The sequence below is a fragment of the Pelodiscus sinensis genome, chromosome 5, assembly GCF_052426305.1.
Source record: "Pelodiscus sinensis isolate ZL-2025 chromosome 5, ASM5242630v1, whole genome shotgun sequence".
Taxonomy (NCBI): Eukaryota; Metazoa; Chordata; order Testudines; family Trionychidae; genus Pelodiscus; species Pelodiscus sinensis.
The window spans coordinates 125436454-125491530 of NC_143056.1; the positions used below are offsets into that span (position 1 = coordinate 125436454).

General features: G+C 48.3%; 2 protein-coding genes across 3 annotated transcripts; one reads left to right on the top strand and one right to left on the bottom strand.

The window, feature by feature from the left end:
• The first annotated feature begins 15615 nt into the window (after window positions 1-15615).
• On the top strand, window positions 15616-23754 carry FTH1 (ferritin heavy chain 1). Of its 2 annotated transcripts, XM_075928373.2 has the most exons (6): window positions 15616-15656; window positions 16218-16296; window positions 16872-16961; window positions 19372-19518; window positions 21446-21571; window positions 23438-23754. In XM_075928373.2, the coding sequence occupies exons 1-6, from the start codon at window positions 15631-15633 to the stop codon at window positions 23600-23602; spliced, it is 633 nt and encodes a 210-aa protein (XP_075784488.1). In that variant the 5' UTR covers window positions 15616-15630; the 3' UTR covers window positions 23603-23754. The 2 variants fall into 2 exon arrangements, with proteins under 2 accessions (XP_075784488.1, XP_075784489.1); XM_075928374.2 differs by lacking the exons at window positions 15616-15656; window positions 16218-16296 and having other exon boundaries at window positions 16692-16961.
• A 1868-nt stretch (window positions 23755-25622) lies between these two features.
• LOC102459271 (bestrophin-1) lies at window positions 25623-46156 on the bottom strand. Its single transcript, XM_006111739.4, has 9 exons — window positions 46005-46156; window positions 41731-41825; window positions 41361-41594; window positions 33988-34142; window positions 33291-33368; window positions 30586-30738; window positions 29448-29528; window positions 27515-27666; window positions 25623-27055 (listed from the first exon to the last, which is right to left on the bottom strand). The coding sequence occupies exons 1-9, from the start codon at window positions 46154-46156 to the stop codon at window positions 25852-25854; spliced, it is 2304 nt and encodes a 767-aa protein (XP_006111801.3). The 3' UTR covers window positions 25623-25851.
• Window positions 46157-55077: the final 8921 nt, after the last annotated feature.

A 55077-nucleotide genomic window follows, 5' to 3' on the forward strand; every position in this document is an offset into this window, starting at 1 on the left:
AGAGCCAGCGCAGGTTTCCCACTGCATGGGGAGGATAGGGGCTGACCTCAAGCCGTGGCCCACTTGCAAGGCGACCGCAGACCACTAGGCTTTGTCTACACTGCCGGCTTTTGCCGGCAGAGAGTATGCAAATGAAGTGCTGATTAGCATATTGTCACTCTTCCTTTGCATAATGTATTAGCGCTGTTTTTGCGCAAGGGGTTTTTGCGCAAAAACAAGCAGTGTGGATGTTTCTTTTTTGTGCAAAAAACCCTTTTTGCGCAAGATCCTTATCCCTCTCCTGGAGAGGGATAAGGATCTTGCGCAAAAAGGAAACGTCCACACTGCTTGTTTTTGCACAAAATCGACTTGAATACATTATGCAAATGAAATGTGACAATATGCTAATCAGCGCTTCATTTGTGTACTCTCTGCCAGCAAAAGCCGGCAGTGTAGACATAGTCTTAGTGGTCTGCTGACCACAGTTTGAGAACCACTGGTATATAGCCACTGCAATAATAACATCGCTTTTGCACATCTGCACTTTGCTCCTTGTGTCATCAGTGCCCGTTCTCCTCAGGAGCACTTGTATTGATTATCCTGTCAGTGCAGGGCATTATGAGGTTGTTTGGTTTTAATTAATTCACTAGCACATATCCACATAGATCACAACAACAATTTGGTATAGCTCTGATCAGTTTTGAAATAAAATGATTTGCCCCTCACTAAATGAAAACAATGGAAAAATAAAAAAGTGATATTTATATAAACTATAGCTATACAATAGCCTACATTGGAAGATAGTATAAAATCTCCACAGGTTTCTTTGCAAAAGGTTTCTAAAGAAAAGTCAGACTCCAGAGGCCCAATTTTAAAAACTCTCTTTTTATGTACAAAATATTTTTCTTTACCGTTTTCATTTACAAATTCCAATTCAGAAAATGTAGTCCTCCTACGCTCTATTTTGCATGGATGGGATGATTTTCTGTACTAAACACTTAACAGATGTTCCTGTTCTATTCCTTGCTTAAACACAATTCCCCCAGTGTAACTTTAAATACTGCTTCTCTCTAATAAGTTTTGGTTTTGAGCCTGAGGACTTTTTCCAGGAACTAGAGAGCCTTCCTGATCCAATCTTTCATACACAGCATATTTAATACCTATTCAGTTAAATGTATTGCTTATAATCTGGATTCCCTGATATGGAAATCTGCCACCTTGCAGAAATGGCTGAAGGATTTATACAATATGTCTGCTCTGGAACAAACCACATGTAAAAGCGGTGTGGTAGGAGGGATGTTAGAGAACAGCTGGATTTATGAACTAGCTGAAAGAACAAGCCAAAGCCCCAGATGTTCTTTATAAATTATTTTTAAATCTCTCAGTCAAGACTGGTTTCAAATTTCCAGTCTTGTGACCAGCCTGTGAGCTAACCTACAGTTTGGTTTTGTGTTTATGTAAAATCTATGAACTGACTGGCATTGGTGTTTATGGAAAGGATGGCAATTCTCCAACAGGATGTTTTGCTGGAAATGTCTTTTTCACCTTGTTTACAATACTCTCGATCTCATCTATAAAAATCTCCTGTATTTCATAACCACTGTACCTGAGGATCATACTCTTTTCTATTTGACAGGAATTGAACCTATGTTTTATGCATTGCTTCAAATTCAGATCTTCCCCAACTGTTATTTTTGTGCACTTAGCCAATGGAAATTTGAATTTAAAGCAAGAAGGGAAGGTCTTAATTAAAACAAAGGCTCGAGGCAGCCGTTAGCGGGTGACATTTCATGTGTGATTCTGAAAGGGATAACTCTACCAGAGCAGGATCTAATCCTGTCTCCACTCTCTGCAAGCAGGCATCCCCAGGTGGGCATATTGGCAGTGAAGGTAACCTCTATATAGAATATCAGCTGACAGGATGCACCTCTGAACTGGTGGTGAAGCGAATAACGTATCTCTGATCCATGTATTCTTTTTCACAAATTGTCCTTTAGCAGCTTGTGAATTTCTTACATTTGTGTGTTGCTTACAGCTATTCACAGAATAATTTCTGCAGCGAAGACACTGTACATTAGCAGTTCAGAGATTTGTATTTGAAAAAGGCACTACAGACTGTTTTGGGTCCTGAGCTGAAATGAGTTCTGTGTTTGCACAGGGATCTACTTACACAGGTGTTGCTGCATGCAGGTCTGATCCTAGACCAAACAGCATTCTCCTCCCATTTGTTTGGAACACGATATCTTTTTTATTGCATTTGTAGCTTATTTCATTACTTTGCTGCATGATTTATCTGTGCCATATAACATTATACATTTGCACACTAGGGTCTGTAAATCTGTATTTATACATGCCATATATAAGCAAATAAATTCCTCTAAGCTTATAGAATGTTTTTAATTTTAAGGCTACTTGATAAGTGCTAATATCAAGAAATTGAACTATGCACTACCATTGGGTGGACCAGCATTAAACAGTGTTACTTTAGTGCAGTCTTAACATGGTTCTATATTTCAAAAGAGTGTTTTTCTTGCCTTTGCCTTCATGAACTGAAGCACAGTGTCAGAGAGATCAAAAGACTGGCCAATGGCATTTTGAAGCGCTAAAATAGCAAACAATGCCAGTCTCTCATCAGCCATTGTCAACAGAAGATATATTTTAATGAGTGTGAGCTTCAAAAAGCTGCACTCACCACTCCTGACTGTGACCAGCAGAATCCTTAAAGCTATCCACACTCTAAGGGGAAAAAAGTGTCCTGCCACTGTGCATAACGAGTGAATTCGAGAAGATGGAGTGGAGATTGCTTCCCATGTTGCAAAATGTGATGGATGTTATCCAACTTGACATTGAGGTCTTTATCACTGACAGCCAAACATTTCCCATATGTCAGGGTCCAGTGAAGGGCTGTACAATTCTTCGAGAGTGTTTTCCTGTTTGCTGGCAGATTTCTAAAGTCATATAATCCTTTCCATGCCCCTTACAGGTCTTTTTGTGCTGCTTCATTTGTCCAGTCCTTTGTTTGCTGGACAGTCGAGCAGTGTCAATGATTGAGCAAAAAAAAACTCCCTCTTGAATTTTTCTTCCAAGTTTCCCATCACCTCATCTATAACCTTTCTTCCAATGAATACGCGTTTCCTTGAAAACAGGCTCAGCTCCTCACTTTTCTACCATTTGTTTGACAGCAGTCGTGGCAAGTTCACATCTGTTGTCTCTGGAGGCCAAAATGAAACCAAGGCAGCTTCTCTTCAAAGAAGTCGCAGTCTCAGTGTCCAACAACTGAGTTTGTAATGTCTTGCTTATCACATTTTTTTGGAACAGAATATCATGCCAAATCACAAGTGAGACTAGAAATTTGAAGTCAGTGATCTGGTATGCCAGAGTTTGTGCCCCAAGTTGGATTCCAGACTTGGCTTTATTCAGCTGCTCCTCCAGGTCCCTTGGGGCCAGTCACATGCTACCTCACTGGCCTTACACTGTCAATACTGCTCTCTCAGTGAGTGTCACTTAACAGCTTCACAGTCAGATTTATAGCTTCCCCAATTATCACCCCTAATATCATTACCTCACAGACACCTTCCCCCCTCACACCTCCCCGTTCTAAAATCTGATTTGTCAATTTTATGCGTGTTTACTTTTTTTTGATTGTATCACTTTGGTATATATGGTTGTGCCAATTTTCTTCCACAAATTGATCTGAGGAAGTGGGTCTGGCCCACGAAAGTTCATCACCCAATAAATCATCTTGTTAGTCTTTAAAGTGCTGCATAGTCCTGTCTTTTGTTTCATTTGTAACACTGTGAGACTCTTCCATCTAATAGCTGGTGCTGAAAACAGAACATGCATCTTTTGCAGTACTCTGAGGAGAGAGACTGAATCTAAAGAGGATGCTGCCTCTGACATAAATAGGGTGAAGGAATGGCAGCCATAGGGCACAAAAAAAGCTCATTGATTCAGTGCAAGGATCCTCATCTGGGTGTCTCTGTTTCTTTCCTTCGTGTTCATTCTGTTGTCATAGCCTTGGCCGTGGAAGTCCTGAGGCTGTACTCCTCCACACCCCCTTTTCCCTTCTCCTTTTTATTTTGAGTTTTCTTATCCCCTACTCATAACTGAAGAAGTGGGCTGTGCCCACGAAAGCTCACGATCCCATCTACATGTTTTGTTAGTCTATAAAGTGCTACCAGATCATTTGTTGATCATTTTTTTCTGTAACAAACTAGCTTGGCTACCCCCTGAAGCTCATAAACAATTCTGTTAAGCCTTTCCAATAGAATCATGCACAGACTGGAAACAGTTAAAGTGATCCTATATTTGGGCACAGCCATCCTCTTTGTCAACAAAAACTTACTGTACATGGTATCTTTTCACTGTGACTACTGTCAGGAATGCAGTTCGTTATTACAGCGTAGTACTTTTCTTGTTATCAAGCACCCTTCTTGCTGTGAGGTCAGTCAATTCATTTTGAATTGTTTTGCTGTGGTAATGGTCCATAGCTAGGGTTGCCAGGTGTCCGGTTTTCTACCGAACTGTCCGGTATTTTGGGGCTCTGTCCGGTAAAAAAACAGAAAATACCGGACATGTGCAAAGTCCAGTATTTCCTGGTTTTCTGGCTGGGGGCCGGACAGAAGCCTGGTGGGGGTGGAGGGAGTGGCTGGGTGCCCTGGTTGCGTGTGAGGAGGAGCAGACCGGTCTGTGCTCCTGCGCGCTGGTCAAGCGCATGGCGGAGCCACAGCCGGACTGACTCGTGCTTCCCCTGGACCGTGCAGGGGACAAGAGCGCCCTGGGATCTGCACTGCCCATCAGTCCTGCTCCCTGCCGGCCAATTCGCTCCCCCGCCCCCTCCTGGCCGGCCGATTGGTTCTCCTCCTCGTCTTCCCTGGCCAGCCCCACTGTACCCAACGCCCTCTCCCACCTGCTCTACCTCCCGCCGACCAGTTGATCTTCCCGGCCAGCTTTGCTGCACCCCCTACCAGCATTGTTTCCGGCGGCCAGTTCTCCCCTCCTCCTCCTGAGCAACCCTGGCCAGCGCCACTCCTGCCGGCCATCCCCCCTTCTTCCAATTTCCCTTGGCCATCCTCGCTCTGCCCTCCCACCTCCGACCAACTCTGCTTCCCGTCAGCCGCTGCCCCCCCATCCAGATCTACGGCCAGTCCCGCCAGCTCTGCTTCTTCCCCCCCTTCCTCCCAGCCGGCTGGTGTGTCCAGTATTTTGTTTAAGCCTACCTGGTAATCCTATCCGTAGCTGCTTTATGAACTACTTGACGTGGGTGCTCATGCATGACACCTTCATATTTCCCAAGGAGTTCTACCGAACTGAGGAAATTACTCTTATGTTCTGTGAACAACTTACCCAAGGAGCCCAGAAAGCTGAATTATTCTTTGCAAAGAAGAAGGTAATTGGGAGCAGATGCTCAAGCACCTTCCTCCAATGCTCGGTTTGTACATTAATAATGTGCTGGTTTTCTGCATCTGTCCATTTATTCAACCTGAGCCTGGTTCAACCTGCATCCATTTGGAGTAGGCCATAAAATGGCTGAGTGATTTTTCATGTTGTTTCAGAACATAAGAACATAACATAAGAACGGCCATACTGGGTCAGACCAAAGGTCCATCTAGCCCAGTATCCTGTCTGCCGACAGTGGCCAGCACCAGGTACCCCAGAGAGGGTGGACCGAAGACAATGATCAAGCGATTTGTCTCCTGCCATCCCTCTCCAGCCTCTGACAAACAGAGGCCACGGACACCATTTTATCCCCTGGCTAATAGCCTTTTATGGACCTAACCTCCATGAAATTATCTAGCTTCTCTTTAAACTCTATTAGGGTATGTCTACACTACAATGTTAGTTCGAACTAACGTCTGTTAGTTCGAACTAACATTCATAGGCGCTACACTAGTGCTCCGCTAGTTTGAATTTAAATCGAACTAGTGGAGCGCTTAGTTCGAACTAGGAAAACCTCATTTTACGAGGATTAAGCCTAGTTCGAACTTACTAGTTCGAATTAAGGGGTGTGTAGCCCCTTAATTCGAACTAGTGGGAGGCTAGCCCTCCCCAGCTTTCCCTGGTGGCCACTCTGGCCAACACCAGGGAAACTCTATGCCCCCCTCCCGGCCCCGGACCCCTTAAAGGGGCACGGGCTGGCTACGGTGCCCGTGCCAGGTGCAAGCCTGCCAGCACCCAGCCAGCAGACCCTGCACCTGGCATGGCACAGAGCCACCCACCCGATGTCCCCCAGCCCACCCCCTCTTCCCGGGACCAGGCTGGCGGCTCCCGGGAGCTTGCCCGGGACCGCAAGAGGCGGGCACCTTCCTGGGCTAGTGCAGACATCGTGGACCTCGTCCACGATCTCCGCACTAGGCACAGGAAAGTGGCCGTCTAGGGCAGGAGAGCTGCCAGCCTGGCCACCCAGGAGCAGGTGTGCATGAAAATCAAGGGGGTCCACTGAGACCCCCGACCCTGAGCCCTGAGCTTACAATGGCCGTCCTGGGTCAGACCAAAGGTCTATCTAGCCCAGTAGCCTGTCTGCCGACAGCGGCCAACCCTAGGGACCCTGGAGGTGATGGACCGAAGACAGTGACCAAGCCATTTGTCTCGTGCCATCCCTTTCCAGCCTTCCACAAACTTTGGGCAGGGACACCACTTCTACCCCCTGGCTAAGACTACTCCATGGACCCAACCTCCATGACTTGATCTCACTTCCCTTTAAAGTCTGTTCTAGTTGTAGCCTTCACAGCCTCCTGCAGCAAGGAGTTCCACAGGTTAACTATTTGCTTTGGGAACAACAACTTTCTCTTACTAGTTTGAAGCCTGCTACCCATTCCTTTAATTTGGTGTCCTCTAGTCCTTCTTTATGGGAACTCAGGAAGAACTTTTCTGAATGCACCCTCTCCACCCAACCCCTGCTTTTAGAGACCTCTATCCTGTCCCTCCTCTGTCTCCTCTTTTCTAAGCTGAACAGTCCCAGTCTCTGTAGCCTCTCTTCATCTGGGACCTGTTCCTAACCCCTGATCATGTTAGTTGCCCTCCCCTCTCCCTGCCTTTCTCTTCCCCTCTCCCACCTCCTTTTCCCAGTCTCCCCCAGTTTTGTTCAATAAAGACAGAGTCAATGTTGGAAGAAACGTTATCTTTATTTTGTACATCAGGAAGGGGGGCTAGGGAAGGGTAAGTGGAAGGAGGTAAGGGAGGAATGGGGCACGAGCCCCCGATGGGGAGGACTGGGCTGGCTCTGCGGGCTTCTGGGGGTGGAAGCTCTCCTGCAGCCCCCCAATTGCCCCCTCTCCCCAGATGGCAGCCTGCGGCAAGTGCAGCCGGGCTGATGGCCAAGTGGTGTGATGTGCCCAGTGTGGGTACTCCGGGCAATCCAAGCCAGGACTGGTTTTCAAGCGGGGCACCCCTTAGAACTGTCTGTCCAGGGTGGGGGTCGGGACCCTTTAAGCGCAGCCCTTGGCTAGCCTGAGACAGCATCTCCACGCTCTAAGTCCTCCTCTGATGCCCTGCCGGCACTGCTTCCGGCCATCCTTAAGCCCTGTTCAGAGTCCACTCAATGTGGACTTGCTAGTTCGAATTAGCAAAACGCTAATTCGAACTAGTTTTTAGTTCTAGACGCGTTAGTTCGAATTAGCTTAGTTCGAATTAACTAATTCGAACTAAGTTAGTTCGAACTAGCGCTGTAGTGTAGACATACCCTCATAGTCCTAGCCTTCACAGCCTCCTCTGGCAAAGAGTTCTACAGGTTGACTACACGCTGTGTGAAGAAGAACTTTCTCATATTAGTTTTAAACCTGCTACGCATTAATTTCATTTGGTGTCCTCTAGTTCTTCTATTTAGGGAACTAATAAATAACTTTTCTTTATCGGCCCTTTCCACACCACTCATGATTTTATAGACCTCTATCATATCACCCCTCAGTCTCCTCTTTTCTAAACTGAAAAGTCCCAGTTGCTTTAACCTCTCCTCATATGGGACCCGTTCCAAACCCCTAATCATTTTAGTTGCCCTTTTCTGAACCCTTTCCAAGGCCAAAATATCTTAAGCTAAATTAACGTAAGCTTAATTATGCCAGCCCAGCCCATTCAAAATTGTATGATCGATATCGACAGAAGTTAGGCTGGCTGGCCATAAAGCAGGATCTAACATATCTATTTGTGATGTGCAATTTTTCTCATTGCTGTTTGTTGTCATGCAAGGATGATTCTGTTTTGTTTCTCTCTTTTTCACGTAAAGGAGATTTTTCTTTGTCATTACTCCGATTTTTGTGAGAGCCTGTCACAAAGTGCACCACCCATGGCTGGACTGGTGTCTGGAGAGTAACTCAGGCCTCTCGTGCCCCCCACTCTGCAGTGCTGTCTCTCTGTCTCTGCTGTCTGCCTGCAGCCCCTCTCATAGACTCAGAAACTGCTGTGTCCTTTTCATGACTCAGCCCTCCAGCTGTGTCACTGACCATGCTCCTGCCTTCTGGAAACAGAACTCCTCAGTAATCTTAGGCAGTCCTCTTACTCACTGCCTCAGGACCACTTGTCCAGTGGCTAAGAGGGAAACCCAGGCCTGCCTTCTTCTCTGGGTCCCAGCCCAGGGACCTACAGCTCAGCAGTCTGGGCAGTCTCTCTCTAACCTCACTTCTCTATCACCAGACTTCTTCCTCCAACTGGTTTCCCCTTCTCTCCCTGAGCTTACCAGTTCCCAAAGTCTTCTTCCTCTTCCCAGGGATCAGTAGTGGAGCGCTGGGGCCAGTGGAGGCTGTGGGGTTGGGACCTATTGTGGATGGGGTAGGAGGGCAGTACACGCCAGGTGCTTTTGCCCGTGTGGGGTGGGCATGTCTGCCTTGACTCTGCAGCTGCAGCCTGCTGTCTCCCTTCACTCCTCCCTTTCTCCTAGGAGGGTCTGCCTTTTCCCAGCAGACCCTTCTGCTTTCAGCTCCTAGCTTTAGGCCTCACTTAACCCCACTAACTACACCTCCTGAATTTGCTGCTTAATCTAGCCTGCATTAAACCCTGCACAACAAAAACAGCACAAGCCCCCAAACAGTCACCTGTCTAGGTCTCCTGCCTCTAATCCAGCCCTGGATGCAGGAGTGGAGACTTCATATTGCTAAGACACATGGGCTGTGTCTACACTGGGCCACTTATTTCGGAAAATCAGCCGCTTTTCCGGAATAAGCTGCGAGCTGTCTACACTGGCCCTTGAATTTCCGGAAAAGCAACGATTCTCTACTGTACAAAATCAGCCGCTATTCCGGAAAAACTATTCTGCTCCCACTCGGGCATAAGTCCTTATTCCGGAACACTGTTCCGGAAAAGGGCCAGTGTAGACAGCCCAGTAGTCTTTTCCGGAAAAAAGCCCCGATCGTGAAAATGGCGATCGGGGCTCTTTTCCGGAAAAGCGTGTCTACATTGGCCACAGACGCTTTTCCGGAAAAAGGGCTTTTCCGGAAAAGCAGCCTGCCAATGTAGATGCTCCTTTTCTGGAAAAACTGAAAACAGAATAGTATTCCGTTTTAAGCAGTTCCAGAAATTCATGCCAGTGTAGACACAGCCATGGTTAACAGGGAGGTTAATGGTAGCCAGTTAACCCTGCACATGATGGTGTTGAAGGCCCCTCCCTGCAGCCAGCTGGAGCCCTCCTCCCCTACCTTCCTCTGCTTAATCAGTTAATTTAATAGCTAACCAGTTAACTCATTAAATGGGATTTTACAACCCTAACTGGTGTATTTCATCTCCCTGACCAGATAAGACCTACTCTTTATATCTGAATTTTTTTAAAAAACAAGCAATAGTCTTGCAGCACTTTAGACACTAACAAAAAATGTAGCGGGTATCATGAGCTTTTGTGGGCACAACCCACTTTGTTAGTCTCTAAGATGCTGCAAGACTATTTGGTTTTTGTTTGTTTGTTTGTTTTTTCAGTTACAAACCAACATGGCTACCCCTCTGAATCTTTATATCTGGTTTCCATGTTTACAAGTTCAAAATTCACTATCTGCCAATCAGTCTCCAGTATTTGCTTAAAATTCACTGTTCCAGCCAACAGTCCTGCCCACAGACTCATTCCCGGAGATATTCGCATCAAAGGGAGCAAATTAATTAGATCAAATTAAAACCTGAATTAATATTCATGGAAAGTCTGTATTGTTCTTGGACTATGTCCAGGCGTAGGTGTAGTTGTTTGCCCAAAGTGACGCATCCTCCTTGCCATAAAACTTGATGATCTTTACCCTGAGCCAACTAGGTGTGGCTTCTTTTTCAAAACCCTGCATTCCAGAGTTCAAAACACATTTCAGAGCAACCAGCTAAACAGTATTCCCCACGGTTACAGGAGAGCTGACAAAGCCCCAGCTGGCTTGAGCTGGATACAGGTACATTCTGATCTCATCCACCCAATCCCGTAACATAACACTTCAGTGTTTCTATGGCACCATTCTTCAGAGAATCTCAAAGCATTTTGCACACATAATTAATCCCCCTCTCAAAACCCCTGAAAAGAAGCTAGGTGATAGTGTCATTACAATTCCTGATGCCCAGTCCTGTGCTCAAACCACTAGTTCACTATTTCCTTATGTGCAAAATTGCTGAGCTACAAATAACAAGGGATCTGGCTCCATTGTTTTGAATGGGCTCTCGTCTAAAGCTACACAGGGATGCAACAATCTGGAGTTTGTGTAGACTGACAATATATTGATGCTGGCCTGCCAGCGTCACTGGAAATGGCTCCATCTTAGGCCATCAAGTCAACAGCATCTGCCTGCAGAAGCAGCCCAGTGCTAGGGTAGGCACTAATCAATGAAGGACTGGTATTCTCTTGAGAAGTTGGCTCAGTCCCGGAGGTGTTGTGGGCTACCCAAGTATTTGTGTGGGTAAGGGTCAGGTTACTGATTCCTTAGAAGGAATATGTTTGGACTATCAGGTTCTTTTTCCCTGTGCACTTGGTAAAAACACAACAGATGTATGTGGCGATTAATAAAGCATTGTGTAGGATATGAAAACAATTGTGAAACTGCAGAAGTCCTCATTAAATGTGAAATAGAAGACTGGATAAGAACCTTCTCGGAGCACACTTACTTTCAAGAGCGTCCAGGAACAGTGAAAACAAAATGCTACAAGAAGAAGAGTCTGAAGTAAATATGGTTCAAATACTACCCAGCTCTAGAACTGTATGGGGCAAACATGAAGGAGAAACACAATCCTAGAACTGTATGAAGGAGCATTTCCAGACAGCTGGCCTAGAGAGGGAAGAAGCCTATGAACCTGCAAGCATGAAAGCTAGAAGGATTATACAGGCAGTCCCCGAGTTACGCGGATCCGACTTATGTCAGAGCCGCAGTTACGAACGGGGTTTTTCTCGCCCCAGAGGACAGGAGCGGCGGGATGCCCAGATGCGCTGTGGTCTCGCCACCCGCGTCCTCCGGGGCGAGAAAAGCTGTTCCGCGTCTCCCTGGTCTGCTGAGGGGGGAGCCCTCCCCAGCAGACCAGGGAGACGGGGAGCAAAGCCGCGGAGCACGCGGGCAGCGGGACAGCCCAGACGCGCCTCGGCTGTCCCGCTGCTGGCGTCCTCTGAGGCTTTGCTCCCCGTCTCCCTGGTCTGCTGGTCTCAGTGTGTCTCAGTCCGCTGCCCGCATCTCCCTGGTCTGCTGGGGGGTGGGGGGGAGCGCAGCTAGTGCGCACCCCCCCCAGCAGACCAGGCTTTTCTCCGGACGCCTGAGGTAGAGCAGCTGGGGCACTGCTGGTTGGTCCCGCAGCGCCGTTCTGGGCGCTACTGGACCAACCCGGCAGCACCCCAGCTGCTCCGCCCCAGGCGTCCTGATTCAGCCTCTGCTGGTCAGTTTCAGCAGCGGGTGAATCAGGACGCCTGGGGCAGAGCAGCTGTGGTGCTGCTGGGTTGGCCCAGTAGCGCCGAGGAGCAGCGCTACTGGACCAACCCAGCAGCACCCCAGCTGCTCTGCCCCAGGCGTCCCCAAGTCAGCCGCTGCTGAAACTGACCAGCGCTGACTACAGGATCAGTTTCAGCAGCAGCTGACTTGGGGATGCCTGGGGTTCGTAAGTTGAATCTGTATGTAAGTCGGAACTGGCGTCCAGATTCAGCCTGTTGAAACTGATCAGCGGCTGATTCCAGGAAGCCCGGGGCAGAGTAACTCTGCCTCAGGCTTCCTGTAGTCAGCCACTGGTCAGTTTCAGCAGTGGCTGAATCTGGATGCCAGTTCCGACTTACTTACAGATTCAACTTAAGAACAAACCTACAGTCCCTATCTTGTACGTAGCCCGGGGACTGCCTGTAATTATAAAATTGTTATATTTGAATTTTGGATGTATGAAGGACATACTATTATAAAAAGCCCACAGCATGAGGTTGGAAATGCTACACTTACTTCACTGTGTCCATCTGGGTATAAAGAAGTGTAGGAGGAAGAGTCCAAGATGTGCCCAATCCTATCAGTAGGCGTAAAAGGTGTCATTAAAGCTAAGGTTTACAACTGTGAAACCTACAATCAATTAAAAAAAACCAGAATATAAAAGAACCAATGAAACCACATGACAACCTTGATCACCTTTAGGCTAAGGCTGGTACAGAACTATCTTGAGTTAAATGGAAAAGATTATTTTTTATTGCGCCTATGTTTTTTAACTGAGCTGTTGCACAACATTTCAGGTAGCAATGTTATACCACATTGTAAATCACAGTTTGTTCACTGAAAGATTGTAGAAAAGTAAATAGCACTGGCCCCCAATTCACAGGTAATTCATTTTGGCAATTCTTTGTTATATTAAGTCATGCACAGTCAAAAGGATTAAAAGGCAAGTCAACACAAAAAGGAAAGAACTTGATTCAGGAGAACTAGCACTTTGTAGGTTCAATATTCATATTTCTAGAATGTGGCAATGCGTTGCACAATTATTGTTTTAGGGTCACCAGTTTAGAGACTCATGAGCAAAAGAAGAAAAACGTTAGTGTGAACATCTGGCAAGCTTCTTGAGCCAAATATAATAAAAAACCTGAACTAGTCACAATGAAAGCAATATGTCAGGCAAGTAAAAGCAGGTAAAATACTGAGACAAGAATGTCACAGAGTGAGTTATTTTATAAGTGAAGGAAAACGTAAGTTTTCAAGCAACAAGAGGCTAGCAACCTGCTATAGTAATTGATCCACACTAAGGTCATATATGATAACCACATAATCTGATGATCAGACCTACAAGAAGACAGAAGACATCTAAACAAAACCAAGAAGGATATTTGCTGTTTCCTTAGCACATCCAGAATGCCTTTGCCTGTATTTCTGTTCTGAAAATGTAACATACACGCACACCCAATGAAAAGAAGTAGTCATTATAAGCTCTATATTGTGGATCCATCTTAATGACTGAAGAAGGTCATTACAACAGGAACTGTTTTGAGAACAAGAAGTGAACATTTGATCAGAAAAACTGCTGAGTTTCAGTCATGGTGATTTTATCATGGGTCTCCTGGAATCATGAAATTATTTGAGAATCTTAGCTTTCATTTTAAGGAAATGGAAGTTTCTAGGCTGTGTGTGTATGACCACAGGGCATCCTCAAGGCTCAGAAACCAGAAAATAAACAAAGAAAGCCCAAGATTTATTGGTTATTTAAAAAAAACCTCTTGATTTGAACATGTGAGTTTGGCAATACTAAATAAGACACAAAATAGTCCTCTCAGTTGTCAGGCTAGGTTTACGCTAGACCTGGCAGCTTGGCTTAAGGTACGCAACTCCAGCTACGTAGAATATATAGCTGGAGTTGGCTTACCTTAAGCCGAGCTTGGCAGCGTCCACACAGCAGGAGGCCGATGGAAGCAAACGCTCCAGTTGGCTTCCCATATTCGTCGCGACTGTGAGGAGTACAGGCGCTGGCTGGAGCTGCCTTTAGCGTTAGATTTATGGTTCTATACTAGAGCCTCTGAATTGAATGCCAGAACATTGATCTCCGGTGCGGTGAGTGTAGACATGCCTTCAGAGAGCTTGGATTGTCTGCCCTGACCTTCATCCATGACTTTTCAATTACTATTTTAATAACTGGCTGGTTTAGTTTGTGGTTCTTATTTTAAACAACATTATGTTTTTCTGTGCATTTAATTTAAATAAGGAAAACTCATATGACAAAGCCATTAACTTTTCTCACTCTGACCCAGGTCCAGTGACTTGAAATAAAATTTAGTTTTTTAAACTGAACTCTTGGGTGTCATACCATTATTACATCATTGGTGAGCTTTACCAATGTGACCGCTTTCTCCTGTAAATTATTAACATAAAATCATGCATCCTAATTTGGATGGCTTCAGGGCCCCAACAAAAGAATTACCTTCACTTTGAGGAGTAGAAATTGTTTACATCTCAATTAATTCCCTATTGTTTGATTCCTTTGTAAGACCCACTAGGATTTTGATTCAAACTTTATCATTATTATTTTCCGTAAGAGCCTTTTTTCGAAGATTGTCAGAAGTTTTTTTAAAACCCCAGTAATCCTCCAATCAGTCATTTGTAAATAGTCTTCTGTACTGATATAGTTCAGACTCATAGTTTGAAATCTGCCCTTTAAAGTGCATTGTCATTGTGTTACGTCTCTAAAATCACTGTCCGGATATCAAATCTAAATGAGCAACTGTCATTGTCAATGAATCATTTACATTCATTTCCTGTACAACTAAAGCCATCGCCAAAACAAATTGACAGAAAAACAATGGTTATGTATGGGATCAAGAAATTACTTCTCCCCAAAATACGATATAAGTGTATATCGTAGTTAAACAGCCTATTATTGTTATTCTAGAAGAATATGCATCTACGTTTCAACATACTCAGGGCCAGATTCTGTGCTGTGTTTACTACTAGATGACTCTGCTAATTTCACTCTGGTTGTACAAATGTAGATAGGGAGTAATTTGGCTTCAAGACCATTATATGGACTATAGTAAATGACTCTGGCCATTCTGGCTCCTTGGGGTTTATAACTGAGCAGATTCAGTCCTGAAAAAGATGTAATCAGATTAACATGCATTTGTCTCACACCAGGAAACAAAAGTAATGGCTGGGAAATGATACATTAAATCTCAGATTAAAGTATGAAAAGGTTTTCTTCTTTATATTTTAAACCAGAGGTAAAAGCAATGGTATCAACGCATGGCTGTAAAGTATAAACTTAAAAAACAACAAATAGTCTGGTAGCACTTTATAGACTAACAAAACATGTAGATGGTATCATGAGCTTTTGTGGGCACAGCCCACTTCTTCAGATGACCAGAGTTTTGAGGTTAGGATGTCCAGATCCAAAATAAATAGAGGAGAAGGGGTAAGGAAAAAAAATGGAAGGGTGTAGGAAACAAGAAGCAGAGGGTATATAAATATCAAAGGGAAAACCAAACAGGCAAAACTGGTAATCTATAAGCACCTAAAAATTGGATAATTAAAAAAAGCAGATAAGGATCATAGGATGGCAATTAGATAGGAAGGGTACTAACATAAGAATCTACACAGATAAAGAGCTGTTCTCACCTTGGTTGTTTTTTTGTTGATAGTGATCCTTGTAGAGGAGGAGTTATAGAAATGCAAAGTATTATTAATTATTATTATACAGCGGTGTGGGTGTGGATGGTCCAACATATACATAGGTGGCCCATGTCATCTTCCCAAGAAAGCGACATTCTCCATGGGACGGTCTGTCATTGAAAGAAAGTACGTAAGTATGTGCGCCAGCAGCGCCACTCTTCCAGAGAAGAAGGAATCCCAACAGATAGTCCCCTTAAACTAAAGGGCTGTGTCTAGACTGGCAAGAAAAACTTGCCAGGTGTCTACACTGGCCGCTTGAATTTCCACAAGAACACTGACTTATTGTCTAAAATCAGTGCTTCTTGCGGAAATACTATGCTGCTCCTGTTCGGGCAAAAGTCCCTTTTGCGCAAAGCTTTTGCGCAAAAGGGCCAGTGTAGACTGCTCAGATTTGTTTTGCGCAAAAAAGCCCCAATCGTGAAAATGGCGATCGGGGCTTTTTTGTGCAAAAGCACGTCTAGATTGGCACAGACGCTTTTCCCCAAAAAGCGCTTTTGCGGAAAAGCGTCCGTGCCAATCTAGACGCTCTTTTCCGCAAACGCTTTTAACGGAAAACTTTTCCGTTAAAAGCATTTGCGGAAAATCGTGCCAGTCTAGACGTAGCCAAAGAGTTTGGGCTGGGAGGGGAAGGCCAGAGCTGGTTCTGCACTAAGGCTGATGTTGTGTGTGTATGTCTGTGTTCTGCAGGTACACGAAGGGCCTGGAGATGCAGAGGTGTGCCAAGGACCAGGATGTCGAGCAGACAGATGAGGAAGTGGCAGCACTGGTTAGCTGGGGTGCAAAGGCTACTGAAGGGATGGGGCCCACTGTCCTTGCTGGGCGGGGGAGAGGGTTGGGAGAAACACACCAATGCACCAAGAAAAAACAAGGAACGGTCTGGTAGCACTTTATAGACTAACAAAGCAGGTAGCTGGGATCATGAGCTGTCGTGGGCACAGCCCCCTTCTTCAGATGACCCAGCGCAGCCAGCAGCGGAATCTGCTGAGTCACGCTGAGCCAATAGCTTCCAGCCGCTGAGCGCGGGGCAAATCCCTTCAGCCGCTCTCCTGTCCCCCGCCCCGCCCCGCTCGCTCACTCCCTCCTTCCCTCCTGTCCTCTGCGCGCGCACCTTGGGCGGGGCCTCCTGACGCGCGGCGACGTGCGTATATAAGGCGAGCCGGAGGCGTTGGCTCGTTCAGATCGCGTCACCCCCAGACAGACCCGAGCCCGGAGGTTCCTGCTTCAACAGTGTTTGGACGGAACCGCTGCCGCTCGGACCCCTCCTCTCCGCCTCCTCTCGTCTCCTATAGTAGTAACAGCAGCAACAGCAGCGCCGCCGCCATGTCTTCTTCTCCCTCCCAGGTGCGCCAGAACTACCACCAGGACTGCGAGGCGGCCGTCAACCGCCAGATCAACCTGGAGCTCTACGCCTCCTACGCGTACCTCAGCATGGTACGTGCCAACCGCCCGCGGCCCGCGCGGAGGGGTCGCGCGGGGGCCTACGTGCCGCGCGACAGGGCGGGGTGGGCTGGGCCTGTGATCCCTCGGGAGGGAGGGGGACGAGCCTCTCCGCGGAGGGGGGGGGGGGGCGTTGTCGTTGCCGGGCCCGCGCGCGCCTCCTTTGTTGCCGCGGTGGGGGAGGGGTGCCCGCTGGGGGGCTCGGCCCAGGCCGCGCGCTGCGGCTCGGGGGAGGGGCCTGTTGGTGGCGCCGCGCCGGGCTCGGCCCCCCGTGTTTATCTGCGCGGCGCAGCTCTCGCACCTGGGCCTCCTGAGGGCTTCTTATCGGCTCCCGCCCTCCCTCTGCTGGGGGGGGGGGGCGCCTCTGCTGAGCTGCTCTTGTGCCTATCGCCTGTGGCGGGGCTTCTCCCTGCTGGCGCGCTGCAGGGCTGAGCCCGCCAGACGGTGGGAGCGCAGCCCCCGAGCGTGCGGGTAACTCCTCCGAGCTGCTCCTTGAGGGAAAGGGGCCGCTTCAAACTGGCTTGATGGTGGGTGGGGGGGTTTGGAGCACGGCTGGGGCGCTGTATGAATTGCTCAGGCAGCCTTTAACAGCTGGCTAATCCAGGGATCACGCTTCAGACTTGCTTGGCATTTGAAATAAAAAAAGAGCAGGCTTTTGTACTTTCCTCTGTACACACCAGACCCTAGCTCCCAAATGCGCACCTTTGCTTTTAATCTCTCCAGTAGCTTGTAAAATTAACATTGCTAGACCAGTACGTCGAGACTCTCTTGAAGGATCCCTCTTCAACTCTGAAGTTGATCAGAATCTTGTAGACTTTCAAATGGTCACCCTCTCCCCCCATGTATTAATTTCTTAACTGTACCTCAGTATCTTTTTTGAGGTCAACAGAACATGCTTTAAAAAACTTTCAGAGAAGAAAGTACTAGCTGGTGTAAAGAGGTTAAAATGTGTGTAATTGTGTAAATGCCAAGCATTTCAGTGGTTTCATGGTTACATAAGGGGCAGCAGCTAGCTCCCTGGCTAGTACAGATAGGGATGTTAAGGACTTGTTGACTATGGATAAGCAAATGCTTATCAGATAGTTAAGTAGTGGTCCTCCCCTTCCCCCCCCTTCTGTCAGGAAGAGGGGGGTGTTGCAGCACTGCTGACCCTGGGGGCTCCATATGGTGTTGCCCTCTTGAAAGGCTGCAGTGGCATTGCTGCCCTATCAACTAATCAAACAGTGAATTACATGCTACTTAACATCCTTAGTACTAACTGCCACCCATCCCTGCAGACACAGGGCAGCAGCCAACTCCCTGGGAGAGGGAGGGAGGAGCCCATGCATGCTAAGATCTGGCTTTTAAGCTGGTTCGGAGGCAGAAGTGCAGGGAGGCAACTGCCTCCTTTTATACTGCGACACACTTGCATCCCGTATCTGGTGCAGTCCAGTGCTCAAAACAGGATTCATTTTAGCCCCCAAAAATGATCAAAATGGCAGTTCATCACTTGATTTCTCCAAAAGTGAGACCATAACTTGCTACAAACACCTCTTGTTAAAAAGGGGTTTAGCAAAGAACAAATGTGCTTCAGCCCCAACTACGTTCAGAAAGTTTTTGGGAGCTTTAAACTATTAATGGAGCACAAGATACTGATCGGTTCTGTATGGCTTGTTTCTGATGGCAGCAAAGTATGGTGCTCAGAAGGGAGACAGTTACGCTTTGGAGGGGTTGAAGTATGACTCTGGTATTCACAGAAATCTCAACTGGCTTCATACCCCAACGCTGCATCTAGACTGGCAAGCTTTTCTGCAAAAGTGACTGCTTTGGCAGAAAAACTTGCCAGCTGTCTACATTGGCGATTGTCGGTGTTCTTGTGCAAATACTATGATGCTCCCGCTTGGGGATAAGCCCTCTTGTGCAAATGATTTTGTGTGAGAGGGCTAGTGTAGACAGGTAAAAACTGTTTTGCGCAAAAAAGCCCCAATGGCAAAAATGGCGGTCGGGGCTTTCTTGCACAAAACCTCTAGATTGGCATGGATGCTTTTCCGGGAAAAGTGCTTTTGCGCAAAAGCATCCGTGCCAATCTAGACGCTCTTTCCCCAAATGCTTTTAACAGAAATTTTTTTCCATTAAAAGCATTTGTGGAAAATCATGCCAGTCTAGATGCAGCCCAAATGAGAGGGAGTGCAGAGGTGAAATGGCTGAGCATGTGGAGTGTGTGCCAGTCACTTAGCAACTAAATAGCTGTGCCTTCCAAGTGAAAGTTACTCCAAACCCCAGTGAGTTGCCATCTTGACAGAACTACTACATCCGCAATGAAGGCAACAATAGAAATGGCAAGCGTTTAATTTGATTGAGATCTGCATTCACAGGTTCCCAGACCAGCGAAGTGTTCATTCTACTATCTGAATTTTGTTTTCAGTCCTTCTATTTTGACCGGGATGATGTGGCTCTGAAAAATTTTGCCAAGTATTTTCTGCACCAGTCCCACGATGAGCGTGAGCATGCTGAAAAACTCATGAAGCTGCAGAACCAGAGGGGCGGTCGCATCTTTCTGCAGGATATTAAGGTTAGCAGCAATGCTAAGGAGACTTTTCAAGGGCATGAACAGTAACTTCCTTTTGTGGTCTGCACCCAGGCTGGAAGAGGGGCTATGAAAGCCAGTCTGGGTCATCTCAAATGTTGGCCAATTAATTACTTAGTAATGTATCCAACAGTAAGCAAATTTTATCAACTCATGAATCGGCAGTAGGGAAAAACCTTGCAGTGCAGATATGTAAGTATGATCCTTAGATACTGGTACCAAGATGTACAAGTCTCAGTATATGCATTTTTTCGCCTGTGATTACACCATACTTCTCATCTAAGATGACAGTGATGGTTTTAGACTGTACAAGAAATGAGTGCCTTTCTGACCTGTATCTTAGAGAGTTCCAGTGGATATGATCTCTATCAGCCCAGCTTCTGTTTTGTTTTCTAAATTGTTAGTCCCTAGATTAGATTAGGTCCTTATGTTACCAGGGAACATGAATATTATGGTGTATCTAGTGCCATGGAAGTAGATTACCTAAGAGTCTGTAATCAACATATCACTAAGCCACTCTGAATAACTTGCATCAGCTACGTGCTATTAAAAAAAAAAAAAATCTTTAAAATTCAAAACTTTTCATTGAGTCTCAAATTTGAAGTAAGAGTAAGTGTTTAGGAAAATGTTGTTGCTAGAAATAATTATACTTCTATTTTTACATAACCCCAGTACAGTATCCGGTGCTTTTGAGAATGTTTAATCAGAAGACTTGTTGAGGTCTTTCAGAACACCCAGTAATTACTATAAAATCAGGGGTCAGGAGCACTGGCCTTGGTATAACATACTCTAGTTCTCACCACTTCACCCTCCTTTTTTTTAATTTTTTTTTTTTTTGAGACCTGAACTAGCTTAAAGCAATAGTTTGTCTGGCTGAAGACTAGTTCTCCCTATAGACTGACCTGCTGCTGGGTCTTATGACATTAATTTCCAGGCTTCACCTTTGCCCAGGTATAGAAACTTCATTTCTTGAAGCCTCTTCCCTGTTTAGAGGATCAGTCTTCTACCTAGAGGTCCCTTCCCCACTGTTTTGGATAATACAGCTGGTATCTGTAAAAAAAATATGGCCTTGTATTAACAATTCTCATGAATGTCAGACCACCTTGGGGGAGACACCAGTAAGAGCACTTCGGGGAGATGATTAGTTAATAAGAAAGTTGATAGATTTGGGACACTGTAAACCAGACGAATACTACTGTAGTAGTCTGTACAGAGAATTTAATGAAGGGATGGGGAAACCAGTCTGTGGTTTGCCTTGATATGGTAGGCATGACTTGAGGCTTTCCTTTGTTTCTTCCCCTGGCATTACAGCCTGTTGGCGCTTCAGCGGCCAAACCTCTATGCCCCTCCACAAGGCTGGAGAGCCAGCCTTAAAGGCCAGAAGGCAACCTGGGGGGCGGGTCTCAGTTCTGACTTGCCAGGTGAGGAATCTGTCCCTGCACTTGCTTGCAGGCTCAAACACCCCCTCCTCCATTGCTTTCTTTGGCCAGGAATCCTGGTGAATGGGAGTGATGGGGAAGGGGGGCAATACCTGCAAGCACAAGGTAGTGTGTGGCCACCTGTGCTCCCCTGGGATCTGTGGAGGTAGGTGTCCCAACCTCCTGATGCACCCTACCTCCTACCCATGTCCTGGGTCCCCATTCTCAGCCTACTGCTGCACCCTTCCTCCTGCTCAGAACCTGCCCCTTCTGCACACTGAATCCCTTATTTTTTGCACTATCCCAGAGGCTAGGGCCCCCCACAACTTGCCAGCCTTGGGCTCCCAGAAAAATTAATCCAGCCCTTGGGGTGGAAGATTAGACTCTTGTTTCTGATGAGATTCTAGTGAACTGAGTTCCCACTGCCCTGCTGCTGTGTGTGGCATCTGATGGCAGCTAAGTTGTGGTGGTGTGTGTGCTCCTTTCTGTGTTAGAAACCAGATCGTGATGATTGGGAGAATGGGCTGACAGCACTGGAGTGTGCCTTGCACCTGGAAAAGAATGTGAACCAGTCACTCCTGGATCTGCACAAGCTGGCAACTGACAAGAATGACCCTCATGTAAGTGGAGATTGAAGCTGAGACTAGAATGTGGTTATGCAAGCCTTTAATGATGTGTTTTTGGGAGGGGTTCAGGGTGTCCAGCCATGCACTCTCCAGCACAAGCTGGGATTTTTCCAAACTAACACAGGCTGCAGCTGCTTTTGTGCAGAATTTGCCGCCTGTCTCCACTGGCTGCTTGAATTGCACAAGAACACTAACAATCTAATGTAAGATTGTCAGTGTTCTTGCGCAAGAACTGTGATGCTCCTGCTCAGGAAAAAGCCCTCTTGTGAAAATGGCCGCTGGAGCTTTCTTGCACAAAACTGCATCTATACTGGGCACAGATGCTTTTGTGCAAAAGTAAATCTTTTGTGCAAAGGCACTTGCCAATCTAGATGCTCTTTTGCGGAAATACTTTTAACGGAAAAGTTTTTCCATTAAAAGTATTTCCTCAAAATCATGCCAGTCTAGACACAGCCCCTGTGAATAACAGTGATGGAACTGATCAGTTAGCACATGGGTGGCATTAGGTTGTTTTGCAGTGCTTTGCTCCAGCTGTGTCTAGCAGGACCTGCCTTGTTCAGAAAGATCTTCTCTGCTACTGAACATGTGTGGAAAGCTGGCTGATTCCACAGCAAGTCACCAGGCTACTGAGGCACAAGCATAGCTAGCTTTCTTCATTTCTTCAGAATTAAGCACTATTTTCATTCTAATTATCAGCTCAATATGAATCTAAAAGCAGTTTAGTGCCATGAAGCTTTGGCTCCTCTGATGCATAAAAGGTAAAAGGGGTAAATCCTGAATGTCTGAACCTACAGGTCTCCTGTGAGGGGTTTAGCTTTAGGGAGACTCCTCAATGCTAGAAACTTGAACAGAATTTGGAAGGAAGTGGGAAGAGATTGATGCCTTAGCAATGCAGGCACATACACTGAAAATCTGAAGTAAAATTGTGGGCAAGCAGTAAAATCATGAGATTGAGTAAATGCTTCTAAATCTAGCTTTCTAAATGACTAAAGGCAATTGAACAGTCTGTATTGAAAGGGTGTAAATAGTAACAGTCAGAAATTTAAACGCTACGAGGGAAGGTTTCCATAGCTATAAATGGAAGGTGCAGGAGACTGATAGGCTTGGGAGGTGGTTGTAATGTCAGGATAACATCCAGATTCAGACATGAAACTGGTATTTATCAGTAAACACCAAAATATTACATGTCTAACAGCTCTTATATACCGAGTTGCAGGGGGGGTAATGACTAAATTACACTATTGTGCATTAATTAGTCTGTAGACATTGCTGGTGCACACTTGCTTGAAACAGCACAAATTAAAGTGAACTAGAGTATATTGCAAAGATGGATTACTGTAATGTGTATATAATACCTTGATGTATACAAAGCTTTAAACTTCAAATCACTATTCCTTGTAAACGGTGCACTTGGGAGAGTGAGGTTTGTGTCTCCATTTGGTGCACATTTGCATGTTCCTCAGTGCACAACAATTTATTCCATGTATTGATGAAATATCCAACTCCACTTACTGAAATTAAACCTCTGAAACAAGAACCTGTGCTCCAGTGCCCTGCAATATACCAACAAATCTGGGGGAGGGGGGGGTCTTCCACTTAGAATTATTTGATAATGTTTTCACATCACTCAAGTAAATTCAGAAGCTTTTCTCTTTTGGTAATTCAAGAGCATAACCCTGTGGGGAGAGAAGATGCAGGTTTTTTTCCTCCCCCTTAGTAGGAAATCAATTTCCCCCCCCCCCCCCCCACATGCCTAATTGCCTTAAGAGGTAGTTGCAAGTACAAACCCAAGATCCGTTTGATTCTGCCTGTTTGGTTGAATAAATAATACTGACACAAGTAACTCTTCTCCCCTCTTAGTTGTGTGACTTCATTGAGACCCACTACCTGGATGAGCAGGTGAAGGCCATCAAAGAACTGGGTGACCATGTGACCAATCTGCGCAAGATGGGGGCACCCAAAAATGGGATGGCAGAGTACCTCTTTGACAAGCACACCCTGGGGGATTGTGGCAATCAAAGCTAAAGCCTCTGCATAGACCACCCATGGGTTTCAGTAAGCTTCCTAGCTTGCTGCCCAGCAGTGCATGCATCTTCTGTTTATCTAGATGTCATTCTGTACCAAAAATCTCACTTTTTGTGTTAACACCTTACAGTCAATAAAGTGACTTGTTTCAAGTTTGTTTCATTTGCCTTGCATGATATGGGCGTGACTACTGCATGTGGGGGTTTCACAGCATATCTCCTCTGAGGATGATCCATCTTGGGATGGGGGCAAACTGTGTTAATTCATTATGAGGGGGGTGTATCTTGCATCACTGACTAGGCACTATTCCTTTGTGTTCACCACAGCTCCACAGGCATACTTCAGTTGACAGAGTGAGTAGGAGAGGCATTCCCTACCACTTGGATCTGCTGTAGGGATTATTCCATGAGCATATGCTCATGGGTACAGAGACAATTTAGCTACTTTCAGTACAATGGAGGGACTTGGACGGTCTGAAATCTGCAGTGGGCAAGCTAATCATAAAGGAAGTGACCAAAACAGAACCAAAGCTTTGCTACATATGCTCATACTCAAATGTTTGTCCATATCTATAGATATCACCCCCAGAAACTTTGTGCTTTCAGGAACATTAGCAGCTAGCTTCCTCTACTGAAACAGCACAGAAGAAAAGTTAGATACTTCAGCCAAATGCTTTGTGACAGTAAGAAATGTAGAATTAACCCTCTTCAGTAGTGTGGGGTTCTTAGGCTATCTCTAAGGACCTCTTTCAGAGGGAAAGTGCAATGCTTCAGTTTAGTTTGGGTGAAGGGCAAGCTAAGCCAGTGATATCTTGGGTATCTGGGTTAGGGTAAAGGGGAGATACAGTTTACACAACATTGTTTTTGAAAATTACTGCAAGTCATGGACATCAGGGCTATGGTTTTGAAGCACACTTCTCATTTATACTGCAGAGCAGCCTTTTCCAATTTGACTCCTATAAAGTCTCATCCCATCTTTACTGAAACTCAGTTCAAATTTGTCTCTAATATCCAATACGTACACAGTTGATTTTTTTAAATATGCATCAGCTTTCTTCTGTAGCTAGCAAAATGGGTGTAACAAGTTAGGGGTGTGTGTGTGTGTGTAGGGTCTTAAAATGAAAAATCTGCATGAACTAGATGGAGGAAGTGTGACCTTTAAAAGGTTTCTGTCTCCATTGCTTATGTTCAAACTGCTATGGGTCAGGAGCATCTAACAAAAAGCTAGGGATGACTGCTCACTGATGTAGCTTCTTGAAACTGCAATGAGGAAGTGGAGTTTCTTGTTTGACCTCTGGTTTTTCTTAGTCAGAATTCTATTCTAAACCACACTGACAAAGTTGTTTTTTTTTCCATTCCATATTTCTTACTTACCATAAACTACTTTTTTAATGAGCGCTAATTGCTCAAAGTGTGTAGGTGAACTGGGGGGAAGAGGCATGGACAGAAGGGACAAAATACTGGGGAAGGAAAAAAAATTGGAGTGGAAGCAATAGTAGGTTTTTTGTTGTTGTTGATTTGTAGAGTCCTCCAAATCTGTGGATATCTGCATCACTGGCTATCTGACTTGTTTGTGTAGACAGAACTTTTGTCTACATCTGTATCTTTTCAGGTCTCTACTCGTTTGCTTCTGATTAATCCAAGATATCAACTACCTGCATTTTGTAATGTAAATCAGCTGCCTGCTGTTTATTCCAGTTCCTTCCTCTGGATATCTGGCTATCCTAATTGTCCCTCCCCAAACTTCACATTTCTAATGTTTACATGTATCCCCTGCACTTGTTATGGGGTCTCTTGAGGCAAACATTCATAAAGCTGAGTGGTAGTGTGGTTACCACGTGGGTCAACCTTCCAGGCATATTTAAGAAACAGACTTCTGATTTAATCTGTTTCTGTACCCCAGGTACTAAAAGGCTGGTGTCCTGTTGCTCCTGTCTCCTGCTTGCCACTAATAAAGAATTTTATGAATTCTGTAAAATCTTTTTGCATTAGTTATATTGGTATTCTGAAATGGTGTGTCACTGAAGTGCTGTGAATTTGTCCAGTCAGCACCAGGTCCATTGCATCATCCATCAGGTACTGCACTTCTCCCCCGTGGCAGTGTATGGTTGATATAGTAGCATTGCCTCTTTGTAGAAGCTTTATGCACAGTGAGCACCAATGACCATTGTAAAGACACTACAGTATTATCGATAGGGCTGGTATCTCAGCAGTTGGAAGGAACCAACTGGTCTCTTCATTTAGTTGTATCTATCCACTTTCCCTTTTCCCTTCATCAGACACAGTCTCACTGGTTTCCATGATCACCTCCATCAGCCCCACATAGTCACCCTCTGCCAAGGAGATACCGGAGTCATTAGGTGAAGGACTGTCTGCTCTCTTCTGCTCCTCAATGTGATGAGCACTAGCATGGCCACTTCCTGTCTCTCTCCCAGTCCCAGAAGTCTCTATGGAAGTCTGGGCTGGGGCCCTGCTTGCATGGTCTGAGCTTGGACTGGGAACAGTATCTGGATTCCTGGAGTGTGACCTCTCAAGCAGTGGGGATGTCACAGGGGTGAATGAGAAGAAGAGGGGCCCACTGCTGCCAGGAGTTCTCATGTTGGGGGTATGAAAGTTGCTTGGGTTATCTGAGTTTGGGGTGGCAGCGGGTGTCATGTTCTCCAGTGTTAGCCAGGGTTGTCGGCTTTTCAGACTCTTCAAGCTCTTGAAGCTGCCCTGTTTTTCATGATCTGGGGACTCTGCTAGGAAGGGAAACTTGGGGCTTCCCAATCCTATTGATTGAATCCCTGGGCTTCTAACAGGGGCAACCTCATTTGTTTTATTGTCCAAAGTGTTTTTCTCTCCTTCCTCTACTGTCAGCACCAGGGAGTCAGGGGCTTTGTCTTGTTCTCCTGGCCAAACAAAAGTTTCCTTTAGGGAGCTCTGGCTCTTGTCCACATCACTAACCCTGGAAGGTGACAAGCTGACAAAGTTGTCTCTCGCTGAAGTGGAACAGGCCATGATGCTGGCAAGAGCAGGGGGCTTTTTGCGTCCTTGGCGTTTAGATGGGAAGTTCATAGGGATGGAGCTGATTGGTGTCTGTGGAGCGCTATAAAAGCCAGGTCTCTCATAGAAAGGGGTTGATATGAAGGCATCAAACTCTCTCAATTTTCTGTTTTCATTGTCCCATTGCTCCTGTGAGCTGGAGCCTGGATGGGAGGAATCCCCCCTTTGCTGACTGGTGCTGCAGGGGCTTCCAGGTTTCCCCACATCCTGGTACAAGTACTGAGGAAAGGGAGACAAAGGGTCATTCCTGCGGCGTGGCAGGTTCAGCCGGGAGGATGATCTGGAGAAACTAGGTGACTGGACCCCCAACAGGCGGCCCAGATGTCCCAGCAGCGGTGTAGAGTGGTTTGCCTCCTCGTTCTCTTTAATTTGTTCCAGCGGCTGGAATTCCATCTCTTCTTTCTGCATGCTGGGGAGAGGCAAAACAGGCTGTCAGGTACAGTGACACTCTGAAAGGAATTTTCCTCCTGAGTGTGGAAAAGCACCTCGGAGAGTGGGCGTTTGCCTTCTACTTAAATACTGAGTTGTGATCAGTGAAGATCAAGGGAGAGAGTTGTGGTACAGGGCAAGTGCTGCAATAAACCATCCCTCATGTCTTCCTCTATATTGCAGTATCAGGCACACATCTGGGCTATGAAGCCACTGTCTCTTACCATGATTTCACATGCGAAAGAGGATTTGAGAAACACAACTCCAGAGAGTGGATATTTATGGTGCGGGAAGAACTGCTGCCCTCCAGAAGCACATGTGTAAGATCCACAGATTGTGTGACACGTGGCTCTGGTCTGAGTGTAAATCTGGCCTCCACTGATAATTTTGCATGGCAAGAAAGGGGATGATTAATCTTACAGCCTTTAGTTTCACTCACCTAATGTCAAAGGTTGAGCCAAGAAAGGATGTCCGCTTATAATCAGCGGTGGCTGCTGTGTAGGGTGGCTGGGGGTAGGACTGATTCCAATACAGGTCCTTCTCCATGAGGGGTAAGTCCTGATGCATGTCATCCACAGCTAGAAGGGAGACCTGAGGGGATGACAGGAGCATCAGATTCAAGGTAAAATAATTCTGCATGGTGTAGGACTTGCATTTAAGAGAACAAACTCTCTTCTCCAAAAGAATTTGCAGTCACCCTAGGCCTAGGAATGGGGAAGGGATGCAACAGGAAAGCGCTCAATGAATAACCAGCTGAGTTTGATATATGAACAAGTTAACCTCCCTGCACACACATTTTTGCATTTGCAAATTGCCAGTCTCAGGCAAAAAAACCTCCAAACTTTAAAAACAGACTGCAGAGAGAGACTGCTGATCTGGAATTCATTTGCAAATTTGATAGCCCTTGTGTCTATTTAGGGTATGTCTACACTGGCACCCTTTTCCGGAAATGCTTAAAACGGAACAGTTTTCCGTTATAAGTATTTCCGGAAAAAGCGCGTCTACATTGGCAGGATGCTTTTCCGGAAAAGGGTCCGTGGCCAATGTAGACGCGCTTTTCCGGAAAAAAGCCCCGATCGTCATTTTTGCGATTGGGGCTTTTTTGCGGAAAAGACTACTGTGCTGTCTACACTGGCCCTTTTCCGGAACAGTTTTTCCGGAAAAGGACTTTTGCCCGAATGGGAGCAGCATAGTTTTTCCGGAAAAACACTGACAATTTTACAGTAGATTGTCATTGCTTTTCCGGAAAAGCAAGTGGCCAGTGTAGACAGCTGGCAAGTTATTCCAGAAAAGCGGCTGCTTTTCCGGAATAAGTGGCCCAGTGTAGACACAGCCAAGGAGTGGTTCTCACATTACAAGGGATAATTTTGCAGTCAGGTACTCTCACCTTCACACCATTGTTGAAGATGAGCCATATCCACTCGGAATTAATTAGCACAGATGTCAAACTCCCATCTCTACCTCCGCTTTTTTCCTCTTCAGCATCTGAGGAAGTGAGTTGTAGCTCACGAAATCTTATACCCTAATACATTTGTTAAAGTGCTACTGGCCTCTGTTTTTGCTGAAACATAGCTACCTCTCTGAAATAAGGTACCAAGGTTATTCTTCATGTATGCAATATTGTTTAAATTGGAACCAAGGGGAAAGAGCAGGAGGCTGAGATCAGGGGCATGGTTTGGTGTACACAGCTCTGAGCTTTAGGGGGGAGAATTTTTTTGGCTGAACCCCAGTGGGAGAGAAGCTCTTCTAGGCACAAGAAGCAGTGTGGAAAAGATACAAGGCCGTTGATGGGAGAAGGAGGTGATGGCTTTGAAAAGGGGTAGGAACGGCATAGCACCATGGACAAGTGGGAGACCAGTGAGATATCACAAAGTCTTAAACATGAGCACAGGCCACATGGCCTGGCTAGAAAATGACACTGGATGTTGCACGCAGGGACATAGCCCCTCACACATGTACACCAGCCATCATGCAACCGGAGCGGCATATGCCAACAGTCACATGCTCCCTGGAATGGTGTGGCCCTGCAGGGACAGATCTTGTCCCACCATCTTCCAATGTGGGCTGGTTTCTCAGCTACCGAGGGACCAAGGAGCTGGGCTTCCTCATGCAGAAAGTCCTTTTCTCCTTCCCCTTACTCAGACCCCTTTGCCACCCCCCCAGACTCAGGGCCCCTCTCTAAGGTTATGCTGCCTGCAGCACCAAGAAGGAACTGTGGATAATGGGGAAGAGGTGCCAAGTGAGCACGCCCCTGACCTCTCGCCTAGTGTTTGGAGACCTGGAGCCAAGCATCTCTTGAGCCCCAGGGTGCTGCCCCATCATAGCTCTCGTTGTTGATGGCTGTGCCATGTGGGATCAGGTCCCATCTTTACCTGCAGATTCCTGTCAATGAGCCAATTGGTTTCAAAATCATCATCGTCCTCTCCAAATGGGTTGATGAGCTGTTCCGCCACCTGTGCATTGAAAGCACATGGTTCAAACCCCCCTCCTCAAGAGAGTGACCTGCCAGGCCAGTGGGCCTCGCAGTGCCCCAGAAAGCACATTTCAGTTGCGTTTCCCATTGCAGTAAGGGGGTTAAAAAGGGAAGATGAGCCACCACATGGCTTCTGGGACAGTGAGCGACGCTGTATGTTTGCTGTTTAGTGTGCTACACTATAGGGCTGTGTCTACACTGCATCCCTTTTCCGGAAAAGGGATGCAGATTAGACAAGTTGGAATTGCAAACGCAGCGGGGATTTACATTTTCCCCACTGCATTTGCATGAACATGGCTGCCGCTTTTTTCCGGCTTGGGGCTTTGCTGGAAAAAAGCGCCAGTCTAGACGGGGATCTTTCGGAAAATAAAGCCTTTTCCGAAAGGTCCCTTATTCCTCTTAAAATCAGGAATAATGGATCTTTCGGAAAAGGCTTTATTTTCCGAAAGATCCCTGTCTAGACTGGCGCTTTTTTCCGGCAAAGCCCCGAGCCGGAAAAAAGCGGCAGCCATGTTCATGCAAATGCAGTGGGGAAAATGTAAATCCCCGCTGCATTTGCAATTCCAACTTGTCTCATCTGCATCCCTTTTCCGGAAAAGAGGTGTAGTGTAGAGACAGCCTAGAAGTCCTGTCGTTGGGAAGGAGGAAGCCAGAGCTCTCCCATCAGCCTGTCACTGCAACTCTAGATTCAACCACAGGAAAGGCCATAGAGCAATTCTCTGCAGGCCCAATGAAACCCTCTGCCCCAGGGCACAGCTGGTACAAGCCTGGGCTTAGGATGTGAACCCAGATCTCCTGCAAGGTGGAGCATTCAGAGATAGGGAAGACCCTGGAAGCACCCTCAGCCTCTGTTGGGCTAGACAGAGCAGGCTAAGCATGGGGACTTGAACGTGGACCATGGAGGTGCAGCGCCCGGATCACTCTAACAATGAGATGTTCCCCAGGGTCATCTTAGGAACTCCTGCTTGAGTCTGGAATCCGTTCCATGTTGGGGAAGGGAGGCTCCCGAGGGCCACGGCATGTTTCCTTGGACCCACCTTTAACCAGCCAGCATAGAAGAAGAACTGCAGGAGAGTGAAGACGGGCACAAAGAGATCCAACTCGTGGCCAGGATACCTCTTTTCTGGGTCCAGGAACTGCCGGCCGATGAGGCAGGCCAGGAAGAAGCTGTACACAGCCACCGTGACCACCTGGGGAAGGGCAGGGGTGTGCGATCAGAAATAGCTCTCAGGTTCCTAGCTTGCTTTTCCCCCTGGCCTCGCCAGACTACCATAGGAGGAGCTTGGCAGGGCTGCTCCCTTCTGTGGCCTTCAAAGATGGGGTTTAAAAAGGCAAAGCTGGCAGCTTCTCTGGGTGAGCACTGCCCTAATCCCCCTCCCCCACACACACTTCAGCAGGAAGGTGTCTTTCTGCAGTAGCCGTTTTGAAATGTACCTGCCCCCAGCACTAACTTTACATTGCATGGCTGTGCTGGTGTCTCTGACTAGCAAACCCTGGGGAAACAATGGCTCTGGACCAGTTTTTGGAGTGGAGATGCTGAGCTGCATCCTCCTTCTCCCCCCCTGCCTGTGCACCTCGCTGCCCCCTATAGTTGGGGCTGGCAACCAGGCGGGACCCCACATGTGGGGCCCAGCAGAGGAGCCTGTAAGCACCGAGCTGGCAGCTCCCTGGCACGTGGAACCTAGGATTCATGGGCAAACAGAAGCTCGAACAGCAATGCCCCTGATCAGCAATGGGCCCAGCATCCAGGGCCTCAAAGGGCAGGATCAGCTGCCAAGACCCAGGTAGCAGGGATGTGGGGCCAGGATGCCCCAAACCTGGGGGGTGCTGAAGTTAACCATCCCCCCAATCCGTACTGCCTGTGGCTAAGAGAACAGCTAGCCCCAGAGACAGCACTGACAACTCGTTGCCCCTCTGCCGGACACCAGCAAAGCATATGTTTTCAGGGGCACTGGGCAGCAATGCCCCACGAGGGCTGACGAGGAAATTAAAGCACAAGGCGGCTGCACAGCAAGTCAGCAGTAGTGCTGGGAAGTGCAATCCATTCTCCCTCTCTCGCCCCCAGAAAAACGTCCCTCAGTGAGTGCTCGATGTCTCACCGGGCTGACAAAACACTGCCATGGGGTGGGGGGCATCATGCCAGGCCCGCTCCCGCTGCAGAGAGACCACCCCCTGGATGACAAAGCACCGACCAGCGCAATGGGTCTCTTTGCCCACTGCTTCTTGCACTGCTCTCAGTGGAAAGAATCCAAGCATGAATCCACTGCCGGCGTTTGCTACAATTCCCAGCGGGGCACCTGTCATGGTGCCAACCCCAAACATTTACAAGTCAGGAATCAGGCTCCCAGAAATAATGGGATTGAATTAAACAGTCAGAGTTTGGTTTTTGACTGGCTTTTGAATTTGCCTTCTGGTCTCTCAGCTGCCGGGCTGCACGCGGAGCACACTGTCTCTGTACCCGTGGGGGCTGGAAACTGATTTTAAAGGAAAGCTGAGCGTCTCCGGCAAGCTCCTAATTCCAGCAGCTGGGACTTTCCTTGCACCACCCACGACGGCGAGACTTGTGAGTTGGCAGCACTGCTCTGGAAACCCCCCTGGCCCATGGGGACATGTATGGCTGACCCTGCGTGGGGTGGTCAGGGGGCTGGTTCAGCCAGAACTCCCATGGCAGGTGGCTGGAAGCAGAAACCGTTGTGTTTCCATTCTCAAGATGAAGGTTCCTGCATAGACAGACGCTTCTTCCTTGAGTGCTTGGCCTCTGCTCACCCAGGCAGGTCAGTCTCAGCAGGCTGCTCCTGCCCCGCTGTCTGGCCCTGGCTCCACAGCTAATGAACCCCGGTCCCTGTCCCATTACTAACTGGATCCCCCACTCTGCGCTCTGGGACGTGGCTTCAGTGCTACAGTTTCCTGTTGCCTAGGAATGTCTAGTCACCCCGAAGGGCTGAATGCTGTGCAGAGCCAACGGGGGTAGCGCAGGAGGGTGTGGGCAGAGGCGGTGAAGCCCTAACCCATGCACTCCAGGAAAACATCCTGTGGCCTCCCGTAGTGACCGAGCGCCTGTGAGACACCACTGGGACTAGCTGTGGCCTTGACATTCTCCTGCCTTTGATCCTGGTGTGCAGGAGGATCTGCTCTGCACCGGGCACTCGCTCAATCCCACGCTAACCTTTGCAGCCATCTGGAACAGGCGCTGTTCCTCTTTCACAGCAGACCACATTGGTGGGAGGGAGCAGTGCCTGAGCAGCTGCATTGTATGAGACAAAGAGGGGGCTGGTGCCAAGCTGTCTATCCTGGGGCAGCAGCCAGAGTGCTATTGACCGTCAGAGCGCCTTGTGTCTCACGCAGATAAACGGCTTTCTGTGCACACACAGAGCCAAGAGGGCGCCTCCCACTCAGAGCTGAGCGGCGCTCCCCAGCGCCTCTAGTGCAGGGACCTTGGGGCTAAGACACCAGCAGTGCTGAGTGGAGAGAAGCTGATGCACTTACAGGCGGAGGAGCAGGCTTTGGGGCGTGGGGGGTAGAGTTAATTCAGGTGTATGGCTGCGTGGGGACGTTATGCCCATAGGGTGTGAATTGGGGGGGTCCATGGGTGCCCATGGGGTATTTCTGGGGGTCCATGGGGAGACCCACATGTATGAAAGAGCCTTGCCTGTTTCCCAGCACCTACTCTCGCCAGTGGCCGCAATTCTCCTTGCAGAGGCCATTGGGTGGGTAGTGGCTGCAGAAGGCCTCCTGCACTCACCTGGGTGTAGACCAGCGGGATGCTGATCCAGTCATACCCATACAGTCTCCCGCACTGGCTCCGCAAGGTGTTTAGTTCCTGGAGGAGGCAAGAACAGAGAAAAAGGAATGGCTCCCCTCCACAAAAAAGCTACCACTCCCTCCTCCCTCCCATTCTTCTCCCCCTTTCCCCACCCCCCGACTGCTCCACCACAGGGACTTTAACACCCGGCAGGGCACAATTGCCAGGTAGGGCAAGGCAGTCACTCCTAGGCTTTGCCCATTGGCAGATACTGCCCTTCCCTCTCCACCACCAGCAGGATCAAGCTTATCCCTTGTTCAAGTGGCGTCAGGAGGGGATTCCAGGCCTAGTTCTCTTCTCACACAGGTGCAAACGGAGAGTCACCCCCCTGGAGCTGACGGCATTGCCAAGCCATGTGAGAGAAGAGCCACAGTCCTTGTCTAGCATCCTGGGCTGTCTCCCACAGTTGCTGCGCAAGTGAACCCCCTGGCGCCTTGGCCGACTGTCTCATTTTCACCCCTCCACTGGGTGATCGCTATGAGCGGGTGTGTTTCCCGCTGCAGGGATGTGACTGGGGCAGCACCTAAGCCTCCCCTCACCCTGCCTACTCCCTGGGCTGGGAACCGGCAGCAAGTCCCAATGAGGCGGGCAGGGCGGGTTGGTTCCCAGCATGCCCTGCGGCTGCCCACGAACTCACGTTCAGGATGCCCTGGAGCAGCACGCTGTCCCGGATCCTGCCCTCGTTCCGCGCCTTCACAGCCAGGTTTGAGAACCACACGCAGGGGATCCAGAACTTGTTGTGGGGAGAGTTCAGGCTCTCAAACTTCTTGTGCTCCTCTGGGGTCATGAGGCCTACATGGACAAAAGGCAGTGTGGGAGGAAGACTAGAGAGAGCCCTCGCCTCTCCTTTCCAGGCTTAGATGTGAAAAACCTGCAGGCCCCTGCGAATGGGGAGCTGGGAGTGGACACAAACAAATCCATCCTCACATCAGAAGGTCTCATGGTGGCAGGGACATTCTTCCGCTCACAGGCTGGTGGCCCAGTCTCTTGTGGAAGCGCGTGTGCCTGTCCCCCCTCCAATCATCAGGCCTACTTTGGACCAAGGTGAGAGCGAAAGAGAATCCAGGTGCAGAGCCCGACAGCAGAGTCTGGCAGGAGAGCTGATGGGCTGGGGATTTTGCCTTTCACTAAGTATTGCCCTGCAGCTCGGCTCTTCCCTGCCAGGCCGCCTCCCACTGGCTGCATTCCCCGGCTCCCGGGCTAGGGGTCAGCGTTGCTCGTCCTGGGTTCTCTTAGGCTGTGTCTAGACTGCATTCCTTTTCCGTAAAAGGGATGCAAATTAGACACATCGCAATTGCAAATGAAGCAGGGATTTAAATCCCCCCGCTTCATTTGCATAAACATGGCTGCCACTTTTTTCCGGCTCGAGCTTTGCCGGAAAAAAGGGCCAGTCTAGATGCGGATCTTTCGGAAAATAAAGCCTTTTCCGAAAGATCCCTTATGCCGGAAAAGGGATACAGTCTAGACACAGCCTGGGCCACTTATTCCGGAAAATCAGCCGCTTCTCTGGAATAAGCTGCGAGCTGTCTACACTGGCCCTTGAATTTCCGGAAAAGCAACGACGCTCTACTGTACAAAATCAGCCGCTATTCCAGAAAAGCTACGCTGGTCCCGCTCGGGCATAAGTCCTTATTCCGGAACACTGTTCCGGAAAAGGGCCAGTGTAGACAGCCCAGTATTTTTTTCCGGAAAAAAGCCCCGATTGCGAAAATGACGATCGGGGCTCTTTTCCAGAAAAGCGCGTCTACATTGGCCACAGATGCTTTTCCGGAAAAAGGGCTTTTCCGGAAAAGCAGCCTGCCAATGTAGACGCTCTTTTTCCGGAAATACTTATAACGAAAACTATTCTGTTTTAAGCATTTCCGGAAATTCATGCCAGTGTAGACACAGCCCCTTAGTGTAGAACATTAGTCAGGGATTGTAGGACAGGCTCCCACCGTCTGGCCGACAGAAATAGGCTCATTCCTGCTCCCACCTCCCTTGTGCATCTGATCCAAAACACTTACCTTGCTCAGATCCCTGGGCCTGAGTGGATAGTGACCAGTGCGGGACCAGAGTGGAGCAGGGAGAAATCTCTTATCTCTTTCTGGGCCCCTGGCCTTTGGCCAAGTCAGTCCAGGCATAACTTTGAGTGGCCTAAGTAGTTACGCAGGCTGGAGTATTCTCAGGGGCAGGAGATCTGTGGGGCAGTGCCATACCGAGGCAGGGCATTTGGAGGCAATGACCTTAGAAGGGCTGGTTACTTCCAGAATAATTATCCAATAGGGCAGAGTATTGATGGAACGGGACCCAGGGTATTTCCAGTATCTGTAGAAACCAGGTGCACAGGAGGGCTACGTCTAGACTGGCATGATTTTCTGCAAATGCTTTTAACGGAAAAGTTTTCCATTAAAAGCATTTGCAGAAAAGAGTGTCTAGATTGGCACGGACACTTTTCCGCAAAAGCACTTTTTGCGGAAAAGCATCCGTGCCAATCTAGACGTGCTTTTGCGCAAAAAAGCCCCAATCGCCATTTTCACGATTGGGGCTTTTTTGCGCAAAACAAATCTGAGCTGTCTACACTGGCCCTTTTGCACAAAAGCTTTGTATTTCCGCAAGAAGCACTGATTTCAGACAGTAGGAAGTCAGTGTTCTTGCGGAAATTCAAGCAGCCAGTGTAGACAGCTAGCAAGTTTTTCCACAAAAGCAGGTGCTTTTGTGGAAAAACTTGCCAGTCTAGACGCAGCTGAGGTGTTTAGAACAGAGGAGGAAGCTCTGTAGGGTCGATGCCAAGTAATTACAAAGCCCTCTGGAGCAGACTGCAGTTACCCCGTGTCCCCAGGGAAGCCCGTCTGGGTCTCAGGGCACTCACAGACTATCCAGACCCTGAACCCTGGCATCCCCACCCCCTGATTTCAGTGCTGGGACTCCCTGTAACTTTATAAGAAGAGATTTTAATAGAAACCTGTAGGGGACAAATGGGTGATGCATTTGCTCTGGCCCGTGCCATGTCTTGCTAAGAGGAGTAACAGCTGTCCCACCCGTGTCGCTCCCTCGTCACAACACTGAGCACAGCCCACACAGCTAAAGAACTTGCGCAACACTCCTGCTAAGGACTGTTCTCATCCCTTTGGGGAAATAGGGAGAAACGTAGATGAGGAAACTGAGGCACGGCACACTTGTGGTTTGTGCAAAGTCACACTGCCAATATGAGAGCTAACGCAAGCAAATTGCTGGCTTCCAAACTGCTGCTCTGAACACACCTCGGACCACGAGTCCTATCTGGTCTAGATCAGTGGTTCTCAAATGCTGGGTTGGGACCCCAAAGTGGGTCACGACTCTGTTTTAATGGGGTCACTGGACATGGTGTTCAATTTGCTGGACGCAGGACCAAAGCCAAAGTCTGAGTTCATCAGCTCTGGCTGGTGGGGCTCAGGCGAGCTCAAGCCAATTGCGCTCCCCTCCTGAGGTCACGTGGTAAATTGTCATCAGCAGGGCATCTCAGTGCAAAGAAGTTGCACTGGTCTAAATCAATATCAATCAATGGCCTTTAAGGAGATGAAATCTATGATCATATCCCTGCTGTCTGGGGTTACCCATGTCTCAGCTGCTGTCAGAATGCTTCTGGCTGTGAATTGCCCTATGTCTGAAGTTCAAGGTGCTGTTCAAGGTGCTGATGTTCAGACTGACAAAGACAGATGATCTTCCACAAATCCAGGGAAAGCCAGGTGAAAAAGTTGTTGAATGAAAAGCAATGACTCTCACTGCCAGCAGAGGGCGCTATAGGCCGAGACACAGGGGAAGAACCCATCTGCAGTAACTTCTGTCTGTCCCTTCCGTTCATCTGTGTTATTCTCTACATCTATAGGGCTGCGTCTAGACTGGCAAGTTTCTCTGCTTTTCACAAAAACTTGCCAGCTGTCTACACTGGCCGCTTGATTTTGCGTAAAAGCACTGACGTTCTACTGTCTGAAATCAGTAATTCTTGCGCAAATTCTTTGACGTTCCCGTTCGGGCAAAAGCCCTTTTCCGGAAATGTTTTTGCGCAAGAGGGCCAGTGTAGACAGCTAAAAACTGTTTTGCGCAAAAAATCCCCGATGGCAAAAATGGCAATCGGGGCTTTCTTGTGCAAAACCGTGTCTAGATTGGCACGGATGCTTTTCCGCAAAAAGTGCTTTTGCGCAAAAGCATCCATGCCAATCTAAACGCTCTTTTCTGCAAAAGCTTTTCCGTTAAAAGCATTTCCGGAAAATCATGCCAGTCTAGACGCAGCCCTAGACTGCAAGCCTCTTTCAAAAGAGGCTTTTTCGAAAGATACTTTCGAAAAAGAGCATCTAGACTACAACCAGTACTTTCAAAAAAGCAAGCCGCTTTTTCGAAAGAGAGCACCCTGGCAGTTTGGATGCTCTCTTTTGAAAAAGCCCTGTTTGCATTCAATAATGCCTTTTTTCGAAAGAGCACTTTCGAAAAAAGGCATTACTCCTCATAAAATGAGGTTTACTGTGGTCAAAAAAAAAACCACCGCGTTCTTTCGATTTAATTAAAGGTGTGTCTAGACTACAGGGCTACGTCTAGACTGGCATGATTTTCCGGAAACGCTTTTAACAGAAAAGTTTTCCGTTAAAAGCATTTTTGGAAAAATCGTGTCTAGATTGGCATGGATGCTTTTCCGCAAAAGCACTTTTTGCGGAAAAGCGTCCGTGCCAATCTAGTGATAGAAATGTAGCCGTGTTAGTCTGGGGTAGCTGAAGCAAAATGCAGGACAATGTAGCACTTTAAAGACTTACAAGATGGTTTATTAGATGATGAGCTTTCGTGGGCCAGACCCACTTCCTCAGATCAAATAGTGGAAGAAAATAGTCACAACCATATATACCAAAGGATACAATTAAAAAAATGAACACATATGAAAAGGACAAATCACATTTCAGAACAGGAGGGGGATGCAGGGGGGGGGGGGTAAGGAAGGAAGGTAAGTGTCTGTGAATTGATGATATTAGAGGTGGGGAGAGTGGGATGTCTATGAGCTAATGGTATTAGAGGTGATAATTGCGGATAGCTTCCCCAATTATCACCTCTAATACCATTAGCTCACAGACATCCCACTCTCCCCACCTCTAATATCATCAATTCACAGACACTTACCTTCCTTCCTTCCCCCCCACCCCGCATCCCCCTCCTGTTCTGAAATGTGATTTGTCCTTTTCATATGTGTTCATTTTTTTAATTGTATCCTTTGGTATATATGGTTGTGACTATTTTCTTCCACTATCTGATCTGAGGAAACGTGCCAATCTAGACGCGCTTTTCTGCAAAAAAGGCCCGGTCGCCATTTTCGCGATCGGGGCTTTTTTGCGGAAAACAAATCTGAGCTGTCTACACTGGCCCTTTTGCACAAAAGTTTTGCACAAAAGGACTTTTGCCCGAACGGGAGCAGCATAGTATTTCCCCAAGAACACTGACAATCTTACATAAGTCAGTGCTTTTGCGGAAATTCAAGCGGCCAATGTAGACAGCTGGCAAGTTTTTCCGGAAAAGCGGCTGATTTTGCGGAAAAACTGGCCAGTCTAGACACAGCCCAGGGTTTTTCTGAAAAAAGTGGTATTTTTTCGAAAAAACTTCCCCTGCGTCTAGACTGCTGCCGCGTTCTTTCTAAATTAAATCGAAAGAACGCAGTGTTTTTTTTTACCACGGTAAACCTCGTTTTACGAGGAAGAACATCCTTTTTCAAAAGTGCTATTTCAAAAGAAGGCGTTCTTAAATGCGAACAGGGCTTTTTCAAAAGAGAGCATCCAGACTGCTTGGGTGCTCTCTCTCAAGAAAGTGGCTTGCTTTTTCAAAAGAAGTGGTTGCAGTCTAGAAGCTCTCTTTCAAAAGAGGCTTGTAGTCCAGACGTAGCCTTACTGTGCACTTCCTCTGTCCTCCTCCAACACTCCACATTGTCAACACTCAACCTGCCCTCCCCCCCAGCATGACTTACAGTGCCTGATCATGCACAGCAATTACTAATCATGGGCAAAATCCAGCCTACTGCAGGAGGCCCATCCAAGTCCCGCCACTTAAGCCAGGTCTACTCTGTGGGGGAAGGTCGAATTAAGATATGCAACTCCACGTAGCTAGAGTCGACGTAGCTTAATTCGAGTTTCCATGCCATCTCCACAGCAGGAGGTCCTTAAGAGTAAACATCTCATCAGCTTTCCTTACCCCTCTCAAGGAGCAGGAGTACTGGTGCTGATGGGGGGGGGGGGGGGGGGGACACCCTCTGGGTTCGATTTAGCAAGTCTTTACTAGACCTGCTAAATCAAACTCCGGAAGATTTACCCAATCTCCCACATAGTGAAGACATGGCTGTTAGAGAAAAGAAACTGCTCCCCTAGTAAAAAAGTTTGGCCAGACCGCTCTTGCTATAGTGGGCTGCAGTACTCCTTGGGAGAAACCGGCCGCACCCTTCCTGCATACCATTGCCTTTAGAAAAAGGGAAGGTGTGAAAAGGGGGAAATAGCCTCAGACTCTCCCACCCGTCACCTTGGCGTGAGAACTGCGGGGCTTACCTGGTCGCATGAAACCTGCAGAGTTTCGGCCCAACCCCTGGGACACAGACCCCCCACTTAGTGACCATTGGGCCATATATAGTAATATGCAAGCACGGGAAAGCGATGTGCAGATTTGGGGATAAATACCCATAGCACAGTTCGCTTAAGGAGGTCTTCGCAACACACGTACCACCGTGCGTGTGCCTTCCCGTAAACTTCAAAGCGCTGCCAGCCTGATCAACCGACCAGCCACCTCCCCCGACTCTCGGCATAACCAAGGCCTTCACAACCGAACCGATATCTTTGAAATGTTCCGTGTGCTGTGTAAGTTGGTATGTATGATTTGATTTTCTTTGTTGTATAAGCTTAGTGTTGTAGTTGTTTTGGGTAGTACATAGAGTTTGTAGTTATCACTCTTATTTAATTAGTGTAGCTGGATATTGTTAGAATAGAGACTATTCCCCTTGCCATTCCCATCCTTTTATCTCTGATACGTTTAACTAGAAATCATAGAATAAGTATAATAAATACTGTAAATTCACTATTAACACGGTCTATTAAAAATCTTCGAATAAATACTATAAATTCACCACTGTCATAAATAAATATCCTTTATCTGCTAAAACTGTCCACCTGGTTCTGTCCTTCCCCCCTTGGGAATGCATCATCGGACCTGTGATTCTCGAGACAAAGGCTCACATAGTGCAGAGGAGGCAGCTGGCTCTCTGGTGGTGTGCATTCCGGGCACAATCTTGTACGGTGCTCAGTGACCGCTGGAGGTTCTGAGCCCCTTCCTCTGGGATTTCTGGGGAACTGAGGACACCCAGCACACCCCGGAATTGCTCAGCTCAGCTCATGAGTGAAGTACAATAACACAGTGTGGCTAGGAGACCATGCAGACTCGTGCGAGTTTGGCTACTGACTTCAAAGGGAGCAAGAACCCTGTTCTCCACAGGGGCCCTACAGTCGCAAACTAGAGCCCGCAACTTCGGCTTTCTGGCGAACTCTGCAAAGGCCACAGGATCAGCCCTGCAAGAACATAACGCCGTGTGTGTGTATGGGGGGGGGGGTGCTATTTTGAAGCTCAGCAGGAGACATGACTTGCTAGGACCAGGTCTTTCTCAAAGATGTAGTCTCTCCTCAGTAGAGATTGCGAGGGGGCTAATGACATAGGGCTCAAATCTGAGCAATTTTGGGGTGTGCCGGAGGCCCTCAGTTCCCCAGAAATCCCCGAGGAAGGTGCTCATCACCTCCAGCAGTCAATCAGCACCTTACAAGATTGTGCCCAGAATGCTCTTTGCCTGGTCCTTGAACATCTTGTTCGGAACAGGTGGATTCGTTTGGGTTTCATGGATTGTTCCTGGAGGCAGGAGGATTCCAGGGGGAATTTCGGTGTCATGCAGTCCTGCCACTGTTTTTTTCCCACCTCAACCCAGCCAAACCCCTCCCCCCCCCCCGAGGACTGTAGTGACCGCACGAATGACAGCGAGGCACCCACCTGCCCTCACGATGTGCTCGGTGGTGGGGAAGCGCTTGTAGACGGCGGTGCTGACGGAGCGGAGGATCAGCACGCTGCAAAGGTTGCTGTAGCGCATCAGGGTGCGTCGCAAGAGGCGCCCGTACTCGTCCTGCCCGTCCACGTTACTGGAGACCAGGTTCATGATGCGGTCGGGCCACGGGATGCTCTCGTACTGCCCCCACCAGCGAGATACCACCAGGGCCACGTAGAAACCTACAGTGGAATTGGCCACGTGAGCCCATGTGGATAGTTGTCCGACGTGGCAGGATCTGTGGGAGAGGAGGGGCTAGCTGCCTCTCCAAGGGCATCCCAATGGCACCATCCCATTCCCCAGCCCCACACACCTTACCCAGCACGAAGGAGACTGGGATCAGCTCCGCATAGTTGTTGCAATACAGAGCCAGCTTCTCAAACATCAGCCTCTGGCTGGCATTTAGCATCAGCCTGCAAAGGAAGCACAAAGGCACAGTCTCATTCTTCCCAGCCTGGGTGTGGGGGGAGTCCTTGAACAAAGCCCCTCTGCTCTTGGACCAAGGAGATGGACGGTCCATGGGGATCACCTGGCTTGTCAACGCAGGAGACGTGTCCTTTCAGGGAGCTCCCCTCTGTCCTTCCCAGGGGCCACGTCCCATAAAATGCCTGGCCCTCCCTTCTAGGAGATGTCTGAGCTACAGGAAATGACCCAGTGGCCAACTCAGGAGACACCGGCAGTGAGGCAAACCCACAGCCATGCTGAGGCTGAGGGCGGAGGCACTGAAGGGAGCCAGTCAGTCCTCAGGCTCACGGTAGAACCTATCACCAGGCAGAACCTGCCTCAGATGGCCCCATGCTCCCAAGCCTCACAATGCACCACACTCCAGCTGCACCCCCCACACCTATCCCTGCCCTGTCTCTGCCCTGTAGCAGCCTCACTCCAGCCTCGCCACTACGTTTGACCCCCCCCCCCCCCAACTGTTAGACTCTGAATAGCTGGCTTTGACCTCTAGCGCATCTGGACTCTGGCTTTGGTATCAGCTGCCCTTGTCCCTGCACTCTGACCACTTGCCTTCCAGCCTTGGCCTGCGTCTGCACTCTGGCTTGTCTATGGACACTGATTCTGGTTTTGACCCCAGCCTGTCCCCAGATCTTTATTCCAGGACCATACTTACCCTGTGACTAGAAGAGTAAAATCCCCTTTAATTGGTTAAACACTATGGCTGTGTCTACATTGGCAAGTTATTCCGGAAAATCAGTCGCTTTTCCGGAAAAACTTGCCAGGTGTCTACACTGGCCGCTTGAATTTCTGGAAAAGCACTGACGATCTCATGTAAAATCATCAGTGCTTTTCCGGAAAAACTATGCTGCTCCCGTTCGGGCAAAAGTCTTTTTCCGGAAAACTGTTCCGGAAAAAGGCCAGTGTAGACAGCTCAGATTTGTTTTCCGCAAAAAAGCCCCGATTGCGAAAATGGCGATCGGGGCTTTTTTATGGAAAACCGTGTCTAGATTGGCCATGGACGCTCTTCCGCAAAAAGTGCTTTTGCGGAAAAGCATCCTACCAATCTAGATGTACTTTTCCAAAAATGCTTTTAACGGAAAACTTTTCCGTTAAAAGCATTTCCGGAAAGTCATGCCAGTGTAGACGTAGCCTATATTTAACCAGTTCACTGGTTAAAGAGGGGTCAGTGCAGGGCAGGCCTTACCATGAGGTGAACTGAGGCGGCTGTCTCAGGTGCCAGACTGTGGGGGGGCGCCAGTAGTTCGCACTTTTTGAACGAGGCATTTTAAGTTGTTCGTTCTCCTTTATTGGGGTCGGTAGCAGAGCGGTACCATGAGAAGTGTAGAACAGGAAGAAGGCAGAATTGAGACCTTTCAAAGTTTTGGCCCAAGAGAGGGGGCGTCATTTAAGCTCCCTGCCTCAGATGCCAAAATGTGGTAGGCTGGCCCTGAGTCAGCAAGGGGCCTGCGGTAGGGGAGCTGCTCCAGCCTGGAAGGGAGTAAGGAGGGGCAGGGTTCTGCTGGCCCCATGCATGAGGCTGGGCTGCTCCTAGGTACCGGTTAATCATCACCCAGTAAGCATCACCTGTTAAGGATGATGCTTACCAGGTAACCTCTTAACCAGTTACCCATTCACAAACCTAACTGACCCATGCTGTAGCCTCTAGGCCTGACTATCGAAAGCCAGGCCTGCCACCTGCTCTCTTGCTCAGTGGGCAATACACCCTGTCCCAGCCAAGAGAGGCACAGTGACCAGTACAGAAATGTGCAATGCCAGAAAGGCAACACGGAGCTGGATTTGGCACCACCGTGAATTTACAGCCATTGTAATCTCTGCCCTGATGCCTATTGGTCTTTCTCAAACAGCAGCAAACTGGGAAGGGGCCATGTCTGCCTTTCTGCAGGGCTGCTGTCCCGCCTCAGCCTCAACAGGACCTAGACACCAGCCGGGTGATTTTCCAGCCGAGTGATTTTCCTTCTAGGGCAGGGCTACTCATCACGTGGCCCGTGGGCTGCATATGGCCCATGACCCATTTGTTTGTGGCCCGTGGTGCGGTTTGGGTTTACACTGGGCTCCACATGCGGCCTGTGAGTGAGAGCCAAAACAAAAAAAGGAGTCAATATAATGGCCTTCTGTTAAGATGCATTTTAGTAGTTAAATTCCTAGTCTGTCATTGCTCATGAAAAGTGCTGTCATATGGGTAAATATTGCATTTTATTAATATCATCAGCACTGACTTGGGGCCTGCGTGTTGTGTAGTTTTGCCTTAATCTTTGTATTCATGCTCATCAGTGTGAAAGAACCTATTTGCATATATTTGCATATATATTTGCATGTATATGCAACCACACTAAGTTGTGGCCATTGGCATATGCTGTGAGTATCCTTTTGGCCCTTGGGGCTTCCAAAGTTGAGTAGCCCTGCTCTAGGGGTACATCTACACAACACGGCTATTTTGGGATGCTGGAGGTATTTCAAAATAGCTACCCTGCATCCAAGGAACATACCCGTTATTTCAAAATATTTTTCGAAATAATGGACACGTTATTTTGCCATCCCTGTAAATCTCATTGTGCGAGGGTTAAGGGATGACTGGAAATAGCGCATTATTTTGACATTTGGCACCATGTAGACAGGCTACATTTTGAAATAGCCTATTTTGAAATAAAATGGAAATAAGATACTCAATTTGCATAGGACAAATTGCGTATCTTATTTTGAGTTTAGAGTGCAGTGTAGGTGCACCCAAAGACACAGAGGAGTCACAGAACACACGATCTTCCCCCCCAGCCGACCAGAATCCACCCCCACCCAGCCCCAGCCATTGTGTGGGGTCCATAAGTGACACCAGAGGACGTGCCAGGCTGTGCCATCTCGGGGATCGCATCCCGAAAGCACCCTTCAGGGGCTATCCCTGGTACGTCTACAACCTAAGTCCAGAGAAACCATCCTCCTGGGGGTAGTTCCTGTGTGCGCGCAGCCAGCTGACCTGCATTGGTTTAACCACACGCTGCTCTCCTGGAAGGACGGGAATCCATCATTAAGGATGTCTTTGACAGCGGTCATGGATTCCCTCGTTTTCCAAGAACTCCGTGACTTCTGCAGCGGCTGGCCCCAAGGCTGCTGGGGCAATCCCAGGGCCGGTGGAATCAGCTGCTGCTTGGGTGGCCCCAGGCAGCTGGACCCAGGAACAGTGATCCAGTGACCAGCAGCGGTGGGTCCCTGGGCCTCACACCCCTCCCCAGAAGCGGCAGCAGTGGGAGCCCATTCCCCAGAGCCCCTGCAGCTCCTCTTCTTTAGTCAGGGGTGTTCACAGTACAAAGCAGGGACAAGTCTCAGGCCAGGAATGTTTTCTTGCCTGTGATCTGGCCCTAAAACTCCCTGTGAGTAACTCATAGCCGTGTGCATCAGACATGACCTACTTTCCCTCCGAGGAGACCCCATGCTTCTTCCAAGGAGGAGGGTCTCCCCGGCCTGGGTGTATTTCACTAGTGACCCAGGAGATGCCAGTAAGGAAAAGCTTTCAGCTAGTAACCTCTGTTGGAGCAGTGGGGAACATGGTGGGTGGTGGGTGATCCCAGGGCTTAGGGAGGCAAGTCCTCCTAGACCCCCCCCCAGAGCCCATGCGTCTCCCCCACTGTGGCCTGCTGACCCCTGCCCCCTCCTGCCCCCTACCCCCACCCCCACACTGTGGCCTGCTGACTCCTGCCCTGCCTCCCCAAGGTGGCTGCTGGCCGCTGCCCCTCCAATATGGCTGCTGGCCCTTGTCCCCTCCTTGCCCCAGTGTAGCACCCCCAGCCTCTCCTTGCCCCGGAGCTCCAGAGAGCACGGCACAGGGCAGGGCATAGGCGGGGCCCGTTTGGGAAGGCAATGCTTTCTGTTGCCTAGGATACCCGCTGCCCATGGTGGGGAAGAAGCTTCCTTCTCTTCACTTTTCACCCGATCCAGGGAGCAGGTCTTGGGAAGTGGAATGTCTATGATGCACCTTCACTGACGCTGCTCCTTCTCAAGGCCAGGACACTCCTCGCCCGGTTCCTTTCCCCCCACCAATAGCATTGCCCCCTCACCCGCGCTGCCCCCGCACCCGTGGGAACAGCGGGCAGAGTCTGGCTGGCTCTCCTGGGGCGCGGAGGAAAGAGGAAGCTTACCGGTAAGTGAGGCTGATGCTGAAGTAGAAGGTGATGAAGATGAAGAACTCGCAGTAGAGGAGTTTGTAGATGCTCCCTTTCCATCGGAGCAGCAGCTGCGAGAAGGTGCCCAGGCGAGCATCAGCTACTCGATTTGTGTACGTCACCGTCATCACAGAGCCTGTGCGAAACAGAACATGGAGACTCTGCGGCCATCAGAAGGACCTGCGAAGGGGGAGAAGGAGGCGGGCCAGCGGGGGAGAGCCAGGGACTGAGCTGGTGAGGGATTGCTGCGGAGTGCAGGGACACGCTCCAGAAACAGCACGTCTAGGAGTCCATCCCAACTATGCGCAGACTCCTCCCACCCTGGGGCCACACCAAAGACCCCATCAGGGAGGCACAGAAACCCAATGCAGAGACTCAGGGCAAGGCCTGTTTCTCAAAGGCTAACACAACATCGAGAAGCAGAGAGGCCGGCCAATGAGCAGGGTGGAGGTGGGCAGCTGAATTTCTAATGACCGAGGTTGACACTAAGCCCAGGCACTTTAATGCAAAAGGTGAGAGCTCTGTTTTCTGGGAGTTACCATTATCTAGCTAGGTGTTTGTGCCAGGCCCATCACCTCCATGTCTGGGTGTCTGCAGCATTTGTGGATTTGCCCTCTCAGGAAAAATGAATCTTTGTGCAAAAACGCCCCATGTTTTTCATAGTTTTTTCCCCTAAGGACTCTTCAAAGGATCCATTGCAGAAATCCAGGGCCAGACTGGTCTTGTAACACAGATCCATAGCCAGTAGGGTTGCCAGATGGTTTCAACAAAAATACCAGACACACTTGACATGACATCACAATCCACATTACACCTTATTTAGAAAATACCGGACATTTCTATTTTCTCACTTATATTTTCTCAATTTGTTTCCCGAACAGAAAGCTCAAATACTGGACTGTCTGGTTCAAAACCGGACACCAGGCAACCCTAATAGCCAGCCACCTAACCCGCTGCCTTCTACAACAGAGGAAACCTGGTTGCAAGGAAGAAGCTTGACAGGGTCCTGTGCTGTGCGGGAAGCTGATGGTGGGTCCAAGTCTCTTTGCAGGGAGTAACAGAGACAGTTACCAGGACAATTCAATCCGCTGCAGTGATGCAGGGGAAGGATTGGCCAGCTTTACACTTTCCTTCCTTCCTCCCTCCCTTCCTCCCTCCCTCCCAAGACAAAGCACTGTGAAGGCCATTTTGTGTTAGGATTGGTGGGTGGCCCTACCACTCAGTGGTATCAATATTCAGCTGCTAACTCACTTGGCTTAGGTATATAGTGTGGCCTAGTAGCAAAAGGCTCCTTACCTATTCCTTGAGCTCTGTGGTTCCCCTTGGGTAGGTGGCAGAACCAGCTGAAAGTATCTGAAGGCATGAATGGAGGCAAGAGTCACGCCTGGTGCTCCAGCGGAGACTGGACACAGACCGAGAGCATGGGTGATTGGCAAATGAGGTTGGAGGGGGGAAGGTCTGAAAAAAGACTCCAGAGAAGTGGTGTATGGCCCCTGGGACCGTTGGTACTGGTGGGCTGTGTCTAGACTGGCAAGTTTTTCCGCAAAATCATCTGCTTTTGTGGAAAAACTTGCCAGCTGTCTACACTGGCTGCTTGAATTTCCGCAAAAGCACTGACGATCTCATGTAAGATTGTCAGTGCTTTTGCGGAAATACTATGTTGCTCCCGTTCGGGCAAGTCTTTTTCCGAAAAACTTTTGTGCAAAAAGGGCCAGTGGAGACAGCAGAGATTTGTTGAAAATGGCAATTGGGACTTTTTTGCAGAAAAGCGCGTCAAGATTGGCCACGGACACTTTTCCGAAAAAAGTGCTTTTGCAGAAAAGCATCCTGCCAATCTAGCCACGATTTTCCGAAAATGCTTTTGCGGAAAAGCATCCTGCCAATCTAGATGCGATTTTCCGAAAATGCTTTTAACGGAAAACTTTTCCGTTAAAGGCATTTCTGGAAAATCATGCCAGTGTTGACGTAGCCGTGGAGAAAGAGAGAGAGAGAGAGAGAGAGAGAGAGAGAGAGAGAGAGAGAAAGAAAGAAAGAAAGAAAGAAAGAAAGAAAGAAAGAAAGAAAGAAAATGGGGAAGCAGGGTTAGAAGGGTAAAGGTAGAGTCAGGATATAGATTGGTGGAGAAGGGGAGGGTGGGAGCATGTTAAGACATATTTTAAACCAGGCTTGGGCATGTATCCAGGGCTAAGTGGGGATAGTTTAGACAGATCAGAGCACAGCAAAGCGTGCTGATCCTCAGAAGTACGATCACCCACAAATGAAAGCTCTGGCTTGAATTGCAGCTCTTTGATGAGCTTAAGTGAGTGTGGGTGTGTGTGGAGATGGCGGTGGCGGTGGTGCTGGCTGGGGTGTGGAAGGAAAAAGTCATCCACATGTTCTTGTCCATCCTGCTCCATTCACAGCTCTGAGGAATTCTCCTCCTCCTCCGCCAGGACAACTTGTCCAAGGAGAACATGTGAAGGGTGGAGGCAATGGAAATCTTCCTGCGGCTGAATTCTCCTCAGACTGTGTGGGTGGAGGGGACCGCTCCTTTGATGGATTGCCTTTCCTTGCACTTTGTCAGTATCACAGTTTACGGCTTTCCGGTGTTTATTTTATTTGACATTTCACTTTGCATTTCTGCTGGGGGAGGTTTTGAGGTCAAGTCATCTCTGGAGTACATTCCAAAGCAGAGAATTGACTCCTTGCTGGCAGCCAATGCATAGGCCTTAGTCCATTGACTTCAAAGGGCTCTGGATCAGGCCCTAGACTGGTCCCTGCTGCCCAGACAGCTTTCACCAACACTAAGGTGACCGAGGAAGGAGTCCCCTTGACTTCAGTGGGCTTTGCCTCAGGCCGCTGGGGAATTAAGGACCCATGACAATGAAACCAATTATCAGACGGGGAGAAAAGGGCACATCCCTGCCCCCGCACGTATCTAGGCGCTGAAGGCATGGTAATGGCACAGCAGCATCTGTTCTCTTCTTGCCAGGCTTGGAAGGAGGCATATACCCACCTCCAGCAAGGCCACGTCCCTGACACCATGCTGAGGGTAAGAGACAGCACCTTGTGCAATAACGTGCCCCAACACCCCCTCGGGGTGACTCCTGCAGCACAGTAGAGAGAGGGGTGAATCGTTTACAGCAAACACTCCGTTCTTTTTTCTGACCATGAATTGCTTGTGAGCAGCTAACAGTGTTCTAATGCAGGGGTAGGCGGGGACCTTTTTTGGCTCAAGGGCTGCTGACCCACAGAAAAATGCATCGGGGCCACATACAAGTGAAAAGGGTGGAAAAATGCAAAACCCTCACTGACATGGCCCCTGACTGAGAAGGAGAAAAACACTCCCCACATTCTCCTCTCACACCAGAACCTAGGGGGGCCCAGTTTAGTAGATTTTGGGTGCTCCAGCCCCAAGGTGGGGCAGTGGGAGGCATCAGCATGGTCTCCTCAGTGCTGGGGGGAATCATGAGCCTTGGGAGCCTGATCCAGGCAAGTCGGAGGCTCCGGGGGGCCTGAGGTTCCTCACCTCTGTTTTAATGTTTATTTGCTATGCAAAGTATTCACTGAACTGTTATCTAGAAGTAGTCTCAACTCATTAGGACTAAATAATACACAAAGGCTGTGTCTACACTGGACCCCTTTTCCGGAAAAGGGATGCAGATAAGACAAGTCGGAATTGCAAATGCAGCGGGGATTTAAATTTTCCCCGCTCCATTTGCATGAACATGGCTGCAGTTTTTTCCCAGCTCAGGGCTTTGCTGGAAAAAAGTGCCAGTCTAGACGGGGATCTTTTGGAAAATAAAGCCTTTTCCGGAAGATCCCTTATTCCTGATTTTAAGAGGAATAAGGGATCTTTCGGAAAAGGCTTTATTTTCCGAAAGATCCCCGTCTAGACTGGTGCTTTTTTCTGGCAAAGCCCCGAGCTGGAAAAAAGTGGCAGCCATGTTCATGCAAATGGAGCGGGGAAAATGTAAATCCCCGCTGCATTTGCAATTCCGACTTGTCTCATTTGCATCCCTTTTCCGGAAAAGGGGTGCAGTGTAGACACAGCCAAAGGGCAAGCCAGGTGGGTTGGTTGTACAAGACCTAGATCCTGTGTGTATAGTTTCTGTTCCCTGATTGGATAAACCTAACTCCTAGGATCAGAAGTGTATTATGAAGATCCAGGTTGGTGAATCCAAATGTTGCTTCCCGTGAATCTTTTCTACTAGTTACTAAGAACTGGCTCTTTTTGCAACCTTGCCTGCCCAGGAAGCTTGTTCCCAGAATGTTCCTGGAAAATGAAGACACAAGTTACAAGAACACTGGCTTTCACAGATCCAAATAAAGGCACAGGGAGAACGTTCTGCAGTATTTGCCAAGCAGTAGCTAGTGACCGTGCTTGCCCCTAAACAGAACTGCCCTAATGCTGCTGGGTGGATGGATCTGTCCCAATTTTGAAAGACAGTACAGCATCGCCTGAGCCCATACTCGAGTGTGGGGAGACAGAGCATGCCCAGGGTTGGAAGGCAAGCCATTCAAGTAGTACCTCTCCAACCATATTATTAAATCATAATATTTCTTCATGAATCATGTGGAGGGAGAAAAATGTGTTCAGACTATGAAATCAGCCCCTCCAGTAGCACTGTGTCTGTTAATGACATTGCGATTAGGTTTCTAACACAACCTTGAGTGCACGATAATGATAATAGCACTAATAATTAATAGTAAGAGTCACCCCACCGTAAAACTGACGCAATGAAATAGCAATTCAAGCCCTGCAGGCATCAATTGGACAGATTAATCCAAGTTACACAGTGAGAAATGTAGATGGGGATTCTTTTTTCAAGTTCATGAAGATTTATCCATATTTAAAGCTGCTAACTTTTGTCTACTTGTGAATGTGTTACCCCAAATTAGGTTCAGCGCTTGTGTGCGCACACGCGCGCGCACACACACACACACATTTTTGAAGCACACTCCCTGTTGATGCACTCAACCTGCAGATGACCTTGAAAACATGCAACCAGCCCTCCTTCTGGGGAGTGGACCTGGGAATCTGGTGGGAAATATGCCTTGCTGACCATCTCAAAGACCAGCTCGGAGACCCTACGTCCCAGGAAGGAACACACACACATGCAGTGTTATGGCTCTTCCTGATGCAACTGCTGTGCCAGCCTATTTTGAGTTGTGTTGTCAGTGACAATTAGCTGAGTCTCAGCCCACACCGTTACACCACAAACCTGCACAGCTGGGACCTTTGTCCGCCACATCGATAACACCTCTGGCAATGCCCATTGCACACGTATCTTTTCAGATGCGTTTCGAGGACTGAGAAGGCTGGTGGCAGCTTTAACTGTTCCACAGCCTGCCCACACAGTGGCTATGCACACACACACTCACATAGCTATCTCAGGGACCTATTACCCAGAGCTGGCTGGGTGGTGTGTCTAGCAGACGCTCCCTTCATGTCTCAAAGCGCCCAGGGAGACTCTTCCTTACATAACTCAAATGCAGGATAAATTTTTACCAAACATGGAAAACTTAAGCTCTTCTCTATGTAAATAATGGCTGTTTCCCACCTCCATCTAATTCCTCTGCTGCAGGCACAGGGCATGGACTGTTTCCCATGGTGGTTTTTTATTTTCTTTTACTCTGAATGGTGACGGTAGTTTCCCTGCCCATGGGAGTGGAAATATTGCAGAATGGGACTGGACAGGCAGCTTTTTCTGCCATTTGGGGTGGGGGATGACAGTGCAAGATCCGTGTTGGGATCTGGGATAGACAAGCAGAAAGAGATTTTAAAAACTCCAATCATTGCAAATCATGCACACTGAGTCTGCACAGCAGCTACCCGCCGGCCCGGCATTCTGTATCAGCAAGGGCTGTGCTCCCAGCATCTACACAGCCACTGCCTGTCTACTCACTGAACTGGTCACGCCGTTTGGAATAACCGTCATAGCCGGACGCGGATGGACATTTACCAGCTCTCACAGCCCTCAGACCAGCAGACCCCGTTGAGTGCCTCCAGCAGAAAGACAAATGCTAATACAGCCTGGGGATGTGCATGGTACAATACCGTAGATAGATCACACCAGCAGTCCCTGGAGGAATTTCTCCACCCATGTGATAAAGCCCCTGGGTACTTACCGACACAGGCTTCCTGACTGCACCGAAGACTTGGGAAGTTTGGTTCTGCATGTGTCTTTGCTGGGTCCTTTGTCGGCACACGTGACCCCCCTCCTTCCACTGCCCCTCCCGGCTCATGGGGGATTGAACCTGACAGAGACTGGGTGCTCTAAGGAGCCTGGAACCCACTTGGGAGCTGCAGCCGGTCACTTGATTCTTTAATCCCGCTCCCATTACAAAAGAGACTCTTGTCTTTTGCGCCGTTCCCTTCTAATCTTCGGAGTAAGCCCCGTGTGTTTACAGAGGCAGCTGGGGGAGGAGGGAGACAGGGCTGACTGCTTGGCGGATGCTGCTAACTCCTGGCACAGCCGTGGTGGCCACAAGAAGAGAGGCATTTTCCTCTAATTCTTTCCTGTTTGGTTCCTTCCTGTATGTCACGGTCTCACAGGAGCCCCGGGGATTAAGAGGGGCTGGAATTTTCCACAAATGCCATAAAAGGCCTTTCCCTCATGACCTACATGACCCTCCCATGGCCCAGCTCATACTTGGACGTGAGAGGGCAGGAAGCTTTGCACCTGTGGCCAGAGAGATGTACGGGTGCCCCCCATCTAGTGCTCTGTCTGCCCCACCAACCCCAGCCTTTCATCGGGCCTGTGATTCCTCCGCTCCTGCACTGCTCAGCACCATGGGGGAAAGTCCAGGGCCAAGGGGCTTTCCCTACTGCACAGCCATTCTCTCCCCGACTGACTCCTGCCCTTCCAGCCTACATGGATGCTCCTCCACCATCTGCACTCCTCTCAAAGCCTCTTCCCATCCCTGCCCAGAGACTTGCCACTGTCTCTGACCATGTGCCCACCTTTAACCCCTCCCTCCGAATGTCTGATTCCCCTCAGGGTCTTCCTCTCTCCTCTGGCTACTCTCCAGCAGCCTCGTACAGAATCTGGGAATCTCTGCCATCTTCAGAATCCACCCTCAGCCCTCTTTGTCTGCCCTGCTCTTGACTTGTTCCCATCCTAACTTTGCCTCTAAATTCCTTCAGTGCACTTCTGTTCTCACCCTCCAGATTTCCTCTCCTCTAGCGCTCATGGGTTACGGCTACACAGCAGTGTTATTTCAGTATAACTGACGTTATTCCGAAATAACAAAGTGCGTGTCTACACGACAAGTCTTCATTTTGAAATAATGTCGACCTGGAAGACTTCTTACTCCAACTCCTGTAACCCTCATTTTACGAGGAGCAAGGGAAGTTGGAGGAAGAGTGTTCTTCCTTCGACTTCCTGCAGTGTAGACAGAGCCAAAAGCCGAATTAAGCTATTTCGATTTAGCTGATGTTGCGTAGCTTAATTCGGCTTTAGCCCTGCTGTGTAGACATCGTACTCGTGGTTCCCTGCAATCTGGCCTCTGCTCCCTTTACTCTTCTGAAACCATTCTTCACCCCCATAACCTCTTCTTGACCAAGCCTTGTCCTGTTCTTCCTCCATCAATCTGCTGCATCATTGCCTTTTTCCCTCCTTCTTCCTGTTCTCTCCTCAGGTTCCCCTGGCTCTAATATCTCACACCCAACTATTCATTCAGTTTTTTCTGCAGTGGCTCCTTCTCTCACCTGCTTTCATTGATGTTCCTCCTGACTGAGCCCCCTACTTGCTTCACCTTATCCTCTCTCGCTAGGTAATCTTTTATGCTCTACCATTTATTGTCTCAGTGCTGATGGCTTTCAACTCCCAGCCTTTCCCCTTCTGCTCAGTCTTTCTACTCTACCTGCTTCTCCAACAGCCCTTCCTGGAAGTCTAACTGTTCCTTTAAACTCTGCAACACAGACATGGAGAGCAGCCCAGCTCTGGGAAGGCTCAATCACAGGAAACTGGCTAGGACCAAAACCCCAGATAAATCTGTCTTACTCTGCATAAAAGTTAATACAGAGCAAGTGCATATGTTGTTCACTCCCTTTACCAATGAAAGAGCGAGATGCACAGCTGTCAGGTAACAATTATTTACATTGGGTTTAATAGTAAACAAAAGTGATTTTATCAAATATAAAAAGTGAGCTTTAGGTAGTTACAAGTGATAGGCAGATCAAATTAAGCTACTAAGCTAATTAAAATAGAACACTCCAGGTAAGCATAATCCTCCCCACCGTTCAGCCTTAGATGTTTCCTGCAGTCATCTTGGTGGTAAGCAGGGGGTGTCTTGGTGTCCCCCAACTGCAAATTCCCTTACTGTTTGGGTCCCTGCCCATAAATAGATTTTGCCCAAGGCAAAAGGGACTCCTCTCTGTTCAACTTCAAGCCTTTCACATGCCCATAGAAAAGTACCACATTCAAAATGGGTTCCAGCATCAGGTGACCTGACTGCATGTCTTGGCAGGACCAACCATAGTTTAGGCTTACGGGAAAAACAAGACTATTCACAAATCATTGTCTTGAGCACCGGGCTGTTAAGTTCCTTGAGTACTACTAAAGGCTTTCATTAGCACATCTAGTTATATAAATAGGTTTATAATTCATATTTCTAACTTCAAAAATAAGAATGATACATATACACACACAAAATATACACAGCCAGGGGATTACACGCTCTCCAATGATAGGTTACCTGACACATTTTGCATAAAGTATATTTAAGTTAGGCATATTCATGTTCAAAAACATATTTCCATAAAATATGGAGGTGCAATGTCAGAAGACCATCCGTGAAGGGTGCTAGACAGGAAAGAGCACTGATACCACATCCAGTCATGAGGGGATGCTCCTGCAGTGAGTGAACTATTCAACAACAAATAGCTCTGAAATTCAATTTTATTTTCTCCGGACTGAGTTTTGGAGCAGAAGAAAATCACAGGCAACCGAAGTGTTGTTTAATGGGCATGAAGTCAGGGTACCAGGGTTCTATTCCCAGCAAGCATCATGAGATGCTATGTGATATTGGGCAAGCCTTTTCCCCTCTCACTGTGGCTGTCAGC

Excerpts from the sequence above, each read along its gene's own strand:
- FTH1 (XM_075928373.2), top strand. The coding sequence starts at position 15,631 with ATGGGACGGTCTGTCATTGAAAGAAA. Across the intron at positions 16,297-16,871 it reads ATGAGGAAGTGGCAGCACTG|GTGCGCCAGAACTACCACCA; the intron begins GTTAGCTGGGGT and ends TCTCCCTCCCAG. Across the intron at positions 19,519-21,445 it reads TCTTTCTGCAGGATATTAAG|AAACCAGATCGTGATGATTG; the intron begins GTTAGCAGCAAT and ends TTTCTGTGTTAG.
- LOC102459271 (XM_006111739.4), bottom strand. The coding sequence starts at position 46,156 with ATGACGGTGACGTACACAAATCGAGTAGCTGATGCTCGCCTGGGCACC. Across the intron at positions 41,595-41,730 it reads CCCAGTCTCCTTCGTGCTGG|GTTTCTACGTGGCCCTGGTG; the intron begins GTAAGGTGTGTG and ends ATTCCACTGTAG. Across the intron at positions 27,056-27,514 it reads GGCTCAACCTTTGACATTAG|CATGCAGAAAGAAGAGATGG; the intron begins GTGAGTGAAACT and ends GCCTCTCCCCAG.